Source organism: Urocitellus parryii, unplaced genomic scaffold (genome assembly GCF_045843805.1).
Source record: "Urocitellus parryii isolate mUroPar1 unplaced genomic scaffold, mUroPar1.hap1 Scaffold_90, whole genome shotgun sequence".
In the NCBI taxonomy this organism is placed as follows: Eukaryota; Metazoa; Chordata; class Mammalia; order Rodentia; family Sciuridae; genus Urocitellus; species Urocitellus parryii.
Window position 1 is genome coordinate 117,352 of NW_027554223.1, and position 70,685 is coordinate 188,036.

General features: G+C 52.2%; 2 pseudogenes; both read left to right on the forward strand.

Moving 5' to 3' along the window:
• The first annotated feature begins 16,860 nt into the window (after positions 1-16,860).
• Positions 16,861-47,315, forward strand: LOC144253070 (protein spire homolog 2-like; annotated as a pseudogene).
• Positions 47,316-53,589: 6,274 nt separating this feature from the next.
• Positions 53,590-70,685, forward strand: part of LOC144253071 (ribosome quality control complex subunit TCF25-like) — a 22,257-nt pseudogene continuing 5,161 nt past the window's right edge.

A 70,685-nucleotide genomic window follows, 5' to 3' on the forward strand; every position in this document is an offset into this window, starting at 1 on the left:
TCATTGGCTGCGGCCGGTTCGCGTGTTTCGGGGCTGAAGTCCCCAGGCCACACCCCACGAAGGCGGAAACCTGGGGCAGCGGCCATCTTGGCAGTGGCATCAGAAAAAAGGCGCTGGCGGCCATCTGGGTGGTGGCAGGAGGGTCGAGCGCTCACGCCACGAGAGAAAAGTTACCCGGGGTTGGAAGCTGGAAGGGGCAATGGGCGGTGCGGATTGATAGTGGCATCCTGCCAGGAAACAGCGACGTCCCTAATGCGTCTTTCCTGACGAAAAGGACCCAGAGCTGATCTGGAAAGGACGGGCACTACAAACCCAGAGCAAGAGATGCTGAAAACCTCCGGGCCCTCCCCTGCAAGGCGGGCCAGCTCCTGCAACACCAGGTTCTGCATTTCTCTTACCTGGGGTTGCTGTGCTGAGTTCTCATTTCTGGAAAAACAGGCCCAAGGGGCTTTTGTGCCACGGCGTGACTCTCCTAACTCGAACGTTAGGGGAGCAGAATAGAGCTCATAATGTCACCTAGGGAAAAAGGGCCCCATCGCTTATGCCAAAACTAACAATCATAGTCTTTTCCTATAATAGTGGCCCAGGCAACCTGAAGTGTGTATCCATCCTTTGTCTGTAAGGGAGAGTTACAGAATACACCAACTGCGCTTTCTGCATGCTAGAAAAAGATTAGCCAACTATCTCCATAGTGTGGTGGGGACAGATGAGACAAGACCTGAAGACAGCAGGAAAAAGATTTATTTGGCTGTAGGCAAGTTCAGAGGGCAAAGCTTTTGCTGTAATCCATCTGAAAGGACACTCGCAGTCTTCCACAGTCCAAAGAGCACACCACACACCTGAATCTTGTGCAAGAGATTCACTGTTGGTGACCTGGGGCAAACTGGCAAACCTGTCCCTTGGTGGAGAGCAGCCGTTGGCCAAAGAGATGGGGACTATCTCTAAATCCTTGGGGTGGGACAGTCCAAGTTAACTGGGTAGAGGTGTGAGTGTCTGAGTCTGTCCAGGTGAAGAGGAAAATGTCCTGGAATTGGCATCTTTTAAGTCCAAAACGGAAAGCTGCTTAGGAGTTGGGCCAGAAGCGGGGTAGGGTTGGGCCAGAAGCGGGGTAGCGTTGGTCACAAGCTGTTTAGGAGCTTAAGCTGGGGTGGGGTTGATTGTTTAGCAGACACATGTTCTTATGGGAAGTTAAGTATCATTGCTTCATAATCGAAACTTTGAAGCCTTTAGATAAAAATTCTCCCGACCTAAAATGGTGAATCTGATGCCAATATTCCTCCCTTTTTGTTTTTTAGATACCAGGGGTGGGGCTGATGGTCTTTCTTCTGTAGTTTCTTCCTGCTGCTTAGGGGTGAAGACGTTCATTCCTGTAAAGGGAATCAGGGAGGGTTTTAGGTGGGGGCAGAGTCTCTGGGAGAGAGGAGTTGATCAGGACTCATAGGTCTCCGTCTTGGGCATCAGGGGCTGTTAGTCCTTGTAGTAGCCTCCTCTCTCCAAGAAGAGTCTTCTTTAGGAATCAGTGGGGAGCTTTGGAGGGTTGAAAGTTGAGGTTTTGGAGATGCACAAAGTCAGAGGTCCTCTAGGGGTTGCCTTATAGTGAGACTGATCTGTAAAGAGGGGCTGCCAAGGAGGAGGTCATCTACATGTTGAATAAGTTTACATTGGGGGAGTGAGAGGGAAGACAGATCCCTAGAAAGAGCTTGGCCAAATAGATGGGGACTGTCTCTAAATCCTTGGGGTGGGACAGTCCAAGTTAACTGGGTAGAGGTGTGAGTGTCTGTGTCTGTCCAGGTGAAGAGGAAAATGTTCTGGAATTGGGGTGTAAGGGAATGGAGAAGAAGGCATCCAAAACCGAAAAATGAGTGATGTGTGAGGGAATAATGGAGAGGCGGGATGTGGGCTTGGAACTCCTGGGTGAATTGGGTGAAAAACCAGCCTCTACCTCAGAGAAAAGCCTGTCCAAGGAAAGGGACATGACCTTTGTCCTTGGAAAGACCAACAAAGCACTCCTAGGCACATTCCCACCCTGTTGAGTGGTTTATCTACAAATGAGATCTGCGCCAGGTGTCCCTGACTCAGTCAGGCTAGGTGGGGACCCATAGCAACCCCCTGGCAGCCACCGATCAGCATGAGACAGGGAAATACATGGGATGCCAGATGACCTCCCAGTAGTTTATGGTGTTGGGAAACCATGTGTAATTCAGCATGAACACCCCTCTTGGCTTAAACCAATCAGTTCAAATGAATACCCCTTTTGTAGTAACCAATCACCTCTACCCAACCTGTTCCCACCAGTGAATGTGCTAATCATGTTTTAGAGTTGTGATTTGATTTTCCCCATGGTGTGTGATGATTTGCTAAGAGATGTTATGACGTATGTGGGGATCCCTGCCTTCTCCAAAGAATGTATAAAACTGCTGCAAACCCTGGGCTCGGGGCCTCTCAGCATCACCAGTTGCTGTGTGTGCATGCGGAGGATGGAGCTAGCTCACCATCAACACCTCTTTGCTGGTGTTGATTGGTGGTCTTTTGGGAGTCCCGAATACGAGCATAACAGGGGATTACGGCTGTATTGTGAAGCAAGATCCTGTATGAGTCTGCAGTGTCTGGTTTCCTGACTGCTAGGTTGGGTGTGTTGAAAGGGGAGTTCGTTTGGCACAGAGGCCTTTCTGGAGAAGATCAAAGGTTTGAGACCCCTGAGGCTCTGGAGAGAAAGTGAGTATTGGGGTCCTACTGCGAAATAGGTGGGGTCCTTGAGATGTATTATCAAGGGAGAGTGGCGGATGGCTGTGGAGGGCTTTTGGAAGTCCCAGATAGAGGGATGAATCTCTAATGCAGACACGGGGTAAGAGGGATCCGTGGAATTTGTCTGGACTACTAGCAGGGGGGGTAATGGAGGCGAGCTGAGACTCAGGAGTGAAGGTAATGGAAGCCCAAACTTTGGAGATCCCTGCCTAAGAGGAACTGGGCAGTGGGAATCAGGAAGGAGTGGGAGAGGGCAATGCCCTGGAGCATGCAGAGAAGCCAAGGTCTTTGTAGGGGCTGGTCAACCGTCCTCTGTCGAGCTCCTCATGACAAAACCACTCAGGGTCACTCCAGGTGAACTGGGCTGCACAAAATAACCACACAAGAGACAGAGATGCCTTTTTTTTTTTGGGGGGGGGGTTCTTTGACAACTCCTCTGACCTTAAGAGTCTGCAGAAAAGAGAGAGGAGCACATGCTGACCCTTTTATTGAGGAGAAGCCATTCAAATGAGGCCAGGGGTCAGATTTCAGGGGGCTGAGTCTAGCTTGTAATGTCTGCTGCCAGCAGGTTGATTGACATCTAGGAAGGCCACGCCCAAAGGCAGAGCAAGAGAAGTGGGCACACAGCACACAAAGGGCATTTCCATGAAACCTTCCATCCCAAACAGGGCAAAGGGGTAATAGCACAACAGAACAGGTGAGCATAGTTGATCCATGGGGCTGTAGGAAGGCACACCTAGCATGAAGACACATTCTGCTACTTTGAGGATTGGGGCAACATCTAAGGCCACTACGAAAATGACCAGATCACTACAAAAGTGACCGACAGAGCCTCTACCAATCATGGGAAGAAAATGCTAGTCATTCAGCGTGACAATAGAAGAACAAGAAAGAGAAGTATGTCACACTGCACGACTAAACACTCAGGATCACTCCAAGTGAACTGGGTGGCTGAAATAATCACACAGAGACAGAGAAATATCTTTTTATTTGGGTCTTGTGATGGTTCCTCTGAACTTAGGGTCTATGGGAAGAAGCCATTTAAATGAGGCAAGGGATAGGATTACAAAGGATTAGGAGAGTATAGCTCCACACCTCTGGGTGCTGCCTACTACAAGGGCCATGCCTTGTTATCCGACCAAGGGAAGAGTCACAAGTCAGGGCTCTACCGTGCCAGACTACAGGGTTTTTTCAGATCCCCATGGTGCATCAGTACTTAAAGGGGTGTGCATTTGGAGTGGCTCCCCACATAAGTAGGTCCCCAAAACTCCTTTAGGACTTATGTGGCTCCAGTGTCCAAAAGGAAAGAGACGGGACTACCTGCCCCCACCATGGTTACCCTGGGCTCCTGAGAAGTGGTGGTTGGATGAGGGGACCTGGGCCTCCTCAGTCATCCATTGCCAGACCTAGAAGATCCACTGGAAAGATATCAGAGCCGGGTGGCCTTGCACCTCTTGGTGCAAGTGGCCTTCCTGATGGCATTTGGAACATGCCCCAGGAGGCTTTCGGAGATCCGGACATACTCTGACCCCATGACCCATTTGACCACATTTGAAGGAGGGGTCAGGGGGTCCCCCTGGCTGCCTTTTAGGGAGTGGGGATGCCAAAGTGCCAGTGGTTGGGGCAGGTTGAAAGGCCTTGGCCAGCATCTGGTATTTCTTCTCATCTCTCCCATTATAGACCTTAAAAGCCACTTCCAGAAGCTCTGCTTGTGGAGTTAGGGTGCCCTCTCTAGGTGTTTGAGTTTATCCTTCATGTCGGGAAAGCTCTGGGAGAAGAAATGGGTCATTAGTAGTTGTCTCCTGTCTGGGGTTTCAGGGTTGGGTAGGTGAACTGTAAAAGGGCCTTTGTAATGCAGACCAAGAATACTGAGGGGTATTCATTTTTGTCCTGAATAACCTCTTGGAGTTCCTCATAGCTTTATGGGCTGATTTTCTTAGTCCTGCCATGAGGCAGGTAATGAATTGGTTCCTACCAGTGATCCCTCCAGCCAAATCATAGTCCCAGTTGGAGTCACGATCAGGAACTACCTCAGTGCCAATTGGGTGAGACGGGGAGGTTTGGTGGACTTTCCCGGCATAGTTTCTGGCCTGCTCCCGAATGTGCCTGTGTTCTTCAGGGAGGAGAATGTCGGATGGGATCCTAGGAACATCCTGGAAAGGAAAGCATGTGACTGGGTTAGGTCTTGGAATTCCTGAATGTACCCTGAAGGGTGAGAGGTGAAGGACCCTAGCCTTCTTTTGACTTGGGAGAGTTCACTAAGGGAGAATGGACGGGTACCTGAACAACTCCCTGTGACCCTGCTACTTCACAGAGGGGAAGCAGAGGGGTGAGCTGGGTAGAGGGGTCCGTTCCAGAGCCAGAGCAAGTAAAGGGTGACCGAAAGTAGGTGAGGGAGGCCGGGAGGGGTCGGAGATGGTGGAGGGTGGTGGGGAGGGGCTCGTCAGCGGGGTCAAAGTCTGGGGTTTCGGAAGGGTCCTGAGGTTGGGGGGGGGGTATCCAGAGTCAGCCGAACCTGGGCTGGAGAACAAGAGGAGCAGAGGGGGATTTCTTTTCATCTCCCAAGCCCTCACAAAAGTTAAAAAGGTCCCTCAAAATGTTGGGATCTAGAGTGCCTTAAGTGACCATTTGGAACCATTTTCTAAGGTCCAGAGGCCCAATCTGGTTGCAGAGTGAATTAGTTTTCACACCTTTAAGTCAGGGGTAAAGCGGAGTGAGTCTAAATTTGCTAAAAAGCAACCCAAGGGGTGTCCAAGGGGATGGCAGAGGAGGCTGTGCCCATGGCAAGAGAGAGTTGGTAGGGAGCAGCGCAGGCATCCCTCTGTGTCTTCTCACACTGAATGAGGAAGAGCTGACCACTCTTGGAGTCCTCACTGCCTCAGGGATGCAGCTGGGGCTAAGGCCCACGAGGTTCTCAGCACCAGGGCTTTGAGCCAAAGGAGGAACTTGTTGGTAAAGATGGCGCCCAGAGTGCTTCTCTTCCAGGAGCTCAGGTCTATGACGCACTGAAGGCGCGTGAACCATCACCTCCAATCCCTATGAATGGCGCTGCAAAGTTTGAATGGTGCACCTCCAATCCCTGAAGTGGTGTGAACTCTCAGCCAATGAAGAAGTAACAGCCCACTCGCCCTGCTCCTCCTCATCCTGTGTTAAGCCCATAAATATCAACACCGGGTTCGTGTTCGCTCTCTTACTCTTACAGTCTTACTCTCCCTCTCTCTCTTACTCTCCCCTCTCTCTCCCCCCTCCCCTCTCCTACCTCTCCCCTCTCTTCCCTCTCCCCTCTCCTCCCCCTCCCTTTCTCTCTCTCTCTCTCTCTCTCTCTCTCTCTCTCTCTCTCTCTCCTTCCTCCTCTTCGGAGACTGACTGCTCTGGTCCTGCTAATAAAATCTCAGACAGGTAAATGGTTGTTTTGGCTTGTTGAGCTTTTTCATCATCCTTTACAGAACTGAGACCCAGAGAGAGATCTTTTGCTGGGGGTGGGGGGAGCCTTCTCGGCCCATAGACTCAATCAATGGTTGGGGGTGCCTGTGAATGGGAACCCTAGGAGTGCTGGATGTTCAACGGTCACTTCCTGAACTGGCAGGTCATTTGAGTTGATCAAAGGCAGGGGAACTTATCTGAATTAGCTGGTACTTAGTGAGATGGAAGGTGAGTTCAAGGTGAGGATGGTCTAGGATGGAGTATAGGATCCCAGAGCAGCTCAGATCCCCAAAGAGAGATCAAGGTCAATGGGAGAGCCTAATCTGAGTCACTGGCATCAGTGAAAGGACATTTAGAGAGTCCACGCAAAGTCCAAAAACCACGCCACGCCCTAAATCTCATGCAAGAGACTTATTGTCAGTAACATGAGGTAACTGACCAGGCTGTCCCCCCGTGGAGAGCAGTGGCTGTCCGCACTCACAGAGCAGCTTTCTAGTGCCCCTGAACCCCACGTTCCTGCAGTTCCAGAACTTGATACCCAGCATGTCAGGGGAGGGGCTCAGAAGCTCTCACTCTGAAGAAGTTCACACAAAAGCAGCTTCCTTTTTTTCCTTTCACTGTTCTGGGCAGGTTAGCCCTTAAGGACAGCACCTGAGAAGTGGAGAGCTGCTTCTCCCCTTCGCTCCTGGCCAGCTGTTACCAGGGAGCCCAGTTGGTAACCTCTTCTCTTTGAAATGTAAACACCTCTGTGGAGCTCAGCGCAGGGGAGGTCTTGTGAAAGGATCTGTCTTTCCTCTCAGACTTTGCATTTGCAATCACACTTCTACAAAGTATTATCTACATCATTACTACACTAGAGAGTCCATAATGTTGATGAAAAACTAGCAAAGGGGTTTTCAGCACTGGAGTGTCGATCTCTTTCAGGTCTAAGACCAAACAAGTCAGAGCAGCAGGAAACAGGAGGCTTAACCACTCTTAACTCCTTCGTAGAGGTTCTTTTGCTGATAGTCCAAAAATCGATTATGGCGAAGATTTCTGGAGAAGCTTAATTGTGGGGAGCCACATTGAGGTACCACGCCTTCCAGTCCTGATGCAACACGGGGATCGGAAAGACCACTGTAGTCTGACACGGAGTGCCAGGACTTGTGACTCAGTCCCCCACCCCACCCCACCCAGATAGCAAAGCCAGTCTTCTGATAGGCACACCCTGGGGTAGAGCTACACTCACCTGTTCCTTTGTAATCCCACCCCTTTGCTCTGTTTGGGATAGAATGTTCCATGGAAGCTCCCTTTGTGTGTCCCCTTCTCTTACTCTGGCTTTGGGTGTGGCCTTCCTAGATGTCAGTCAACCTGACAGCAGACATCACATGCTAGACTCAGCCCCTGAAACCTGACCCCTGGCCTCATTTGATGGCTTCTCTCCGGTAAAAAGGGTTCAGCATCTGCTCCTTTCTTCTTTCCCATGGACCACGAAGGTCAGAGGAGCCATCACCGGACCCAAAGAAAAAGGTATCTCTGTCTCTGGTTATTTCATGCAGCCCAGTCCCCCTGCAGTGACCCTGGGTGTTTTAGTCATGAGGAATGTGACAATCAAGTTTTTCTGTGGAGGAGGGGATGCCACTACAATAGCACAGAAAAAGCTGGACCTGGCCAGCTTCAGCAGCAAGAGCAGCCATGTTTGAAAGCAATGAAAGAGAATACAAAAAGAAATGGTGGCCACACCTGTAATTACAGCCGCTTGGGAGTCTGAGGCAGGAGGAGCACAAGTTCAAAGTCAACCTCAGCAAAAAGCAAGGCACGAAGCAACTTATCGAGACCCTGACTGTCTCTAAATAAAATACAAATCAGGGCTGGGATGTGGCTTAGTTTTCAGGTGATCCTGAGTTCAATCTCCAGCACCAAATAAAAGAAATGAAGACAGACTCGGCAGATCAGCAGTGATTTATTAACAACTGAGGGGCCCATTTTCAAGGGGAAAATGGCAGCGGGCTTCATCAAGGTTTTATAGGTTTAGCACGGTGAGGTCATGGGAGGAAATTTGGAGGTGGCCTCATTTGGGGGGGCAGGAGGGTGGGTAGGGAACAGCTGTAGATAAGGGAAGCTCCTTGGGGCCACTGGACAGCGGGGAGGGGTTGCGTGTGCTGTGGGTGGGGCCAGGTTCCTTCCATGCTCTCCACATTTTCCCTTCCTGCCTTCCCTCTGGGCTGCAATAACAAATCTCCACCTGCACTGGGGACATCGTGGGTACCACCACATATGTCTCCATGCTCAGCACCGGGCAGGCCTGGACAGTGATGGGTGGGGAGGGGGGGATGGGTGGAGACAGTCGTGGATAAGGGAAGTTCCCTGAGGCCTACAGTCCAGGTCCTTCATTCCAGGCTCTGAAAGGGGTATAAAGAGCATTGACCTGCACTCACTTTTAGGCTGATTACAGCCTCCTGTCCTCTCCTGCTGTGACAGCTAACGTCACCAGGATGACCAAAAGAGACCATCAAAGGAGCTAAAAGAGCAGCCCACAAATTCTTAGAAACTTCACCTCTCCCTGGAAACCACGTGACCCTTCACCCCTCCCTCAGCTGCCCTCCACTACTCTGCTGACCTGTGTGTGCCCTTCTCAGCCTTGATGGAGAATGGAGAATCCAAGGAGCGGATCTGAGGGTCATGGGTCCCATGTCGCCTATTCTTTGGCCTAGAATAAAACCTCTTGGTTGCTTGACCAATGGTTGGTTTTGTTAATTGGTCCTGAGATTCTAAGAGGGAAAAAGGACAGCAGGTGGTGAGGGAAGTGGAGGCAGGTAAGAGAAGGCAGGGGTGGGGAGAGTCTGTGGGGAAACCTGTTGTAGCTGCCACTCACCCCCACTGGGGCACACAGTGCCCCCCCACAAACACACCATGTGCACACTTCAGACATGCACACACACCCCATGTGAATGGGCAGACATGGTGCATGTGTGCACACACAGCATTTCAGCTTAATTCTATAACTTTCTTCCTTCTCAGCAACACTATTCATCAATAGTAGGAAAGAGGATGGGGGTGGGGCGAAATGTCAGCCACCCAGTAACATAAAGTCAGTGGGTTCCCAGAATTGAGCCACCTGAGAGGCAGAGGTGTGGACAGTGTCTACAAGAGCAAGCCCTCAGGACAGGCTTGAGACAGCCATCGCTGCCTTGCTCTGCTAAAGCTCGCCTAAGAGGAAGCCAGTACACAGAGCCGCAGCTCAGAGTGCAGCAGCTGGGAGGAGGAGCCAGGAGGCGGCACTGCCAGGCAGAGGGCTGAAGCATAGCTTGCACCTCAAAAAGAACACTGGAAAGCCTGACCCCGAAGGGTCCCAGGGCAGCAGAAGAGAACATTCAATAAAAGCCAGCACTGTGGCCAGGCACCATGTGTTGTGGGTTCAGTGGGGATGAAGGTCTCCGCTGCCCATCATCTCAAGTGCCACAGGAAACCCAGGTGACAGGAAAGTCTGGCCTCAGTCACTGCCTGGTTGGGACACTACCCACTCAACACAAGTCCACACCTCTATAAACTTTTCTGCTTTGTGTTCATCATCTCAGAATGAGAAGTGAAAACTTTTCCATTTTTTAAAATAACTTTATTTTATTTACTTATTTATTTATATATGGTGCTGAGGATTGAACCCAGTGCCTACCTCCTGTTAGGCGAGTGCTCTACCGCTGAGCCACAACCCTCTTTTCTTCCATTTTGAAAATGACTTTTCCTCCATTATGGAAGAGTTTATATATATTGGGTCTACAATCCCAGAGAATCCAGAGGCTAAGGCAGGAAGGTGCAGGTTCCAGCCCAGACTGGGCAACTTAGCAAAATAAAAAATAAAAAGGGCTGGGATACAGCTCAGTAGTAAAGTGTTAATATGTGTTTATTGACAAATTAATCTAAAGGTACACAAAATATTAATCCACTCAAAATCACAAAAGAAGCTGGGCACAGTGGCACATGTCTATGATCCAAGTGACTCTGGAGGCTGAGGCAGGAGATCACAAGCTCAGGGCCAGCCTCATCAACTTAGTGAGACCCTGTCTCTGAATAAAACAAATAAAACTAAAAAGGTCTGGGGATGTGGCCCAGTGGTAAAGCACCTCTGAGTTCAATCCCTAATGTAGGAACGGTGGAAAAGCTCCATAAACTCAAGGAGCCAAAACAACTGTTTACCTGTTGGAGATTTTATTGGCGGGACTGTAGCAGGCATTCACAGAAGAGAAGAGGGGGAGGGGGAGGGGGAGGGGAGGGGGAGGGAGGGAGGAGAGCAAGAGAGTAAGAGAGTGAACTGGGTGTTCATATTTATGGGCTCAACACAGGATGAGGAGGAGCAGGGCCAGTGGGCTGTTACTTCTTCATTGGCTGAGAGATGGAGCCACTTCAGGGATTGGAGGTGCTGGTTCTTCGTGCCATTCAGTGCATCATGGACCTCAGCTCCCAGAAGAGAAGTGCCATCTTTACCAGCATTAATACCAAAAAATAAAATAAAATCACAACAGAGACTAATGTTTCATTGTGTGTCTCTCTTTCAGACTTTCTTTTTTTTGTTTTTTCTTTCTTTCTTTTTTTTCTACTGGGAATTGAACTCTGAGGCACTTTGCCACTGAGCCACATCCCCAGACCTTTTTATTTTTTGAGACAGGGTCTTGCTAAGTTGATTAGGGCCTCATTAAGTTGCTGAGGCTGGCCTTGAACTTTTGATCCTCCTGCCTCAGCTTCCTGAGCTATTGGGATTACAGAAAGCACTCAGCCCAGGCTTTCTTTTTTACAAATACTTTTTTCTTTTTCTCCTTCCTTCCTTCCTTCCTTCCTTCCTTCCTTCCTTCCTTCCTTCCTTCCTTCTTTCTACAGTCTTGCTAGGTTGCCCAGCCAGGGTCCAGCTTGCAGTCCTCCTGATTTAGCCTCTGAGACTCTGGGATTACAGGGGTGCACCACCATCGCTAGCACAATTAGTTTTAATTGCAGCTTTATAATCTGCACTTTCACCAGGCCGTGGACCCAGTTCCTCAGGAGGCTGAGGCAGGAGAATTACTTGAGTCCAGGAGTTTGAGATCCTGCCTCAAATAAATAACCTGTGTGTTCTCCCCGCAAGCACTCATGCATGTAGATGCAGCCTTCCCTTGAGTTCACTCTGATGGCTCCTGGCCTATGCAGCATCCCCAGTTGTCTAACAACCCTCATCTCCTTTTAGCAAGGCAACCTTAAAGTGCACAAACTCCTGGAGGTCTGAAGGCTCTTCTCAGCAGGGGATGTGTTCCAAGTATCACATGCCTGGGTCAAGACCACACACACCCTCCTGGCCTTGACTGCTTGGCCATGCGCCTCTCCCTCTGTGGAAGTTCAGGGGCCTACCCTCCGGTGCTTGCAGCAGGATCCTGTCTCCTGCCAGGAGTGGTGGTGGCCATGACCGTCATCCCAGCTACTCATGAGGGAGAGGCAGGAGGACCACTAGTCTGAGGCCAGCCTGGACAGTTTGAGACCCTGTCTCTAAGGTTTTTTTTAAAGAGGCTTAGATCTTGTGCAGGAGGGCTCAGTCCCCAGTCCCCAAAAAATGCTAAAACAACAACAACAAAAACCAGCCAAGTCTAGTGACAATGTCCAAATAAAGGCCAGAATAAAAGGTGACACAGAGAAGAAGCAGTGAGAGGTGAAGACAGCCCCAGGCACAGAGCACCCCAGATCCCCCGAGGAGCTGGCTCTGCAGACGCTGGCCTCGGCCCCCAGAACTGCAGGAAGATGTGACGCTGCTGCTTGTCTGTGCTGGGAGCCCCAGGAACCCACATAACTCCCACTGTTTCTGCACCCTTGTTGTGTTAGCATGGTATGAAGGGGAGAATGCACCCTGTGTCACAATAGGAACCTTGACAGAGGGTACCTGGGACTTCTGAGCACCTGAGAAGCACTTTGGAGGTCCACTGCTGCCCGTACAGTCTGTGTACTCCCATGCAAAGGGCAGAGAGAGCGAGTACTTCAGCTCCAAGGCTCACAGTCTCCATCACAGCCTCTCAGCTCCAGCACAGCAGCATGACAGCAACCACAGATGACAAGTCACAGCTGGAGATGCCTTTGTGACCATCACACTTTATTTACCAAAACAGAATGGGCCAGTGTGGCCTGTGGGCATGGCCTCCAGAGAGATCCCTGTATTGAGAATGAGGAAAGCTGGCCTCGCCTGTGAACTCACAGGTAGCCAAAAGGTCAATCTACACCTCATTTCTCATCTGGGAAGAGAGATCATGGTGCCTTTTCTACCTCCCTGGTGGGATTCTGTGAGGATGAATGAAGTGAGAGCAGCAGAGTGCTCACCAGGCGGTCGAGGGGTGCGCACATGCACACGGGCAGGAGGCGCTCCCTCGGCTCCAGTCAGCACGCCCCTCCCTGGCATCCCATCCACAACTCCCTTGGGCCCTTCCCAGCACCAGCATGTTCCAGGCCTGAGGATGCTGCCACAATAAAAGCAAAACAGGACACAGCTCTGCCCTCCTGAAGTGACCAGGCCCCTGGGAACAGACACACAAGTAGGACGTGGTTGCTGAGGACAGGCGGCCAGTGCCATGGGGGACTGAGAACTGCAGGTGCTGAGAGCTAGGGTGGAGGGCAGGGGCCACCTGGGCTCCCAGGGGCCCTGCATTGCTCTGGGCTCGCATGTCAACCACAGGCTGAGGGCCACCAGCAGGAGCAGGGGACAACCAGGGTCTGCCAATTCTCAGAAGCTGTTTGTTTTGGAGGTTGATCTTACTAGACGAGAGAGTCTGGGAGTTTTTTTTTCTTTTGCCATTTTTATTTTATTTTACATTGAGACAGGGTCTCAGTAAGTTTTCCATGCTGGCCTTGAACTTGAGATCCACCTGCCTCAAACCCCAGAGTTGCCAGGATCCCAAGCTGAGAGTTTTGATCCTGAGCTGCAGGGAGGGTGGAGATGCCAGGAATGGAGGGAGAAGACCCTCCACCCCCATTTGAAGTGTGTCCACTGTTTCACCTTCATCTTGGCTCTGCCCTGGACCCTTGTAGTGCCAACAGTCTGTCCTCTTCTCTGGCTCTTCCCTCTGCTCAGCCCAGAAACCCTGCAGCCCTGGCTCCCACAGCCCTTCCTCCCAGCTCTCCTGGGTTTCCTTCCAGAAACCAAGCACAGCCTGGCTCTACCTGGCCTCCCTGGGGATTCACAGCTTTTATCATTATCCCAAAATAAACCTACAGCACAAAACCCCAGCTTCTCACATTTCAGCTTTTCCTCTCAGACCCCTGAACTCTGGCCCTGCCTGGCTGCAGGGAGCATGACAAAGAATGCATTCAGGGCCTCTCAGTCCTGGCAAAAGCTCGGCTGCTCACTGCATGGTGTGCACAGAATCCCTGGGGAGGAGCCGACCTGCTTTTGAATCTGAACTTGACTTCCTGAGGTGTGGGCCCAAGGATCTCTGCCTCTACTCCCCACAGGCGAAGCCATCCCACCTATGTGTGGGCTGGTGCACAAGGTCTTTGCTCTGGAATTGTCTCTGCATGGCTCACTCTGACATTTGTGCCCAGGCACTGTGGGTGTTCTTGCTACACCAGGAGCCTTACACTCCTGAATTCAGTGCCCCAGAACTGTCTCTACTTGTAGCCACAGAACACCTGGGGACCCAGTCCCCACATCACCTTTTGGCCTCCAGCCTCTACATCTGCGAAGATGCTCATAGGAAAATCCCGAGAGCTTTCCAACCTGTGCCGGCACAGTGGTCAGCTAATAGTCCTCCCCTGGCAATGCCCCCCAGGGGCCAAGATTGACAGTTTCCTTGGAGAAGACATGTAGAATCTTCTCAAAGCTCTGCGTAGAGCATGCAAAAAGGCAACCAACGGGGCGCTCGAAGCTCGTGTCCAGCACTGGGCCTGTTTCCCCATGTGCCCCCCCCAGGAACAGAGGTGGGCCTTTCACAGCTCTTTCTCCAGGCTTTCCAGGGTACCTGGTGCTGTGAACAGTGTGAGCAGAACAGCTCACACCAAAGGTGACTATTTTGGGAGTATGTTTGCAAATAAGAAACTCAGCAAAGTGATGATCCAGTTCCAAGCACTAAGGGATTCTAGTGTGTCCCCAGGCAGAGTCATGGATACCACCCTATTTTCTAATTTACTGGAAATGAAGTAAGCTACAAGTGACCCTATAAATATAGGAATAGCTTTCCAAGTTGGGTTAATGATTCACCTACACCAATTTTTATTATACTCTCAGTTAACCTTTATTTTTTGTACTGGGGCTTGAGCAGGGAGCTTTACTACTGAGCTACATACCAACTCTTTAACTCTTTTAATTTTTTATTTTTAAAATTTTTTTTCCCTTAGTTGTCGATAGATCTTTATTTTATTTATTTCCATGTGGTGCTGTGAATTGAACCCAGGGCTCACACATGCCAGGCAAGTGGATTACCGCTGAGCCACAGTCCCAGCCCCACACACCAACTCTTTTTAGTTTTGATTTTGAGACAAAGTCTCACAAGTTGCCCAGGCTGGCCTTGCTTGCAACCCTCTTGCTTCAGTCACTGGGGGTGCTAGGATTCCATCTATGTGCCAGTGCACCCAGCTCAGTCCTGTCTGTTTTTTTTTTTTAATATATTTTTAGTTGTAGAAAGACACAACGTGGGCTGGGGAATGTGGCTCAAGCGTTAGCGTGCTCACTTGGCATGCGTGCGGCCCGGGTTCGATCCTCTTCACCACATACAAAACAAAGATGCTGCATCCACCGAAACTAAAAAATAAATATTAAAATTCTCTCTCTTGTAAAAAAAAGGCACAATGCTTCATTTTACTTATTTATTTATTTTTATGTGGTTCTGAGGATTGAACCCAGTGCCTAGGCAAGCACTCTACCACTGAGCCCCAGCCCCAGTCCCTCTCTCTCTCTCTCTCTCTCTCTCTCTCTCTCTCTCTCTCTCTCTCTCTCTCTTTCTCTCTCTCAGTACTGGGGAGTGAATTCAGGGGCACTTAGGGCCTTGCTAATTTGTTGAGGCTGGCTTTGAACTCGCGATCCACCTGCTTCAGTCTCCTGAGCTGCTGGGATTACAGGCATGTGCCATGTGCCCGTCCCCAATCTCTGTTTAATAGCTGGAAATAAACTGATTTATTTCTAAAATCCAGATGGCAAGTAAAAGTTATGGAAGAACTGATATTTCTTTGATTCTGAGATCCTGTGTTTCTTTCTTGATGAGCAAAAATGTATATTTTAGCTCTAGTGCTTCTCCCAGCTGGAGAAAATGGCTAACTTTGACTTCAGAAACTAACTGTGGAACTCATCAAGGTATCGAGAGCTCACCACAGGACATAACAGTTGCATCTAGTTGTTGGAGCCATGAGCCAATTACTCTGGTTTTGAGTAGATTTACTCTTCAGTTCTGATCATCAGCTTAAAAGTCACACTCTCAGAGCTGAGCATGGTGGCCACTCAGGAGGCTAAGGAAGGAGGATCAAAAGTTTAAGACAAGCCTGGGCACTTTATCAAGACCCCATCTCAAAATAAAAAACAAAAATAGGGATGTAGCTCAGGGGTAGAGCCCTTGCCTAGAATGCACAAGAACCTGGGTTCAATCCTCAGTACCACAAAGAAAAAAAGTCACTCTCAGCCTCCCACTCTACAAGATTGAAATATTTCTTGCTGCAAACCCACAATTAAGAAGTCAGAAGACAGGCTGGATGTGGTAGCACACGTCTGTAATCCCAGCAGCTCAGGAGGCAGAGGCAGCAGGATCACTAGTTGAAAGCCAGCCTCAGCAATTTAGCCAGGCACTAAGCAACTCAGGGAGACTCTGTCTCAAATAAACTACAAAACAGGGCTGGGTATGCGGTCAGTGGTTGAGTGCCCCTGAGTTCAATCCCCCATGAAAGAAAGAAAGAAAGAAAGAAAGAAAGAAAGAAAGAAAGAAAGACAGGAAGGAAAGAAGGAAGGAGGGAAGGAAGGAAGGAAGGAAGGAAGGAAGGAAGGAAGGAAGGAAGGAACAAACGAACGAACGAATGAATATGTTCATCTACAACAACAAAACAAAAAAAAAGAGGAAGAAGTTAGAAGATGCGCTGGGCTGTGGCTCAGTGGTGGAGTGCTTACCTAACATGTGTGATGCATTGAGTTCAAACTTCAGCACCACATATAAATAAATAAATAAATAAAGGTAGCAGGCTCGGTGGCACACACCTGTAATTACAGTGGCTCGGGAGGCTGAGGCAGGAGGATCATGTGTTCAGAGCCAGCCTCAGCAAAAGTGAGGTGCTAAACTACTCAGTGAGACCCTGTCTCTAAATACAAAATGGGGCTGGGGGTATGGCTCAGTGGTCAAGTGCTCCTGAGTTCAGTTCCTGGAGAAAGAAAGAAAAAAGAAAAGAAAAACAAGGAGAGAGAGAGAGAGAGAGAGAGAGAGAGAGAGAGAGAGAGAGAGAAAGGAAGAAAGAAAGGTGCTCTGTTTATTTACAACTAAAAAAAGTCAGAAGACTTCTCATCTTGGGCCAATTTCTGGGTCTCATCTGATCCTTTTGGGGGATGTGTCAGTAGCGTCTCCAGCACTGGCCAACACTTCTGCTACCTCATTTGGTCATGCACAGGGGGATAAACTTTTAGATAAGTAACAAATCCTCAGGACATAAGTAAGAAGAACCCAAGTCCCACTTTTTTCCTTAGTTCTGAATCTTGCTGGCTGATATCTGAGGAAGCGCACAGGGGTCCCTGAAGCCGTGATGGAAGCTGGGTGAGAAAGGGTCACAGGACTCTTATAAGTAGGTGGCCTCCAGGCCCCTGAGGCAGCCAGACATGAGTCTTACCAGGCCCTGGCCCAGTGAGGAAGCTGCTGGAGGCACCTGCTCATCCAAAGAAACCCTGAAGTCTGTGGTCAGCTAGGGACATTCAAACCCCCAAGAACGAGGGCAGGTGTCGTCTTTCCCACTAGGGAAATTACCATCTCCATCCTCTCCCATGACTGTGGCTGCACCTCCAGGGATGCTCCTGCCACCAGGAAGACGGGGAGCAGCACAGCCACAGTGCAGCCACACCCAGCTTCCACTGAGGTGGGGTAAGAAGTGAGGCCATCCCAAGTCTTGATTCCCGTGGAGCCACCTGACATGGTGTGGGCATTCTCTTCTACACAAGACGCTTCACAGAAGCTAGGTGGCCTACCCTTCAGAAGCAACCCTTGAAATTCCTTCCTTTCATGGGTGCAGGATTGGGGAAGCTGAGCCTGAGCCCCAGGCTGTGCCATCTTTCTCTACCTTCTCTCATCTCCACTTTCCTTCTACAAAGTACCAGTGCTCCTGCATCTCATGTCTCATAAGCTTGGGGAACAAGGAAAGATGTGAAAGTCACCCCACAATTGATTATAAAAACTCTAGTCACACTTACATGTGTCAGGCTGGTGAGGTGGCTCAGTAGTAAAGCACTTGCCTAGCCTGCATGAAGCCCTGGGTTCAATCCCCAGAACTACATAAAAAAATAAATAAAACAGGGCTGGGGCTCAGTGGTAGCACACTTGCCAGGCATGTGTGAGGTATTGGGTTCGATTCTCAGAACAGCGTGTAAATAAACAAAATAAATATCTATCAACAACTAAAAATAAATAAATAAATAAACCAAACAAAAAGATTTTAAAAATATGACTCACATGTAACAAAATCCTTTCTGCTTTGAGATTAAAAGAACAGAAGGGATGATCCGACAGTGGGGCCCCAGGTGAAAACATACCTCCATAAGTTCCCTTCAAACCAGGTGAAATGGCCTCGTTGCTGAGGTTTTTAAACCCAGCGGCCCAGGAATCACCCCGGCCCTAGTCAGATCTCCAGTCCCGGGAACCTGGGTTTTGTGCTTCCTGGTGATTTCCCACTTGCATTTCCTGGCTGACTACCACTGAGAGGTTTCTGGATCAACCCCAACAAAGCAGGTCCCTGGCTGGCACACCACCTGACTTGTGGGTAGGGGACCTGAAACAGAGTGGGTGGGTGCTGTTATCTCTGGCCAACCCTGTGTCTTCATGTGTCTACTGTCTCAGGGACCGTGAAGGGATGGAAGCAGACACACCTTCCCTCCTAGAAAGGGTCATCTATTAAGTGTTTCATGCCCGAATCCCGGGTCACCTTCACCCTCACCCACCCCAGCAGTCTCCTGGGGTCACCTTGCTTCAGGCCCTCCAAAGAGTTCACAGCACTTTGACTCGCTTCTCAGTGTGGGAGCCCCGCCCCCCATCACTGTGGTGTGTCCACCACCGGAGGCCGGTCTAGAGGAGCCCAGCCTACAGTGAGTCCAGAGCAGGCTGGGGCGTAGACCTGTTGAGCTCGGGGTTGGGGAGAGTGGGGTGTCTTCCAGAACGTCTCCATCAGGAATGAGTCTCTTGGCCTGGGCCTGGATCGCCTGGGTCAGCGCCCCACCCTCAGTCCTGCCCTGGCCCCAGTTCCCTGAGCCCCTCCCTCTCCCACACGGCCCGCTGGGCTCAAGTTCCCCTTCGGGTCCCCCACTCTGGCCTCCCTCCCACACTTGTGCAGCGTCCCGGTCCTCCCTCCCCAGAGCGCTGGTCCTCTGGCACCCGACGCCGCCTCCCTGCGCACCCGCGGCTCCACCTGCGACGGCCGGTGGGGGCGGGGCCGCCGGGATGACGCGGCATGCGGACGGCGCGGACCCGCCCCGCGCTTGGCGGTGCCCGGCGGCGGTGATGGAAACCCGACGCTCCCGCGGGCTTCGATGATGGGCGGCCATCGCCCGGGCTGGCGGCGGCGGCGGCGGCTGCAGCGCGACGGCCCCCGGAGCGCGCGGGACTGGCGGCGCGGCGGGAGCCCTGGGAGCTGTCCCTGGAGGAGGTGCTGAAGGTGTATAAGCAGCCCATCAAAGAGGAGCAGGCGTGGGCCGTGTGCTTCCAGGCCTGCCGCGGCCTGCCAGGCGCGCCCGGCGGCCAGCGCCGCATCCACGACACTGGGGACATCCTGCTGCACCAGGACGGCTTGGTCGGCGCACGGCAGGAGCCGGGTGAGCGCAGCGGGCGTCCGGGTTGTGGCCCGCGGCTGCCGGAGGCGGTCGGGACGCGCCGGCGGCTCACTGGGTGGTTCCCTGGTGAAAGGGACCGCGACCTCCTTGGCGCCCACTGCGCCGTCCTGCTGCTGGATCCGACTCCTCCTTCCTGACTGGCTGCTGGACCTGGAGGCCCCCTGCCCTCTGGATCTGGAACCTCCGCTGGGCCAGGCACTGCCCTCCTGGCCTTTCCAGACCTGGGGACCCCTCATCGTCCCCTTCTCGTCCTCCCGTCTCTCATGGCATCAAGGCCAGCTGCTCTGTGGCGGGGCACGCTTTCCTTGGCTGAGAAGGGGCTTTGGCCAGATTGCTAGTACCTGGGGTGAAGTCGGGAAGCAGGCATTATGCCATTCTTGTTCCCTGCTCTCCCCTGGGCCACTCCTCCTGGCTTTGGGTTCTGCAGCCCTCAGTATATGGCTCATGCAACGCTTTGTGGGTACAAAGAGTCCTTGCTGCTCTCTAGTGACACGGAGAGGACACAGAATGTCCCCAGGCTAGCTCTTTCATGGAGGTTGGGGGAGGGGCTTGCCTCCTGGGAATCTGTGCGGAATACACACCAGTTTCCTGGGTTTAATTGAGAGGGAGCAAGGAGAGTGTAAAATCTGCTTTTTTTTTTATCCAAAAGAACCAACAACTTAGCCCCTGAAATATGTTTGAGGTCTGTTGAAAGTGGTGCGTTTAGCTGGTTATGTACTTTCCCCTTTAAGTTGTTTTCCTCTCTGGAGAATGGAAGGTTTGTATATGGCGCATAGGATGATATTACCCCAAAGCTGAAACCCTTTTGTGAGCACAAAGGCAGGCTGTGTGCACTGGTTGGAGCCTGACCTCCCTCCAGTCCTCAGCTATGGCCTTGCACTTGCTCTGGAGCAGGCTTCTGTGGAAGACGGGGCAGGAGCAGGGCAAAGCCCAGCAGAGGCAGCAGACAGTGACTGCCTTTTACAGTGGGGAGGGGCCTGCTGTGTCCCCCCCAGGAGCCTGCAGCTTTCTCCCTCAGCTTCCTCTTCCTTCCAACCCCTGCCTGTGACACTTGCAAGTTGAATTTTGCACAAAAAGCATTGATACATTGATTTGATGGGTGGAAATAGTAAGCACCGACATCATGGTATTATTCCCACTTTACTCTCAGGTCAGCTGAGGCCCAGGCCTCAGAAAGTCCAAAATCACTCAGAAAGGGGCAGAATTTGAACTCTGCACTCATGCTCTGAACCACTGTGCTGCCATGTCTTTCAAAGACTGGGCAGAGGGGCAGGTGCACAGTGACCTGCTCTCACCTGGAGTCTGCATACTCACAGAGCTTTTCTCCTGAGGCTCTGTCCTCCTTATAAGATGCTCCCTGGGCCTACCCCAGCCCTGGAGATAAGTGATACCCTAGGGTCTGGCTCCCAGCTCTGCAGAGCAGGACAGGACTGCAGGGAGTGTATAGTCTAGCCTCTGATTTTTAAGGATGGGAAAACCCAAGCAGAGTGGGAGTGGTGAGTTGTTGCCCACAACCATAGCAGCTATCCCTGGGGTTTCCTGGTGTCTCCCTGAACTGTGGGCAAGCCAAGCTGGGCTTCCTATTGGTTCTGTCCCAAATATCAGAGGGCCATGCTTGGGATGTGGGTCATCTGTTTCTCTCTCTCCCCCAGGATTCTATGTGCTGCTGATTCCCAGTCATTGCCCATGTGGCAGTCATCACAGATCTAGTGGCACTTCCTGACTGAGGAGTCAAAGCTCAGTACAGGCCTGTGCATTGAAGAGCCTTATCTCTGTTTGAACAGGGTCTCTGGTCTGGTTTCTGTTCATAAACATTCCTCACAATGGTGATGGCTTATGACTTCTGTCTGCCTTTATTTTATTTTTGGTACTGGGGATTGAATCCATGGACACTTAGCCACTGATCCACATCCTCAGCCCTTTTTTGTATTCTATTTTGAGGCAGAATCTCACTGAGTTGTATAGGGCCTTGCTAAGTTGCTGAAGCTGGCTTTGAACTCGCAATTCTGCTGCCTCAGCCTCCTGAGCCACTGGGATTACAGGCATGTGCCACTGCGCCTGGCTGCCTCTCTCTTTTTTTTTTTTAAGTGGAAGAATGGGAAATGTGTTAGCATGTGGAGTTATTTTTAAGAGGCCATTATTAAAACCTCAAGATCGGGAAAGGATTATTTTTTAAAATGGACTCAGGAAACTCCATCAGGTGAAGCTCTGTGGAGCCGTTCCGTACACAGCACAGCCAGTGGTCAGGTGGCCTGCAGCGCTCTCAGTGGATCCACCTCCTGCCGTCCCAGGGTGGCTTGCCCCACGGGAAGGTGCTCTGCAAAGTGGGACTTGGGCATCGGCCCCTGGAGCATCCAGCTTCGGGCCCAGCTTTCTTCCAGGAAGATGCCCAGGAGACAGTGGAGGCTGGTGCTAGGTGCCCCTGGGGTGAGGGGAGCCATGGCTGCCTCCTCTCCCTTTACTTCCTGCCTTGCACTCACACTCACTTACACAAATATATTTTTATTCGTTTTTATTGGCCCACTTTTCTTTTTGGTGATGGGGTTCAAATCCAGGGTCTCTTGCATGGTAAGTCCAAACTCCACCCTGGAGCTCCATCCCCAGCTCTTGCCTTTTGATGCTCCACCTTTTCAGTCAGGCCCCACTCTTTATACTTGGGGTGGACTGTGGGTCTGAGCCTGGCTATCCCCAGGGTTCTCTGGAGCAGTTGCTAGTTCTTCGTTCTTGAGTGGATACAAGGCCTTCCCTTTTTATGTTGTAGCCCCAGGTTCCTAACACAAAGGCCATTAAAAGGCATTTGTCCAGGCCTGCCAGCGGCTCAGGAGGCTGAGGCAGGAGAATCATGGGTTCAAAGCCATCCTCAGCAAAAACGAGGTGCTGCTAAGCAACTCAGTGAGACCCTGTCTCTAAATAAAATACAAAATAGGGCTGAGATGTGGCTCAGTGGCCAAGTGTCCCTGAATTCAATTCCCAGTACCCCGTAAAATAAAAAATAAATTTATAAAAAGACACCTGCCCAGAACTGGACCACAGTGTCCACAGGGCTGACTTGTCTTTCACTCTCTCCCCCAGCAGTGCTCAAGAGCAGGCTCTGGCCTCAGGGGGTCCGCTGCACCTGGGCCCACAAGTCACAGCCAGGGGTGCTGCTGCTGCATGTTTGAGCTGGCCTCTGTGCCAGCCACAGACACTTCGCTGTGTGTCTCCTGGCCCAGCGTGCTCCTTCCAGGTGCTGAAATGGGACCCTTTGCTATTGAGGAGTGTGGTTGGACTTTGGGATCAGGAAGCGCACAGCTGGCTCTCTCTGCTGCTGGAGGTCCCTGAGTTCCACCAGTGGCCAGAAGAGTCTGTTGAGGTCATCTTCTTTTCACCATCCCCCCTGCCCAGATGTGTGCAGATGAGCTTTGAGTGGTCTTGCCTTGGCTGGTGTCCTTAGTTATGCTGGGGAGAAGCTGGAGCTGGTCAGAAAGGTCAGATTCTGCTTCCAGAGAGAATTCCCCTTCCCAAGTCTCCTGGCTGTCAGAACATTCCTGGTGGTTCTTATAGCTGGGTCCTTGCCAGCCCTGGCCATGGCTGGAGGTACCTGTCACAGCTATGCCACCTGCCTGGCTATTGCAGGTGCTCTTGCAGCTGTGCTCTTTGCCCTTGAGGGCCACTTAGTCCAGTCATGGTGAAGGGTGACAGAGGCCACCCAGGAGGGTGGGAGCTTTCCTTCCTCACCATGATGGGAGCCAACCTTGAGAGGTGCTTGTAGGATAGGTGCTGAGGTGTTGGGGTCACTCCTCCTGGGAGAGCTATGTTGTTAAGAGCCTCTTCCGCAGCCGAGAAACCCAAAGTCACAGGAAAACAGCCACCTGAGTTGACAGTTGTGGGTGTGATGATGGCCTGTGCCTTAGAGGTGTGTGACTGACCATCTTGGGGGTGCCAGTGGAGGCCTGTGCTGCTGCGCTGCACATTTCTTGATGGTCAGCGCCTGTCCCTGAGCTTTGCTTTCTGGAAGAGGGCTGCCAGACAGTCACTGTGAGGTGTGTGTGGGGGTGAGCAAGGTGTATTTGCAGACAGATTTCTGTAATCCATCTTCTGAGCAAGCCTCACCTTGCAGGACGATCACCTTCTGTGTGTGTGACCTCTCTGACGCTGCCCATGCCAGGCTGGCCCTCCCATAAATCCTGGACACGGGCGGCCCAGGTGCCTGTCCTAGCTGGTACCACCCAACCTGTGCTGTGACTTTGGAAAGGGCTCCACATGTCCAGGAGCCTGGGGGGCCCCATGTCACGTGTGAGGTTAAGCTTGCTGTCGCCTTCCAGCCGCATCCTCCACATGCTCACCAGCTGCCTGCCTGGCATCCACGGGGGGTTTCTCTGCCCCACATGGGACAGAGCTGACTCTAGTGCAGCACCAGGAATTTTGGGGCACTGGATGGTCCGGCCCTGGCATGAGGCCTGGTTAAACCCTGTGGACAGGCTGCCAGGGTTTAACTCTGACCCTTCAGAGCGATGCAAAAGCCCGGTTAAGAGGGAGGAGAGGGGCCTGGAAGTGGTGTCTGCTCGCCGGGCAGACAAGCACAAGGGGCCCGGGCAGCGGGAGGAAGCTCCCAGCCACTGTTTCGGCTTCTGTCCTCTCCCAGGGAATCCCACTTTCCCCCTGTGCATCTGCCTTGGTTCGTCTCCAGGGACTGAGGGGTGAGCAGAAAGGAGAGTGTGGGCATCTGTGGCTTCAGGACAGATCTCCACGACCTTCCGGCTCGAGGTGACACAAACCCATTTTCTTCTGTCTTAAGAGGGTATAGATACAGAATAGCCTTTTCCTTAGGTTAGCTGTTGGCTGTCCTGCCTACGTCTGCCACCTGTGTCCCCTGGCCATGCCACGCAGAAGTCAGGGGGCCTGCAGGTGTGTACGCTCCCAATTCCACCCTCACATCTGGGTGTCATGTCGCTCTCCATTTTTCTTCTTTTATTGTTTTCCTATTTTTAAAAATTATTTTTTGGGACAGGGTATTGCTGAATGGCCTAGGTGTGCCTGGGACTTGTGATCTTCTTGCCTCAGCCTCCTGAGTGGCTGGGACTAAGGTGTGTGCTATGGCGCCTGGCTCATTCTTGATTCATTTCCAGGAAATTGTTGTATACACATCAATCTACTTCCCCTAAATACTTCAGCTTGTGTGCTGTTACCAGAGCTTAGCGTTTGTTTGTAATTCTTTCTTTTGATGTGAAATTTACATATGATGGAACATGAACCCTGGCACACCTTCCTCGATAAGTCTCTGCACCCCACCCTCTGCTGTCAGGGCCCCACTACGCCTGTTGAACAGTCAGAACCACCCCAGTGGTCAGAACCACCCTGTGCTGGTCCCTCCCACGGATTCCACTTCAGTAGATCTTTGCAGGGGCCCAGGAATGTTCCAAGTGGTTCTAGAATCCACATTCCATCCGAGGTTCTCGAATCCCCTGACTTGGGTCTCCTCTCAGATCCTTGCCCAGTGGACTGAGGGGAGCCCCTGGGGAGCATGTGGAGAATCGTGCTGATCTCAGCCCAAGGATTGGCAGAAGTGACCCAGAAGGAGGGACACACCTGTATCCCTTTGACCCAAAGAGCTCTATGTTTGCTGAACAAACAGAGCTTGCGACTTCTGAACCTGCCTGTGGGCATCCTCCAGCTCCTGAAGGCTGACGCTCCACAGAGGGCCCAACTGGGTCTTGCAGTTAGAGTCTTGACTGTGGAACAAGCTTTTGTGGAGAGCCTGAAATCACCGACACTGGGTGTGTTTCACTCACCCTGACCATGGGGGGTGGTGTCTCCCCGTGAGAGGGGACCGAGGTGGTGGAGACCCTGGGCTTCTGGGAGCACACAGGGTGTTTGGGTCCAAAGTCTGCTGGCTCTGGGCTCCACCCCACCTCTGAGACAGGGCAGCACTGCACGTTGAGTGGCACCCTTTTGCATGATTTGATTTCTTGACTCTGTAGTGCGTCCACAAGACCCAAATTCAGAACTTGCAGAGAGAGTAGCATCCCAGAGCCCTGTGTTATGGTCCCCACCTACTGGCCTCTTAGCCACAGTGTAAAGTTTCATGCACACCAGCACACGGGTTCTGCTCTGAAACCTAGAGCTGCCCTCTGCCCTCCCACTCCACTCCAGGATGCCCTGTTCCTGTGTGTGTGCGCGTGTGTGTGTGTGTGTATGTATTTCCAGTGTCTTGTGGTAAGAAGGTGCTACAGTGAGTGGCAGTTGGCATCATGCCGTGTGGCAAGGCTTCGGGAAGCAGACCTGCTACCTTGGAAGGCCGGGACCGTGGTTTTGAGAGACTTTGGTGGTGGCCTTCCTGGGTTGCGGCCAGTTCTCCTGTCTACCAGGCTCACATACGCTGTGTTTCTGCAGCCTGCTGTGGCCACACGACACTCTGGGCAGGCTGTCCTGACTCCAGGCCCTGCCACAGCGCAGTAGGTGCTCTGCAAACCCTTCCACCTCGGGAAGCTTCTCTGCCTCTGTTGCTGCACCTCTCTGAGGTGACACTGTTAGACGTAGGTGTCACCTCTGTCCTGCAGGTGAGAAAGTGAGGTCCGAGGGAGGACACCCAGAGCCTGAGGGCCACAGATTGGCCAGGATCTGACATCTCCAGTCCTCCCAGGGCAGACGGGGCTGAGGTGCAGGTACCTCCTCTCACCTGCCACGCAGGGCTGTGCGCTTCCTCTGGAGGCTGCTGGGGGCAGCTGCGAAGGTCCTCTGGGCACCTCTCCTCCAGGTGCAGTCTGTCCTTCCACCACAGGAACAGTGTTCAGAGGAGTGCCGAGCGCTTCAGTTCTCCTCACTTGCCATTCCACGCAAGAGAATCTGGAGTGGGTTTCCTTTCCCTGGCGAGGGTGTCCTTCCCGCAGGAGGAGGTGGCTGAGTGGTCCCGCCCCCTGCAGGGATCAGAGAGTGGTGGTGGGAGCCTGTGTCTGGCTCCATCTCCCCTCTGGAGGTCTCACCATAGACACGTGATCTCCTGGGTCCCGCTGCCTCCCTCTGCTTCTGTCTACTCCAGTGAGAGCAGCTCCGGGCAGTCGTACCTGGACTGTTGGGTGGGTGGGTCAGGAGTGTGCTTGGCTTCGCGGGGACCCAGCTCTGCAGTTTATTAGCTGGGTGGACTCTGGCAGATCTCTGAGTCTGCTGAGCCCCAGTTTCCTCACCACAGAGGGGGATTCCTGGCACCACCCCCTCCAACTTGCTGGAGTTTTGTGACCACCTCGTGGAGGCCCCAGCTCGGCCTCCCCGAGAGATCTCCTTCACCCCCATCTCAGCAGGCCGAGCCTGCTCGTCAAACCCTGGAGAGTTCCTAAGTCCTTGCAACTGCAAACAATTAAGATTCACAGACACTTTAATGTTGGCATGATTTTTTTGTTGTTGTTGTTTTTGCTAATATATGAACTATTTGAGCCAGCAACACAAGCATTGAAAGCATTTCCACAGAGAGCTGGCTGCAGAGCTAGACTGCGTGTGCCATCAGTGTGCAGAGAGCTGGGAAGGGCTGGCCACCCTTCTCGGTCAGCCCCTCCTGCCCTTCCCAACCAGCAGCATGACCCAGGCACTGGCCTCCAGGAAACACCTTGGTCCTGGGTCTGATGCTTCTACCTCCCCACTACTTGGACCAGCTGTGGCTGCCAGCTTCCCTGACTGCCCAGCAGGCAGGACGCTGGCCCAGGACAAGAGCCTGTGGCCTGCTGCACACTGCTGGCCTCTCCTGACCTCACCGATGCTGGCCTGGACTGTTCCCATTACTGCAGTGGGTGGCAGTCTCCTTTATCTTGGGCCATCCTCCTGGCTCTTGATGGCATTTTGAAAGTGTTTGCGGCATTAGCAGGTTCGTGCGGAGACCGTCCTGAGGTCTGTCTTCCCACGTCTCGCCTCTTTCTAGTAGGAGTGAAGGCGGTGAAGCTCCCATGCCCACTCGAGTGCCCCTGCACGTCGTATGTGTGGGTAGGTTTCTGCATCTCATTCCGTGGCATCCTTGGAACCTGGGGGGCTGGGGGCTTGGTCAGCAACTGGTGGTCCAGATTCTGGGGTTCCCTGCCTTGCTCTGGCACTATCTCCCCGCCACTAGCTGTGATACCTTGGAGCACAGGAGGTCATCTCTGAGCCTCTATCTCTTCATCTGTGAATGGGTGCCTGAGCTGCTCACTTCCTGGGTTGGATTCGGCATTCATGGATGAGCACCTGCAAAATGCCACTCACTACCTGCCGCCACTCAGCATCACACTGAGCCTGTACGTGGGCCTCAGATCCAGGAGTCGCAGTCCGAGGTGGACATTCCCAGCTAGGCAAAGCCTGTCAGCTCCTCTGAGCCCAAGTCTCTTCCGACAGTGTAACTTGGAGGCAGGCCACCTCAGTTCCCAACGTCACAGCTTCTCACTTCAGACCGCGGCTTCTTGCCTGCAGCCACCACCTACCTGAGCTGCTCCCTCCTTTCCCTCTGTCTCCAAGCAGGCCTGGACCCCAGACCCTGGACCCACTCACCAGCACTGCTGACCACTCTTCTGAGCAGGCACTGGGGAGCACTGGGGTCTGCCTTCTCTAGTGCAGAATGGGACAGTCACTCTTGGCACCTAGGTGTCCTTCCCAGAGCTGGCTCCTGAAGGGCCTTGCAAGTGACCTGGTGGCTCAGCTGGCAATGAACTTTCTGGGGTTCCTTGGGAGAGTGGGGGGATTACTGTATTTTCCTACAGGGAAATGGGCGGGGGGTGGGGCATCCCACCTTCCCGTGGGCTCAGCTGGCCATTTCAGTCTGTGGGCTCCTGGGGTCATGGTGAGCTGAGGCAGGGGCAGCAGCCTGTCCTTGGGTCCTGGGGTGGCTGGGGGAACCTGACTCGCTATCTTTTCTTGCAGAGCCCATGACCACGATGGTGTCCCCAGCCAGCTCAGAAGCTCAGGTACTGAAAACAGTTTTAAAGACGACTTGATCCTGTGAGAGTGAACCTGCGTTGCATAATGGACACTCTCACCGTATTAAGTCCTGTAGCTGTTCGTCGAGGCAGGACAGCGCAGCACCCAGAGGGCCTCACTGGGCCTGGGAGGAAGCTGTGCACAGAGGACAGGCAGTGAGGGCCCAGCAGGGTGTCAAGGGCTCTGGGGCAGGAGCAAGGGAGGAGTTGCTACTGACCCAGAGGGAAGTAGGTGATGACCTCTGCCTGGTTGGCCTCACAGGCACAATGCTGGGGGCTGGGTGTGAGTTTCAGGAGCAAACAGGAAAACCAGCCAAGGACACAAGCCAAGGAATTCCCACTCAGCCCACATCTCCAACCCCTTCCTCCTCCTCCCACCTGCCCTGGGATCACGTCCTGGATTTGGTTCTTCTCTGTGTCTTTAAACCACTGCTCTAATATAACACCTGTTTTACAGTGAACACAGTGGCACACTCAGGGGAGGTGGGCACAGACCAGAAGAGCATATACCATCTGTTGTTGAGAACCCAGAAACTAGCAGTGTGTCTCACCTCCCATAGTCCCTCACCTTGGAATACTGCCATTCAAGTAGCACATCGCCGAGTTTATTTACCAGCTCTGTACTTGTCCTACATAGAGATTCCTCAAACAATTGTGTGTTTCCAAGACTCCTCTGCATTGCCCTGTGGTGGTTAGTCATCCATTTTCATGGCTGCATAATATTTTGGATAGTTTCTTTTTCCCAAGTGCAGTGCTCCTGGGTGGCAGCTGGCCCCTGCTGTGCAGAGTTCCCAAGTAGTCTATTACTTGAAAACTTTCCAAAGTTTTTTTTTTAAAGAGAGAGTGAGAGAGGAGAGAGAGAGAGAGAGAGAGAGAGAATTTTTTTTTAATATTTATTTTTTAGTTCTCGGCGGACACAACATCTTTGTTGGTATGTGGTGCTGAGGATCGAACACGGGCCGCATGCATGCCAGACAAGCGCGCTACCGCTTGAGCCACATCCCCAGCCCACTTTCCAAAGTTTTAAAAAGATTTATAAAGAGGAGCTAGGGCCATAGCTCAGTGGTGGAGCGCTTGCCTAGCATGTGTGAGGCACTGGGTTTGATCCTCAGCACCACATTAAAATAAAGGTATTGGGTCCATCTACAACTAAAAATTTATAAATATTCACAACAACGGTGTATGGGAACAGTCCAGTCAGGACTGTTGTTCTCAGAGGCCCCAGGTGCACTTCAGAGCGAGTAGCCTCAGCAGGGGAGCTGCCTGCACGTCGTCTCGACTGGGGCTACTCAGGCTGCACGAGGTGCCCACAGGACCCCTGCAGCTTCTGACCACCCCCAGGCTGCTGAGCCTGTCCAGTGCTGGAATGCCGGCAGGGCTAGAGGTTCTGAGCCTGGCCAACTGCCTAGACTTTTCCTTATGGGGAACGAGCATTCTTGACTTCCAGAGAGTTCCGATGACTGGAGGCACAGAAGACCTTTCACTGACGCAGCTGTCAGATAAGACTTGACTGCAGTTGGCACTTTCCCCAGAGTGGCACTAGCTCAGGCCAGGAGGAAGAGGGGGCTCTCCTCCTGTGCCCTCAGTCTGTCCTCCTGTCCATGGGGTGGGCGGTCTGCATGAGAAAGACCGTCAGAGCCAGCCTGGAGCTCGAGGCAGACGGAGTAGGAGTGAGATGCCCTTCACACCTCCTCGCTCATTCTTGGCCCATACCCAAAGGCCAAAAGGTTCACCAGGAATTCGAGGGGACTGTAACTCCTGCCTGCCCCATCACCGTGGCACCCAGGAGGGGCCCTGAGGCCCTGCTGGAGCCCCCCTGACCCCAGGTTTCGCCTGCCTGGGCCGGGTTCAGGCTGGCACCTGTCAGGTGTGACCCTCTGCTAGAGTTTTGTGGCTGTGGCTGTTGCTCTAGAGTCTAGGGTGTGGCTTGGAGCTGTGTCCCTGATGTTCGTCTGCAGAAGGCACAGACATGCTGAGGTGGCCTCCAGGGGGCCACCCTTTGCCCCACTGCCACCATGGACTCCTGCTGGCCCTCTGCCTGGCACTGGGTTGGCCACCTGTTCTTGCTTGGCATGGTGCAGGCCCTGGCTCTCCAGGCTCCCAGAGGTGGGCACACAGGAAGCTAGAGGCCCTGAAGCAGGTGACCCAGAAGGTTCCCGGAGAAGGCAGTGGCCTCCTTGTGAGGGACAAGGCTGAGGACTCTACACAGCAGACCCAGGCCTGGCCAAGCAAAGGCCCAGCTCTTTGCAAGCTGTGCCCAGGCAACCTGACCTCTCTGTGCCTCTCTCCCCAAACTGCAAGATGAGAGATGGTGTCGGTGGGTTGTCCACAGCCAAGCAGAAGAGTGACACCAGGCTCAGCCCAGGTTCCGACTAGGAGAGTGTCTTTGCGTAAATGCATCCTTTTGATCCATGTCATAAAAGAAAAGCATGAAAGTCCGTTAGCACTAAGAGCAATGCCCAGCAGATCACAGGGAGGTCGTATGCTGGGGTTGAGCCCAGACCTGCGCAGGCTAGGGAGTTCGAGCCACCGAACTGTACCCCGCCCTTTTCATTTCATTGTGAGACAGGGGTCTAACTAAGTTGCCCAGGCTGGCCTTGAACTTGTGAGCCTCCTGCCTCAGCCTCCTAGCTGCTGGGATTCAAACATGTGCACCGAGCCTGGCTAAACATTGGTCTTCTGTGGATGCGTCAGGCTGGCAAGGGGTGATGGCCATGCCTAGTCGGGGATCAGAAGTCTCCTCCTTCACTCTTCTCAAGGAGGCAGATGCTGGCCTCAATTATGGGACTCTTGCCATCTTCTGAACATGGAACTGGGATGATTTGCCAGTCCTCCCCACCCACCCCAAATCACTGGTGGGCCAGATATCTGCAAAGTCAGTACCTCTGAAGATCCTGTGCAGGTCACCAGGAGATGTCACAGAGAAGATCATCTTTGGAGAAAGGTCTGAGGAGTCACCAGAGGGAAGGGGGAGCTAGACTTGGGACCATGGGTTTCTTCACTTACCTGATGGAAGAATTTCAGCAGGAGTCAGACAGGGACTCCCTGGGGAAGTGATGCGTCCAGGGGAGAAGGTGGGCCACCTTGAGGCTGAGGCTGGGGTGGCCCTGCTGTCCACTGCATTCTTCAGAGCTGTGGCCTGTCACAGTGCTGGGAGCACACCCAGCCCTCCAAGGGAGCCTGTGGGCCAGGGCGAGGGGAGGAGAGAGGGTAAGCCAGGGATGAAAGTCAGAGCCAGGCCGGGAGACACGAGAGTTCACTCGTCAGAGCTGACAGATAACGGCCATCTCGATGGGGGAGGGCAAACGGGCTGGGGTCCTGGGACTTTCAGGGGGAAGGCTTGGGAACCAGAGCCGGGTGGGCCTGATGAGGGTTGGCATGAGGGTTGGTGTGAGGAGTGGTGAGCCTTTCTCAGGAAGGTCCTGGGGCAGGAAAGCAAAACTGTTCTCTTAAAATGGCGGCCGTCACTGAGGATGGCCTTCCAGATGCTGAGCAAGGACCTTGTGCACGGCAGGGCAGTCCCCGTGCAGAGGTGTCAGGACCGGCTCCCCCTCCACAGACCTCTGGTCCCAAGGCCCCTAAAGGCAGACTGTGGAAACAGGGTTCCCTGCCGAGAGGCGCTGAGCCCAGAGGCCTCCACCAAGAGACCTCACGGATTTTAAAAATGAGCTTAAAAAACAAACAAACAAACAAACAACAAACACTTCCTGTGGGCAGGGGTGTAGCCGAGGTGGAGTGCTGGCCTAGCATGCTGGAGGCCTGGGTTCAGACCCAGTGCCACAAACCAAACCAAACCAACAGGTGAAGAACTCGGAGAGCCTCAAGCTTATCCAAAGCAGGCAGAACAGCCCGGGGTGCCTGGTTCACTGGGCGCCACGGCACTGGGTCCCACCCACCCTGCCTGGTGATCCCCTCGTCTCACCCACCACCCACTCCAGTGTGATGACTTTTTAGGTCAGACTTCACCATGTCTGGCTTGGGGTCAGCCAGCTTTCGGCCTCTGAGACTCAAGTACCTGGAAAGGTTCATCTTGGCTCACAGTGTCCAAGTTTCTGTCCATGGCAGTTGGCCCTGTGGCTTTGGGCCGGTGTGGCTCAGGACTTCATGGCGGGAGCACAGGGCAGAGGAGGGAAGGGCTGGGCTGCACTCTCCCTCCGAGGGCACACTCCAGCAGAAGACCTTGCAGTGGAACCTCTGGAAGGTCCACCCCTCTCAGTGGCACCCCAGTGAGGATGCCTGTAGGGAGCCCCTGACCCTCTGCATCTGATCAGGCTCAGCTCCCCGAGGCTCCTGGAAGGGACGGTGTGTCCTGAAGGCTCTCTGCCGATCCTTTCCCTTGGATCAGCACATGGGACTGCGTGTTGGTTCCTCTTTGCTGTGTGGTAGCATTCCCTGTGAGTGTCCCGAGTGCGGTCTCACTCTCAGCTGGAGAACGTTCCAGTGGCCGCGCTCGGGACCCATCAGTTCAGCACCTGGAGAGAGCTGCTGAGGCACTGGTCCCACGTCTGTTGGATTGCGAGGGGCCAAGCTGTTCTGCAAAGTGGTGTGCCGCGGGCAGTCCCTTCAGTCACGCACCTCACCGTGTTGTACCTGGTGTATCCCCTCAGTGGGCCGTTAGCTCCTCCCTCCTGGCCTCTTACTGGGCCTGGCCACTCCCCGCCTGTGAAGGGGCTGGCAGCCTGCCCAGCTCTGGGGCGCCCTGCACTGTTCCCTGCCGCCTGCCGCCTGCGCCAACCCCTCTTTGTCCTGCAGATGGTGCAGTCGCTGGGCTTTGCCATCTACCGCGCACTGGACTGGGGCCTGGACGAGAGCGAGGAGCGCGAGCTCAGCCCACAGCTGGAGCGGCTCATCAACCTCATGGCCAACAGCGACTGTGAGGACAGCGGCTGTGGGGCAGCGGACAAGGGCTACGGGGGTCCAGAGGAGGAGGAGGAGGTTGCAGACGGTGGCCCCCGGGCCCTGCGCACCTTCTCCCAGGCCATGCAGCTGTGCGCGGTGCGGCTGACTGACCCTCGGGGTGCGCAGGCCCACTACCAGGCTGTGTGCCGCGCACTCTTTGTGGAGACGCTGGAGCTCCAGGCCTTCCTAGCCAGGGTGCGGGAGGCCAAGAAGGTGAGCTTGGGAACACAGTGCTGAAGGTGGGGCCCGCGGATGGCCAGACCCGAAGGGGATCTGGGGGGTGACTAGTGGGTACCTTGCCCCTCGGTGGGAGTGCCCCAGCTGCTCTGGGCTGTGTGCTGAAGCCTCATACATTTTGGCCAGGTTTTTGGAGAAGGGAACCAAGGCCTAGGGAGGCAGCAACTGGCTCCTAGCCTCTGCCCGAGCCTCCTTCCTGCTGCCTTAAGCCAGCTGTCATGATTCTGTGAGGGAGTCCTGCTTGCTGCCCCCACTTGCTCCCCAGGTCCCAGTTTCTTCTGAAGACAATGCCAATGGCAGTCCCTTCCCACCTCTCAGAACCACACAGATCCTTCAAGTGGGGTGGGTGGGCAGTTCCGTGGGGGTACCTGTGGGTATGTGCTGTGCCTGGCCTTGCTCTCCAGGTACCTCTCTAAGTTTGGGCCCATTTTGCAGGTGGGCAGATGTAGGCTCTGGGAGGCTGGATCCTTGCCAGGAGCTGCAGAGCCAGTATAGGGCAGGGCTGGTCTCCCTGGGCTCCCAAGCCACAGTTCTCCTCTGGGGCTGTCCTGATCCCCCTGGACCTCAGGGATGGTGTGCAGTCTGCTCTCCCAGCTCCCAGCTCCCAGCCCCTCCTGGAGGAGTTGGTGCTGTTCAAAGGGAGCTGATGGGTTTGTTTGGCAGTGTCCTAAGTGCAGGGACCCTGGGCCCATCAGCTTTCCACAGAGGAGAGAGGGGTACCTGGAGAGGTCAGAGAGATTGGCTGCACTCCTTTGCTTAGGTGTTGGAAGGTAGTTTGGGAGTTAACTGGTATGGTCCCTGACTCCACCCTCACCTTTTTGGGTGCTCTTTCCTTCTAATACAGAGGGGTTCTTGGCAGCTTCACTGACCCTTGGGTCCTAAGAAAAGGCTGGAGCTGCCAGCCTCCCCTGCAGCTCTCACATGCCGAGATGGGGAGGTTACCAGCCCATGGCCTGTTCCTGTGGTCATCCCACCTTCTCTCCAGCTCTTCCTTGACATCCTAGGGGTGTTCTCCCGACTCCACAGACAGTTGGTGGTCCTGATGCTTTCCTCCTTCCTTGAACTTAGCCTGTGTCTTGTTGCTCAGTTTCTCACCCAGACAGCAAGGCTCCTGTTTCAGCAGGAACACACAACTCTGGACGTCAAGCCATTGGCCTGAAGTTCAGGGAACTGGTGGTAGGGGGCACAGAGACAGGTCCCTCGGTGGGGTGCAGCTGTGCTAGTCTAGGTGGGCATTTTGGAGAGAAGCAGCCTGCTCAGGATGGGAGAGCCACCCTCCTGCCCTGTGCCACTGGGCTGGCAAGGTCCCACCTGGGGACTGCTGTTAGAATGGCATGCCTTGTGCTTCTCTGAGCTGGCAGTAATTCTTATAGTGTCTCAGAGCCATTTGGCAAGTATTTTGGGGTGCAGCCAGGGTAACCGGTTCTGTCTTGGTCAAGAGTGGCTGTGGACTGAAGGGCAGATGCTTCTTCAGGACAGGGGAGTCAGAGCAGTCAGGCTGCCACTGAGATGCAGGGCAACCGAGGCAGCTAGTCCAGCAGCCTTCCCTAAATTCTCAGCCCAGAACAGTCACCTGACAGTCCCTAATGCCAGGATGTTTCCTGGCCCTCACCATGATGTTGGCATTTTTCCTGGTTTGGGAATGATCCCCCCCCCGTACCTGCTGGCAACCACACTGGCCTGCACCCACCACCATCTGCTCAAACAGTTTGAGGACCTAGCCTGTGCCATGTTACGGCAGGTCCAGCTGCAGGTTCTGAGGTGCTGGGTTCCATGTGGCCTCCCGTGGGGATCGTGGTGGAGGAGCAGCTGTGAATGTCTCAGGAGAATGTGTGGGCCATAGCCGGCCAAGGTGCACCTGAGGAGGTGTTGTGTGCACTGAGATCCGGGCTCCCACCCCTGCCACACCTCCCTGGGGTATGTGGATGAGATGGGAGGAGGTGCCACATGGGTACTAGATTCTCACCAGCCTCTACCCAGAAGGAGCCACCTAGAGCTGACGGACAGGTACCTGTCTGGTTCCGAGGTGGAGAGCGTGGTTCTCCCAGACATCTTCCCGAGCCCCACAGCCTGGGTCAGGGCTCCACAGGTCCCCTTTCAGCTGGTTAGCAGTAGCCGTGTGGTGAGGAAGCCCATGTCCCATGTCTGCCACCTTCCACCTTCTCTGGACTAACCAGATGTGTGGTCTCAGATGCTGCAGAAGCTGGGGGAGGATGAGCCTCAGGTGGAGAAGCCGCTGGCGGAGCTGGACAACCTGGGACACACAGACTGGGTAAGACAGGAGAGTCACCCCAGGGCTGTGCCGGGAGGCTGCACAGGCTGAGGGCCCTGTCTGTCTCTGGGGCAGGCCCGGCTGTGGGTCCAGCTCATGCGGGAGCTGCGCCATGGGGTAAAGCTCAAGAAGGTGCAGAAGCAAGAGTTCAACCCCCTGCCCACCGAGTTCCAGCTCACCCCCTTCGAGATGCTGATGCAGGACATCTGCACCAGGAACTACCAGCTGCGCAAGGTCATGGTGAGCGCCGAGCTCCTGCCCGCCTCTGCTGGGGGCCCTGGCTCCTTAGGCTGAACACTGAGCCCCTTACAGCACACAGATCATGAGTAAGGCAGGTGTGGCCCTCGGGCCCCATAGCTCAATGTTGTGTTGGGGACACAGTTTGACCAAGAAGATGGGGAATACGGAGATCGCCCTGGAGGCCTGGAACTGAGGCTGCAGGGCTATTCCACCTAAGGAGCACCCAGCAGCCCTGGCGTGGGCTGATGCCACTCTTGGAACTTTATGATTATCATTAATTTTACTGCTGAGCCACATCCCCAGCACCATTTATTTATTTATTTATTCATTCATTCATTCATTTATTTATTTTGAGAGTCCCACTAAGTTGCTTAGGGCCTCACTAAGTTGCAGGGCGGGCTTTGAACTTGTGATCCTCCTGCTTCAGCCTCCCTAGCTGCTGGAATTACAGGCGTGTACCACAGCTCCCAGCTACTCTTAGAATTTTAAATGAACAGGTTCATTCATTCCCGTGACAACCCTTTGAGGTGGGTACTAGCAAGCTCCTTTCTAGAAGAATCCAAGGTAGACAGAGATCAAATGGCTGGGCTTAGAGGTGTGAGTACTGGAGGTGGTAGCTGACTACCTGCCATGTACCTGTCCTAGAGACAGTTTGGTCGCAGGGAGCCGATGCCATCAGAGGCAGGTCAGAAATGAAGGCCAGGCTGTGTCAGGGGCTGAGTGAGCCCTCCCAGTCACCAGCAGACAACCCCTACAAACTCAGGTCAGCCCCGGTCTGAGCTGGGGCTTCTTTGCGGCAGGTCGATGAGGACATCCCTCCACCAGTGAAGAAGGATGCATATGAGCTTATCCTGGACTTTATCCTCTCCCGGCCTCCGCTGAAGCAAGTGCCCATGCTGTGCCTCCTACAGGGCGTTCCAGCCCTGGTGCTGTCCTGTGTCTCACTTGCAAGGGGTGCCTGAGCATACCTCTGCCGAACCATGGGGTGGGCTCTGCTCCCTGTCTCCTGGCTGGAAGGTTGGGCATGGGCCCCGGACCTCCGTCCTTCTAGAAGGATGGTGCTGGTCACCTCCCCCAATGCCTGTGGCAGGCAGAGCTCTTTTGGGTAGTACTCCTTCCTGGAGAGCCAAGAGTTAGCGCCCTGTGTCCTGTGAACCTTGAGTATCTCCCCACTCCTGAGCGTCCCCTGTCACTGTCTAAGTCCCTCCTACCTCATGCTTCATCCTCTTTGCAGGTCTCAGAGAGAAGGCTGCGCCCCTTGCCACAGAAGCAGAGGACCCTGCATAAGAAGATCCTGGAAGAAATCAAGCAGGAGCGGAGGCTGCGCCCTGTGGGGGACCAGCGCTTGGGCACCCGTGGTGAGCAAGAGGAGGGGTGATGGGAGAAGAGACCCCAGGTGGCCCTGGATGAAGTCCCCCACTTCCCCTGGTGACTCCACAAATCAGGAGTCGGTGTCGGCTCCACGAGATCCTAGGTAGAGGACGTCCCAGTTTGTAGTCTGGCCTTGTGAAGTTCAAGGTGCCCTGACTTTACTCTGGGTTTTGACCTGACTTTGTACTTTTTGCTATGATAAATTTCAACAATTAGGCAGAAAACAAAATAAAACCGAAGTTTTGGGGTCTGGGAAAATCAGGCATTTATTCAGATGTCTGAGACCTGATCTTCCCGGTCAGAGTGGAGACCATCTGCAGTCCTTGTACTCTGTCTCTGAGGGGCTAGCCTGCACTGCGCCTCGGGTTGGGTGTCCAATTTGTTAGTGACTGACGAGCCCTCAGGCTTCCATTCTGTAAAGTAGGGAACTAAGCCAAACCCTGTCTACCAGGCTGGCCACACGGGTCCTGTGCGCCTCCTCCCCACTCACGTCCCACCTGCCTGGCCTCCTGCCTCCCAGGGTTCGGCTCTCTGCCCTGTATCCTCAGTGTCTGTTCTGGCGATGTCAAGTCCACTTCCTGCATCAACCTGTCCGTTCCCGATGCTGGGAGCAGTGTGCAGCACTCGCGACCCCGAGTCCTGCTCAAGGCACCCACCTTGGCTGAGATGGAGGAGATGACCACATCTGAGGACAGAGCCCACAGAGGCTCCTGAGGACCAGAGGGGGCCACAGTGCTCAGCTGGGTGGGGCATCCACTGCCAGGGCTACTGGCCAGTGGTGGCAGGGGGGCTTAGGGCCCTTATCCCATCTTGGCAGCTCAGAAGTAGCTTTGGGATGCTGAGACAGTGGCCTGGGACCAATTCTTCCCACAGCAAAAAAAAGCTGAGAATAGATGTGACCCATCATCTGGGGCCAGAAGGCTAATCAGTCCCTGGTTGATAAGAAAAGCTGTCACTCTGGCTGCCCTCTGACCACAGCCCTCCCCTTCCCAAGAGGACAGGAGATGACTCCTGTGGTGGTCCTCTTGGTGGGCTCAGCTTTCTCCTGTACAACTCTCCGGGACTTTCTAAAGACCTCAGGGGAGGGTTGGGTTTTTAAGGCACTTGCTATGAACTTTCTAGTAGATGGGAAGCCCAGCAGTGGGCGGAGGGCAGCCTAGGGTGTCTGTGGACCTCGTACCACCCCTGGGTCCGGTGCCTCAGTCGGGGATGGGCAGGGCACTGAGAGCATCGTGGCCAGGGCAGGGCTATCTGACGTGTCTGCAGGAAGAAGAGTCGCCCTGTGGGGAGGTGGCACTGAAACGGGACTGCTCTTTTTCGGAGCATGACCTGGCTCAGCTCTGGAATGAAATGGCCTCTGGCCTGCAGCCAGCCACACAGCCCCCAGGAGGGACGGAGCCACCCCAGCTCTGAGCAGGCAGCGTGCACACCTGGAAACCCAGCACTCGAGACCAGGGCAAGTGCTGCTCCCACCTCCTGCCTGACCTTCCCCTCAGATCTGCCCAGGGCAGCTCAGGCCCAGGCCGTCCTGAGCAGGCAGCTCCTGAGGGTACAGGAGCTGCTACTTGCAATAAGACCTTCAGTCTCCCACTGACACCCCCTTTCTCACTTGAGGACATTTTCATTTACTATAAAACATTTCCTCAAGAACTTGATTCTCCAGCCTCACTGTATCTCAAGGCAGCTGACACACAGCAGGGAAGCTGCCTGGCCAGACACCAGCCAGCTCACAGTCCTCTCTGTGGACAGAAGAGTCCCTCGTAGGCATGTGGGTCGTTCCACAGGTTCCTTTCCCGCTGGAGTACACAGAGCATCAGCTGGTGCTTGCGGCCAGGCAGGGTTAGTTCTTCTGAGAGCTGTCAGGTAGTGGGTTGTCAGCCCCCAGGGATGGCCGGCCTCTTGGTGGCCTGCATGGTCCCCTGAGCAGCCCTGCAGCCTTCTGGCCACTCTCGGGACAACCCATTGGTCCTGATGATTCCCTTTCCGGGTCGGAGGCTGGGCCAGGCCTTTCTACACCATGTGCTGCCCAGGTCTCTCTCTGGGCCAGCTGTCCCTTTTCCCCTGCCCTGGAGCCTCCAGCATACATGTGGGCAGGGGACCCTCCTGGTGTGTGCCTGCCAGTGCTCAGACTGCCTGCTGCTCCGCGGGGGCTTAATGCTGGCTTGTCATGGGGCTCAGTAGAAGGACCCTTCAGGGCATGGACCCTGGTACAGGTCCCCACACGGGGGACATGCTTTCTACTTGACTCAACTTGATCATCCTAGCCCACAGAGGCACACACCACCCCCTTCACCCACAGCCCTCCAACCAGCACTCCGCCAGGTGACCCTCACAGGCCTGTGTTCTTTCAGGTTCCTGTCCTGTGAGTGTCCAATCCCAGCCGGATCCCAGCTCCCCCCAGCTCAGCAGCCTGAGCTCAGCAGACAGACTTGAGGCTTCTGCACCAGACGCCAGGCACCTGTGGATGGTGAGTGATGGTCCTGTGGGGACCTCTTGAGTGAATCTTTATGATGTCTGAACACCAGCTGTTGCTAGGGAGACCCAGGCTCCATTCCTGGGGTCTGGCTGGGTCTGGCCTTGTCCCCGAAGCCTCGGGTTGTGCTGCTGGTGCTGTCTGGGACACTGGTCTTTGCTGCCCCCTGCTGGAGCACATTGGCACTGTGACCCCAAGAATAGAGTGTGTGAGTTGAGGCAGCTGTGAGCCCTAAAGGCTGCATCCTGGGCCTTCTGTGTAGCATACATGCTGAGAGATGAGACCCTAACCTGGCCAAGATTTCCCTGGTTCTCAGTCTATCAGCAGAGACCAAGTCTTATGCAGGGTGGTGCAGAGATTCTGCCTACCCCTGTCCTGAGGCCCCCGCCCCAGACCTGTCAACATATGATTCTATCAAGCGAGGTGACAGGAATGAACGGAGCTTCAGAGGCACTCAGGCAGGTGGAGGGGTGCTGGGTGTGGTTGGCAGCAAGACACCCCTCTGAGAATGGGTGTGGAAATGCTTTGAAAAGTGTTCTGTGTGAAAGGAAGGCAGTGCTGTTGATTTTAACTGGACGGTGACCCTTGTCCCTTTAGGGTTAGTTACTGTTCCTGCATTAACATTCCTTCTCAAGCTGCACAGGCCCGTAACCCCAGCCATGGGAGGCTGAGGCAGGAGGATTGCAAGTCAAAGCCAGTCTTAGCAACTTAGTGAGACCCTGTCTCAAAATGAAAAGTAAAAAGGGCTGGGGATGTGATTCCCTCAACTAGGGAGGCTAAGAGTGTGGGGTTCAATTCCTGGCACAAAAATTTTTTAAAATAAACAAACAAATAAATCAATAAACGGGTAGGCATGACTTAGCATGTGCAAGGCCCTGGGTTCGATCTCTAGTACCCTACTCCCCAAACAGTTATCCCCATTTGGCTTTTTAAAAATTAACATTTAGGGGCTGGGGTTGTGGCTCAGTGGTAGAGTACTTGTCTAGCACACATAAGGCACTGGGTTTGATCCTCAGTACCACAGAAAAATGAAATAAAGATTGTTTGTCTACCTACAACTAAAAAATGAATATTTAAAAAAAAATATGGGCTGGGTTGTGGCTCAGCGGTAGAGAGCTTGTCTAGCACATGTGAGGCCCTGGGTTCAATACTCAGCACCACATAAAAACAAATAAACAAAATAAAGGTATAAAAAATTAACATTTATTGTCAAGTGTGAGGGCTACACCTGTAATCCCAGGTGAGGCAGGAGGACCACAGTTCAAGGCCAGCCCAGATGAAGTGCATATACCTGTAATCCCATCAACTCAGAAGGCTGAGACAAGAGGGTCACAAATTCAAGGCCAGCCTCAGCAATTTAGTGAGGCTATAAGCATCTTAGCAAGACCTTGTCTCAAAGTAAAACATAAAAAGAGCTGGGGATGTGACTCAGTGGTTAAGCATATCTGGTTTCAATGCCATATACATATATAATATTAATATATATATATATATATATATATATATATATATATATATATATATATAGGCACAGTAGTGCATACCTGTAATCCCAGCAACTAGGGAGGCTAAGACAGGAGGATCGTGAGCTCAAAGCCATCCTCAGCAATGGTGAGGCACTAAGCAACTCAGTGAGACCCTGTCTCTAAATAAAATACAAAATAGGGCTGGGGATGTGGCTCAGTGGTCCAGTGCCCCTGAATTCAATCCCTGGTATCCCAACCAAAAGTAAAAATAAAAATTAAAAAAAGGGCTAGGATATAGTTCAGTGGTACAGCATTCCTGGGTTCAATCCCTAGTACGCCCCCACTCCAAAAAAAAAGAAAAAAATCAATATTTGTTATTCCTTAAAGCTTTTGAATGTCAGGGCCCTGGCTGTGTCTTCCAAGCTTGCAGTTGGGTTATCAGCAGGGGCTGCAGTGTCATTTGAAGGCTGTCTGGGGGCTGCAGGAGCTGCTGCCCAGACAGCTTCTCTCACGCTAGGGGTATGCCACTCAGAGCCTTGGGGACCACTGAACATCCTCACCACATGGTGGCTGCGTCCCCCAAGCAAGTGGACCAGGAGAGGGCCAGGTGAAAGCTGCAGTGTATTTGACAATCAGGTCTCAGCCATGCTTCCACTATTCATTGCACATGAGTCATCAAATCCAGCGTGTTCCCAAGGGGAGAAGAATTGAGAACCACTTCTGGGTCCAGGAATCAGAGACATGTTTTAAAATTCAGCTTTAACATTCTGGAAGTGCTTCTGAAAAGTTTGACTATCAAAATCAGAGGTGGTGGCTGCCAGGCTTGCTCTGGCACACACGGTGCCTCCCCTGCCTGCAGGCCATGGTTGACCTGACAGCAGAACTCCTGGCCATGGCAATGGGCACAGAGCCTGGACCCAAAGCCAGAGGCTCTAGGCCAAGTGGAGAAGAAAGCAGGGTCCAGATCCTCTCCCCTGCCACGAAGCCCCATACGGACGGCCTGCTGAAGACCCAGACAGGATGCCCTCCCAGCTCTGTCTCTGGCACTCACAGGCTGGGCCCTGGGAACACAGTTGGCCTTTGGAGCTCTGTGTGCCCAGCACCGGGCTATGGGCTTTATATATGTTCCCTCAAAGGAGCTGAAATCCACCCCATGGACAGAGGAGTGAAGCTCAGTGAGGTCCACAATGAGTTCCGTGCTGAGCACTGGGAGGTAGCACCAGGCTGACTCCGTGCCATGCTGGATGGACAGGGCACCTATTGCATGGTCAGTGGAGAGGAAAGGGAGCTCAGTTTGAAGACTTCCAAGGGGAGGAAGATTTGAAATGTACTCTGGCAGTCTTTTGGGGGGAGGGGGTACCTGGGGTTGAATTCAGGGGCACTGGACCACTGAGTCACATCCTCAGCCCTATTTTGTATTTTATTTAGAGATAGGGCTGATTTGCTTAGCGCCTCTCTCTGCCTGAGGCTGGCTTTGAACTTGCAATCCTCCTGCCTCAGCCTCCCAAGTCTCTGGGATGATAGGCGTGCACCACAGCCTGTCCTCTGGTGGTGTGGATCAGCCCAGGGTGTGTGTTTTCAGGCAGCTGGGGAGCTGGGGAGCACGGGCAGCCAAGGGTGGGGACCGGGAGCTGGAGAGCCAGCAGGGGAGTCTTGCTGCAGCAAAGCCTCCTCAGAGAAGGCGGGAGCTGTCTGACTTCAGAAAGCCACAGAGTGCTTGGCCCCAGGAAGGGATGCAGCTGGTGGGGCCCTGCTCTTGGGCTGCGTGAGCAGGACCCTCTGTGCAGGAGGTCCACCACCCCGTGGAGAGCCTGGCCCTGACTGTGGAGGAGGTGGTGGGTGTGCGTCGCGTGCTGGTGAAGGCCAAGATGGAGAAGTTCGCCCAGGACCAGGAGCTCTTCAGCAGCCTGAAGAGGGGGAAGGTAGGATCTCTCCTGATGGGAGGTCAGGGGCAGGCCAGTGTGGACAGGACCTTGGTGGGCCGTGAACACAGCTGAGCCCCAGCGTGCCTTCTTCCCTCACAGATCTGCTGCTGCTGCAGAGCCAAGTTCCCACTCTTCTCCTGGCCGCCCACCTGTCTCTTCTGCAAGAGGTGAGCCTTCAGTGCACCTGGCTACCAATTAACAAGGAGGAAGAGGAGTGGGCCTTCGGTGGGCAACCCACGTGATGGTGGGATATTCTGTCACCTGCCGTGGCTGTTGAGTCCTTGGGATTGGTCAGTGCCACTGAGGAGGTATTTTTCCTTTGCATCTGTTAGGGGTGGATTTGTGGGACTCAGCCTCCCCCCATGGATTCCCACAGTGGGCTTCCTGGGCAGAGCAGGCAGGGGCTTCAGTGGAAATAGGGACTTGTCTCTTGGGCATCGATTTCCTTCATGTGTTGTGGGAAGCTGCCTGGGCTCTTAGCCAGACACACAGGGGCCCTCTGGGCAGGAGTCTGCCCTTGACCTGCTTGTGGTGGCTCTGTTGGCAGGTGGGTTAGCCCTGGACCCTCCTGTTGGCCTAGGAACTCTGTGGGCTTTTCTTCTCAGTAGCAACGCCAGCCTTCCTGTAGACCTGCACGTATGTGCTGAAGCAGCATCTCCTTGGCTTCTTGAGGCCGGGAGGACACATGTGAGGGTCTCTCCTCCTCCCTCCGTGCTCCTCCCTGTGACTAAAGACCAGAAGATGGTAGTCTTGGGGAAAAGTAGGCTGAGGAATGGAATTTTGAGTTCTATTTAAATTAAACATAAATAGCCAAGGGGCTCTGACCTTCAACCCAGATGGGGTCACAGGCACCTTCCAGCTGGAACAAGATGGCGGAATGGGAAATGGTGGTTTCCAGGGTACTGTCAACACACAGGAAGCATCTAGGTGTGGGGTCTGAGCCAGGATCTCCTCAGGGCAGGAGGCAAGGCTTAGTGTGGAGGGAGGACTGGCAGCGGAGTCCTCAGGGCACAGCCGCATAGAAAGCCCCCAGAGAGGTCTCCTTGAGCCGCTGGAGGAGAGGTGCGAGGAGATGGCTAGGGACAAATCCATCCTAAGGCAGGCCCTGGCAGGCAGCCCCTGGGCCCATCTGCTCACCACTGGCTCTGTAAATAAAGCTAGTCGGAGCACACCCACAGCCATGCACTTACACATTTCTCATTTAGCCACATCTGAGATGTTCACTGTCCTGCCCTTTACAGAAGTGTCCGCTTACCTGTGTCCTAAAGATTCAGTGGAACAACCTGGCAGGGTGGCACATACTGTGATCCTAGTGAATGAAAATGGCTGGAGATGTTTCTCCATGGTAGAGCCCTGCTAGGCTCAATTCCCAGTACCACGTGGCAGGGGCACCTGCAGACTTAAAGGAAAGTGATAGGTACTCAGGGCCAAGTGTCATGTCGGTGTCCACTAGCTACCGCTGGAGTGCCATGATTTTGGAGCATGGGGTGGAAAGGCAGGCGGGTCTTGCCACACAGGTGTAGAGTAAGTCACTGGAGTCGGCATTTCTCCAGGCCTGACAGGTCATTATGGAAAGACCTGAAAGGACCAAACTGCTTCCAAGTTTCTTCATTGTTTCCCAGAACACAGCTGAAGAATGGGAATCGCCGAGTGCGGTGGTGCACACCTCTGATCCCAGCAACTGAGGCTGAGGCAGAAGGATCGCAAGTACCAGGACCATAAAGTAAATAAATAAATAAAAAGGAACAAAACATACGCCAGAAAAAAAAATGACTTGGTATCCAATCAGAGATTGCTAGGCAAACAAAAAATAAAAAAAAAACAAAAAAAACAAAATTAATGATAACTGGGCTGGGGCTGTGGCTCAGCGGTAGCGTACTTGCCTGGCATGTGTGAGACACTGGGTTCGATTCTCAGTACCACATATAAAAAAGAAATAAAATGAAGATCTGTCAACAATTAAAATTTTTTTTAAATTAATGATAATGTATTGTTGAGTTTTTGGTACTAGGGATTGCACCCAGGGGCCCTTTACCTCTAAACCGCATCCCCAGCCCTTTTTATTTTTTTATTTTGAGACAGAGTCTTGCTAAGTTTCTTAGAGACTCACTAAGCTGATGAGGCTGGCCTCAAACTTGTGATGCTCCTACCTCAGCCTCCCGAGTTGCTGGAATTATAGGTGTACATCACTGTGTTTGGCTGTTATTATTTTTTAAATATTTTTTTAGTTGTTGATGGACCTTTATTTATTTATATATATATCAAACCCAGTGCCTCACACATGCTAGGCATGTGCTCTACCACTGAGCTACAATCCCAGCCCCTGTTATTATTTTTTAATATGGTGCTAGAGATGGAACCCAAGGGCTTGCACATGCTAGGCAAATGCTCCGATACTGAGCCAAGTCTGCAGCCCCAACCCAGGGGTTTGTTGATGGAAAAATCAATGTAGGACATTCATTCCAGAGGACATAGCCCATTGTTCTAAAAAATGAGTCTGGATGATTTCTCTCACTATGGAGAAGAGATGTTGGTGTATCTTTATAGAATAGCTTACACAGTACCTCACTTCCATTTGTAAATAATTTTGTTATTTGTGTATAAGAGTTTGGAGGATGAAGGCTGTATTGCTAACAGAGATCACCTCTGTGGGTGGGTAAATTGTAACACTGATGTTTGAATCTTCTATAAGAAAACCTTTCCATATAACATTGGGCATTGGACTACAAGCATGTTCAATGATGCTGGAAACTGAGCATCTCAGCAAGAGGCCTGTGCTTAGATGGTGCTTCTCAGTGAGGCAGGTCTGGCACACCCCAGTATGGATGCATGAAGACTACAGCCAGATGCACCAGGAGCAAACTGAGGGGCTGAGGGGCACTGGGTGGGAGACCAGGAGGAGGAGAAAAAGAGCCAGGAGTGAACCGTGAAAGCCCAGAGCCACCTGGCATCAGGCAGATTGCACGGATAGTTGCAGGGTCTGGGGTGGGACCCAGGGGCCTGGAGGCAGTTGTGCCTTCCTGGGTCTCTTCACTGCCTCTTCTGTTCTCTTCCAGAGCCGTCTGCACTTCCTGTAGCATGAAGGTGAGGATCTCCTAGGATCTGCAGGGTCTCTCCCAGCTGGGATGGGCATGGACCAGCGCTCCAGCCCCACAGGCACCTCACCATCACTTCCTCCAGGCAGACCCTGCCCTACACTTTCCAGGCCTGCTCGGCTTTTTAGGAAGCAGTGAGCACTCCATGTGAGGAGGTCGCCCCTCTTGAAGCCTCCTTCCTGGGAGTGCCTTCCCCCAGATCTGTCGTTGCATTTGTGGCCCGGTGACATGCAGCATGCATTCAGGTGAACAGACAGTGTCGCTCAGAATCGTGTCCATTGGCCTCAGCTTGGAAACAAGCCCACTGAGGAGGGCCTCTGCCCACCTGTTTTCACACCCTCCTCAAGTTTCACCCTCGACAGTACCAACTTCCTCCTCCCCGGTGTTGAACACCGATTGTGTCTAGGGCTCACATTGCACCCTTCCTGGTATAAAGGGGTACAGTTCCCACTCCTAAGAAGTCCTCTCTCATGGAGCAGAAGACACTGTTGGGGTATGACAGGAAGGAGGTCCTGTTGGGTATCGAGCCAAAGTGCCTGTGGGGCCTGCCACGCCTCCCTCTGTTGCAGATGAAGATGCCTTCTAAGAAGTGTGCACACATCCCTGTCTACACACTGGGTTTTGAGAGTCCTCAGAGGGCACCCACTGCCATAACCGTGAGGGCGCCAAGGAGAGACGTCTTCCAGTGTGTTCCCTGGCCTGGGTGCTGGTGTCTGTGGTGGTCAGGCTTCTGCAGGGACTTGGGAGCAGGAGCAGGGGTTGGCCTCACTTGTGTGAGGACGCCCCCTGGAGGTGTAGTTCAGATGGCTTTGGAGGGGTGGGGAGGCATAGTGGTGAGATGGAAACTGAGCTGGGGTGGTCAGGACCCAGAACTCCAGTTCCTGTCCAGAGCCCTTCTGGGATGCTTTTTGCTAGGCATTTTGCTTCCCCAGGACTCTGTGGGTTTGTGGTGGTGAAGGGGAGGGGCAGGCAGCAGGAGAGCCTAGGGGACTGCAGGGCCCCTAGGATGTGTGAGCCCTGCTGGCTCCCCAGCCTGACAGTCCTCTCTGGGTCCCCACCCGCCCCAGATCCCTGCAGGGGCCTCAGTGGCGAAGTGTGGAGGAGGACTTCCCCCACATCTACGCCCACGGCTGCACCCTGAAGGATGTCTGCAGTGACTGCACCAGCTTCGTGCGCTCCAGCTGCAAAAGTGTGGATGTTCTCAACGCCACGCCGCGTCGCAGCCGCCAGACTCAGTCCCTCTACGTCCCCAGCAACAGGACTCTTGACTTCCAGTGATGGCCCAAGGTGGCCAGGCCTCTGGGAAGGGACCTGGCTCCAGCCTGCTCCAGGCTGAGGCTCTGCTCCCAGTGCTGGGCCCGGCTGCCCGCCATGCTCCTGAACTGTGCATGGACATATACATACCAGATGCCTTTATATAATAAACACACAGCCTATATATTTATACACATGGTTTCCTGGCCCCATCGTTCATTTGGGGCCAGGCTCCCTCCAAGACCCTGGCCAGGGTGTTTCCTTTCAGGACTCCTTGGAGGAGCAGGGAGGGGAAGGGATAGATTTTCTCACTGAGAATGGAGGGCAGAAGGCTCTAGGTAGTAGAGCTCCGGGCCTCTGTTCCAGTTCTTGTCTCCACCTCAAGAGTGAGAACTGGCAGTTTTCCCTCCCCAGGAAGATGTCCAGGCTGGGATACGGCACCTGGGTTCCCAGGTGGAGCAGAGCACCCTGCCTGTCTCTGCTCTCCCCAGGGGGTGTGTTAGCCAGCTTTCCACAACTGTGACAAATATCTGAGACAAACAACTTAAAAGCAGGAACAATTTATTCTGGGTCCTGGTTTCAATCAATGGTGGCTCGGCCCCATCACTCTGGGCCTGTGGTGAAGCAGCAGCATGGTGCGCAGCATGTGGCAAAGCAGAGCTGCTTACCTCGTGGTGGCCAGGGAGCAGAGTGAGAGAAGACAAGTCCCAACAGGTCCCCCAGTGAAGCCCCACTTCCTGAAGTTCCTACCATCTATTAATAGCAGCATCGGCCTGGAACCAAAGCTTCAACACCTTGCCTCTGGGGGGCGCCTGAGATCCAGACTCCCCACCCACCTCCACCCCAGGTCTCCAGAGGCAGGTGCCCTTCACACCATGCAAAATGCATTCAGTTGGTCTCCAAGAATCCCCTGGTCTCGACAGTCTGAGCATTCCTCACAAGTCCAAGATGCTGCAGGTATGGCACACATGCCTATGATCCCTGCTATTTGGGAGGCTAAGACTGGACGATTGCACGTTCAAGGCCAACCTAGGCAACTAAGCGAGGCCATGTCTCAAAATAAAATAGCTTAGAGACAGAACACTTGCTAGTGCTTAGGATCCCATGGGTTCAATCCTAGCAACACAGGTACACATCCAAAATTCTTCTGAGACTCGGGCCAACTTTTACTGTGAGCACCTATTTAAAAAAACAACAGACCTGGTTACATATGTCCAGTATACCAATGGTACAGGGTGAACATTCCATTCTGAAGAGGAGGAGTAGGAGAAAACCACAGAAGGATCAGACCAAAGAAAGACCAAAACCCAGCAAGGCAAACACTGAGTACTGTAGCTCCATGTCTGGCACCTGGGGCATGTTGTCAGGGTGGGTGAGGCCCTAAAGGGTTTGGGCTTTGCCATCGGTAGTCCAGAGGGCCACTCTCTTGGGTTGGCTCTGCTTGCTGCCTGCAGTTTTCATTGGTAGATGAGCCATGCTCCTGGCATCTCTTAACTTCTCTCGCAGCTTCACACACTACCCTTCTGGGGCTTCATGCTCAGGTCCCAACCCTGCCACACACTGTCCGGCCCCATCACTCTGGGCCTGTGGTGAAGCAGCAGCATAGTGTGCAGCATGTGGTAGAGCAGAGCTGCTTACCTCCTGGTGGCCAGGGAGCCATGACCCCAAAACTCTTGTATTCTGCATTCCTGCAAAACCAGCATCACAAAGATGATGCCAAGATCTGCCACCAGCTCAAACAGTAGCAGGGTCCACCTGGACCGTATGGCCCTGTGTAAGCCGTGCACGCTCTCCTATGAGTTTATTCTTTTACACCCTTGAGCCTGAGATAGGTGGGGTCTGGCCGTTTCCTGAGGTGCTCTCAAATATCTTTCCTGTTGTTCAGATGCAAATGCAATGTCCTTATTTGTTTGTTTTGGTGCTGGGAATTAATTTAGGACCCTCCTACATACTACCACTGAAATACAAGCCCAACCATTTCTTATTTTTAAATTTTGAGACAGAGTCTCACTGAGTTGCTGAGCTGGTCTTGAACTTGCAAACTTTCTGCCTTAGCCTCCTCCCAGGTAGCTGGGATTACAATTGTGCTTCTTTAATTTTTTTTCCCCTAGTACTTGGAATTGAACCCAGAGGTGCTCTACCACTGAGCTACATCGCTAGTCCTTTTTTTGTTTGTTTTGTGTTTTGAGACAGGGTATTGCTAATTTGCCCAGGCTGGCTTTGAACCTATAATATTCCTGGCTCAGCCTCTCAGGTTGCTGGGATTATAGGTGTGCACCACTGTGCCCAGCCTGGAATTTATTTATGTTAATGAATGAATTTTTGTGATACATGGGATTTAACCCAGGAGAGCTCTACCACTAAGCTACATCTCCAGCCTCCTTTTTAATTTTATCTTTTTGGGGATTTTTTTCAGGGTAGGGGTACTGGGGATTGAACACATGTGTGCTTTACCACTGAGCCATGTCACCAAACCTTTTCATTTATTTATTTTTTTAAATTTTGAGACAGGATCTTAACGAAATTGTTGAGGGCCTCACTAAGTCTCCTGAGTCATGGGAATTACAGGTGTGTATCACCGTTCCTAGCTTATTCTATCTTGAAACAGGGTCTTGCTAAGTTGCCCAGACTCTCCTCCAACTTGCAATCCTCCTGCCTCAGCCATCCAAGTCAATTGGATCAGATGTCTATGCCACCGTGACTGGTTTGGCTTTGTTTTAATTTAAGTCTTCAGCAATCACAACTTCGGTGGCCCAAATTACACTTGGTTCTTTTCTGGCCAAACTGCAAGTTTTTCAAATCTTTCTGCTATGTTTTTTTTGCACACAATTCTCATGACAACCCTGGCTAAAATCAGCCAACAATGCCCATGCTGTAGCTTGAATGCTGAGCTGCCTTGAAATTTCCCCCACCAAAAAAAATAAAAATAAAAAAATAACACTGGTCCATCACCTTTAAATGCAGCCTCACACAGTTTCAGGGCATGGACAAAATGTATACAAGTTCTTTGCCAGAGTGTCATCCGTGTGGCCTCTGGTCCAATTCCCAACAGTCCTTGTTCACCTGAAACCTCATCAGTGTAACAGGGAAGGAAGGTTCCACTCCTTGTCACGCTCCACAAAAGCTCAGGAGACAGACTGCTGAAAGGAAACAGCCTCGAAGCCAGCTTTGTCTCAAATCTCCATCTCTGGGGGCGTATGAGAGCAGTTTTTAGAGGGGAGAATAAGGGCACAGTGGTTCAAAAGGCAGAAAATCCCTTTTCTAAGAGCATGCTCACCTCTGTTGCCTCCTTATCACATTAAAGGGAACCTTGACCTCCTGCGGTCAGTGTCTGCATTTTATTTTTGGATTGACAATTACCTTTTGAGCTGAGGTGAGGAAAGACTTAGCAGAGGGCTTTCTTTAGAATTTACAATACCATGAGAAAGAGATGGGGTAGTGTAGGGATGAGGTTGACAGAGGAGGAGTCTTTAATGTCTACATTCCTATCAGCATTCTAGCTAATGTGCTCCAACCATAATTGCCCATTATTCTCAGATTATGGCACTCTAAGCTTTTCCTAGAATGCTTCTCTTAATTTTTAAGTTCCTCCTGGAAACCAGCTCCAGAGGCTCTGACCCCACTGTCCCACACCAACTCTGTGTGCTAGTCAGCTTTCCACCACTGTGATAGACTGCCTGAGACAAACAACTTAGAGCATGAAGTATTTACTTTGGTCCACAGCTGTCTCTGCTGTTCATACCTCTTGTTACTTTTGGATCTGCAATGTCCCCCGAAGTCTTGAAGCTTGGTCCCTAGGTGGTGGCACTTTATCCAAAATGGCTTGGCCCCGACACTTTGGATCTGTGGTGAGGCAGCACATCATAGTGGCGAGCACACGGCAGAGCAGAGCTTCTCACCTCATGGTGGCTAAGAAGCAGAGAGGGAAAGAAGGAGCTAAGGTCCCAGTACCCTCAAGGACATGCCCCCAGTGGGCCACTTCTTCTGAACAATCCCACCTCCTAAAGTCTCCACCTCTTCTCAATAGTGCCACCACCTAGGGACCAAGCTTCGAGACTTTGGGGGACATTCAGATCCAAAAGTGACAAGAGGTGTGGGCACCAGAGACAGCTGGGAAGGCTCTGAGGAGTGGGATTATCCTGGGAGGCACTCAGGCACCCTGGGTCTCCATCTGGGAGGCCAGAGGCCAAGCCTGTTCTCTGACTCTGCCCCAGTCATTCTTCCCTCCAGGCCCTACCACACCTGGTTCCATCCTGACCACTCACTCCTCGGTGGCCCCAAGGGCCCAGTAACACTGGGTGGTCCTAGTACAGGGAGAAGCAGCTCTGTAAACAGGTGCACATGGCCACTCTTGGCCTCACAGCCTGGGATATGTACAAAGACTGAGTTGTGGCAGTTAGTATATTTTCTCAAGGTGGGAACTTGGCTCTGAAGGACTACCTGTCTTTCAGGACAGAGAAAGTCCTCCCTGGCTCCACTATAAGGGTGCCCATCACAGAATGAGGTTCCAGGGCCCACTTCTGTCCATAAAACCTGGTCATCTTAGAGTTGCACGCAGAAGAGCTGCTGAGGTCACTGGCTGCACCTGCTGGTCCAGAGGACCCTTTGGTCTCATTTCTCAGCCTGTTGCCCTCATTCTCCAAGGATATGATGTGCCTGGGGCTCATGGGAGCTGGTGGCTCCAGGCAGGCTCTGTGCTGAGCACCTTCCTCCTCACACACACCCTGAGGTGGTATGGTCTTCACTTCACCTTTCAGATGAGGAAAGTGAAGTATCTGGATGCTCACTCAGGAATATGCTAAGACCTTAGCCGAATCCTGTTGACTCCAAGTTGTAACATCTGCCCAGGGTTGGAGGAGACCCAGAAGGAATATGACTGGTAATAGATGGGCTTGTGGGAAAAAATATTCCTATCATTTGGGTTCATGAAGTTCAAACACATAAAATTAGAGCAGCCAATAAAAATCACCAACTCCCACTACTTTGAGCCCCCTCACAGACTGCGTATACTCACATTTTTTAAAATTTATTTTTTTAGTTGTTGTTGGACACAATACCTTTATTTTATTGTTTCATGTGGTGCTGAGAACCGCTGAGCATTGGATAGCTCCTTGTCCCCATATTTTTATTCCTGTTTAAAATTAAGAAAACATGCAGACAGGGTTAGGAATTTTCCTGTCAGAACTGGTAATAAAAAGATTATGTTTAAAATTAATAAAAATTACAAAGCTCATGTTTGTGCAGCACTCTCAAGGGTAGATGTTCCTGGGAGCTAAATACTATTGCCATTACTTCCTGATTCTACAGATGCAGAAATTGCACCGGGCAACACATCTGTTCACATTGCCAACCATGGGTAGACCCAGGTTCTGATCCATACAAGCAATGAAATCCCTTGTACAAATAGTGGGAACATATCTTGGGCTGAGCTCAGGGGAGCTGCCTATAGCTCCCACACAAAGCTCTTCCTGAGACTACTCAGGCAGTGAGTTGCAAGGCAAAGTCAAGGAGAGCAACCAGTACTTCGGTCTTCAAAGCCAGCCTTAGCAATGGCGAGGAATTAAGCAACTCAGTGAGACCCTGTCCCTAAATAAAATACAAAATAGGGCTAGGGATGTGGCTCAGTGGTCAAGTGCCCTGAGGCCCTGAGTTCAATCTCCAGCACCAAAAAAAAAAAAAAAAAAAGGATTTGAAGGAACATAACTGACAGCTTCTATAACTCTATAACTCCTATTCCAGACTCCTTCAGACTGGTCTCTAGAAGTCTTCAGTCATTGCCCAACACTTCGCTTGTCCCTCCACACAGAGTAACTCAAGATCTCCCTTCGCGCTTTGTGGGGTGGAAGGGTGTCTGGGAATCGAACTCTGGGAAGCTTCTCGGTTTAGATGTGCTCACTCCTATTCAGTAGAGAACTATCTCTTTGCAGCGTAGAGGCTGGCTGACAGGGGGCGCGGAGCCCACGACACACAGGTAGACCGCATGAGACACGCGGTTGCCAGCAGACCGTCCCCTTGACCACCCACATGCCACAGTCGCCCGCCTGCGCGCACTCCTTCCTCCCCTACCCGCCTACCAGGGCCTCCAGCCCTCTGGGTCTGGGTCTAGGCCAAGGCTGCGGGTCTCTCTGAGCCTATGCGCCCCAGGCCCCATGACAACAGGTCATCTGTACCCAGCACACTCGAAAACCCAAAGCACTGTACGCAAGGGCTCCCAACTCTCACCTGGAAGCGCCTGCACCTTCTTTGGTGCTAATGGTGACAGGGAAGAAGTTGCGGAGAGCCGCAGTGCGTAGGCGCCATGCGCCAGCGTGCCCTCAGTGCGCAGGCTCACTGGCCGTTCTTTTCTGCTCTTCCTTCTCTTTCTCTCTAGACGTCAGGCTGTCGGGTCCTGTGTCGCACCGGGCCCTCCAGAGGCTGAGGGGGGAACAGCTCGGCCAGGAGCCCCTCGCCCCGGCGCCCTGCAGTTTGTCCTCCATGATGATGATGACGCAGAAGAAGGACCAAAACGGGGTGGGGGGGGCCTCAGGGAAGGATGGTGTCCAAGTCAACAACCGGTTTGAGCTGGTGAGGAGCCGGTCAACCTGTGGGAACTGGGGGCGGGGGGCGGGGGGGGCGGAGCGTGACGTCATGGGAGGGCGGGGTGGGTGTAAAGTGGGGTCTGTACTGTGGTGAACTGGTGGGCGGGGTCTTGATGTCATGGGTGGGGCCGGGCTACGGGCAGCTCTGCAGTGGAGAGGGCGGGCCATGACGTAAGGGGCGGGGCTAGGGAGGGACCGGGGCGAGCGGGGACGGTGTCGAGGGCAGGTAGGGTCGCAGAGGAGAAGGTGGGGCTGTGCCGATATGGGGCGGGTCTAAGGGCCAAGTAGGCGGGGCGAGCAGTTAAGGGCCCAGGTGACGATACTGAGCTGCATTGGGCAGGGCGGGGGCTTCGCTAAGAGGGTGTGGCTCTGACCTCCAGGGGTGGGACTAAAGGGGAAAGCTGGGGTGGGTTGACGAAATTGAGCTACAGCGGGGAGGGTGTACGGTGGGAGGGGTTGTGGCGGGCAGGACCGGCTAAGGGGGTCGCAGTGAAGGGGATGAGTGATGGGACTGCGCTTCTGCAGGGAGGGCGGCTGCTGCTGTGGGGACGGTGGTGTGTGATGTTAGAAGTGAGGCTGGGGTGAGCAGGGGCGGCGTCAGAAAGGAGGGGGTCCCCTCATTGCAGAGGGGAGGGTGGGGCAGCGGCGTCCAGGGACAGAGTGCCAGGGCAGAGTGTGGCTGTTGACTGCGCTGCAGTGAAGGGGTGGGGCAGGGCTTCCTGATTCGGGTCATCCTAGATTTCATAGTCTAGCATCTCCAAAACCTTTCGGTTTATTCATAACACCTCTGCCTAACCGGGGATGTTGTATCTTGCTCCTTCCTGCCTCCCTCACCTAGGTGTCCCCTACAGGGAGGTAAAGGAAAGTGAAATGCCCGCTGGTGCCACAATGTTTTCCCCTTAGCACGGGCCTCATCTGTAGTTTCTCGTTTGTATGGGTTATCTGATAGTGGCTTCTCTGAGCTGGCAGGTAGCATGACTGTTTTGCTCACCTTGTTATCAGTCTCAGTTGCCCCTGAGTTTTTATTGAGTTGGCAAGTTAAAAGGCTATAATGTTAAAAGACATTGTGGAGTATGGAAATTGTCCTTAGATAGTTTGGGGATTTGCTTTAAAAGTTATTGACCTTGCCACTTAAGAGCTGGTCTAACCCCATAGTCTGGTGGAGGTGGGACTGAAGTCCCTTCTTTGAATTCTCTGTCTGTACCCGATCTCTTCTGTTTCTTAGCCTGAAAGTAACTCTCCCCAGCTTTCTATTTCTTTCTATCTTTTTTATTATGGAAAATTTCAAACACAGAGATATGGTAGTACAGGTACTTCATGTGTCCATCCCCGGGTTCCCTAATTATGGACACTTGGCAACTACTATCTGCCTTGGACTTTCACTCCCTTCTCTCCAGGGATGACTTAAAAACATCCCAGACAGCACACCACTTGCCCTTAAACTTGCCAGTCCTGTTTCTGACAACTCTCAGGATGCACCGCTTTTCATCCTGTCCCATTATTACCAGCTCGGGATCAGTTGTGAAGTCTGCCACTTCACAAACCTTTGGTCCTTATTCAAATGCCCTCCAGATTGTGTTTAAGAATAACTCCGAGGCGGAGGGCATTTACATGTTCTGGGTACCACTCATTTCTTCCTCACAGTCTGGGAAGGGGGGTGATGTTGACAGCAGCGGTGACATCTTCAATTTATACTGGCCTGTGGCTCAGTGCTGGATCCCTTGCCTCAGGCATTGGAGGCAAGGGCTCCATCCCTAGCACTGCAAAAGAAGAAAACAGAAAAAAAAAACCCACATACACATAATTAAATTTAGGCTTTTTTATTTGAACCTTGTGCTCTCTAAACCACACAATGATATTGTCCCTGCTGGTGAAAGTTGGTGGGTGAATAGAGAAATAGAGGTGTTCAGGGTTATGAAAAAAAAAGAAGAGATGATTGTATGTCTGAATGGGAAAAAAATGATGCTTATGTGAATCCCTCCTTGAAATCACTCTGGTCCAAGAGATTGGCTTGGGGCTTTGTGATTGTGTAAGCCTTCTGCTTGTTGTGTGGGGTGTTTTGTTGTGTTGTTGTTGTTGTTTAGTTTTGACTTTTGTACTGGGGATTGAATCAGGGGCATTTTATTACTGAAGCAGGGTCTTGCTAAATTGCTGCACGTCTCACTGAATTGCTGAGGCTGGCTTCAAACTGATGGTCCTCCTGTCTCAGCCTCTCCAGTTGCTGGGAGCTTGCATTGTGGTGCTGGGGATTGAGCCCAGGGCCTCATGCATGCTAAGTATCCTCTTCCACCAAACTGCACCCCTGGCCCCTGCTTTCTAAGGGTATTAGTATCACTGGCTTAGGTCTCCTTCCCAGTCTCTGGATTTGTGCATGAACTCTATATCTGTATCCATGTGTCCAAATGCACCTGACCTTACAGACTAGGGCTTACCTGCTCCTCAGGCTTCCCTGTCTCTGTTGAAAACCACATGCCAAGATCAGCCACCTGGAAGATGTCCCTGGTCTCTTGACATTTGTGCAAACCATTGAAAAGTCCTGTGTGGCTCTAAGTGCACAGGGTTGTGACCCATTCTTCCCAGTCTCCACCTCTGCTTGTCCAGGCTGCCTAGACAGCTCTCCTCACTCGCTTTTCTAGCCTGCTCTGCTCAGCCACACTGCCCTTCCTTTGCTGCCCTCTATGCCTACAGTTCCCCACGTTCAAGTACCAACACATGGCTGGATCTTTCCTCCCTCAGAGGCAGAGTCTCTTCCCCGTCACACCACCATACAGTCTGATTATGGTCACAGTTGCCCTACAGTCCCATTCCCTCTATTCTGGCCCTTTTCCATCTCCTGGCAGTTACCTGCGAACATACTGTATACATTACTTGTTTGTTCTTTGTGTTTTGCATGGGTTTCTTCCTGGGGCTGAAGTGTCTGCTTCCTGAAAGGACTTTGTTGCTAGCTGTGTGTCCCCACCTCCCAGCAGGCATGCACAGAGCTCCTCCTGGAAGACTGAAGGCATGTCTTCCTCAGTGTGCAGGCTCCTGGGCTGTAGAGTCAGTGACTTCCATTCCAATGTGGGATCCACCTCTTCTGGATGTAGGAGCATTGATGAGATACCTGATGAAAGCTTTGGGGATGCTTTCCTTGGCCTTGTGGGACTGTGGTGAAGACATGCTGGGCCCTCAGTGGGCACTCAGCAAGCACGGAAATGATGTGATGTTGAAATGGAGGAAGCAAGAGAGCTTTTCTAGAAGAAAAGCCTCCCGGGTAAATGGACGCAGACACCTATAGGCCTGGTCCCCACCTGCCGCCTAGAGTGTGGACCTTGGTGTCATGCATGGCTCATGGGTGTTCCTTTAGCTTTGGTTAGAAATCACCTTTACTGTCTCAGTCAGGGGGTCCTAAAGACAGCTTACTGAAGTTAAGTCAGATGAAGTGCAGTCAGATGCACCCCAGGGGATTGTAGTGAGTCTTGACAGAGGCATGCACAGCATGAGTACCACACCACATTCTGAGAGCTTGCCACCCTGCAGCCTGTGCCCCCTTTCCCTGCGTGTGTTTGAGTCCTGCCTGTGTCTGCATTTCCCACCAGCAGAGTCTTCCAGAATGTGCTCTTTCCTTCTGTCCTCGCTTGCTTAGCCTGTGCTTTTGAGTTTCATGCAGGCTGTGGGTTTTCGCGGTCAGCTCCTTCTTGCTGAGTAGCAGTGTATTGCAGGGTGTTCATCCGTGGTGTTTCAGGGGACTGACTCAGTTCTGGTTGGGGGCTGCTCTGCCTGGAGCTGCTGAGCTCTAAGGACAGGTGTTTTGTGGGTCTGGGTTTCATTTTGGCTGATGGGGCATCTACAGGGAGAACTGCTGCATCGGGAGTGGATGTGTATACCTGGACCAACAGGTGCTGAGCGCTCCTCCAGCATTTTATTCCACCTGCCTATGGGCTGTGTGAGGCTGAAGGTGCTCCAGCCTCCAGGGAATTGGTGTTGGCAGCCTATGCCCCCAGCCCCCAGCCCTCAGCAGGGACAGTGCTCCTCACTGGCTTTTGATTTACATTTCAATAAAGATGTTGTTGGGTGTCTTTCCATGTGCCTATTGTCCATTTGTTTGTCTTCTTTTTATTAATATTTTTAGTTGTAGATGGACACAATATTTTATTTTTATGTGGTGCTGAGGATCAAACCCAGGGCCTCGCATGTGCTAGGTGATCGCTCTACCGCTGAGTTACAACCCCAGCCCCTGTTTGTCTTCTTTTGTGAACCGTCTCTTCACATTTTGCTACCTGTGGTGGATTCCCAGGCTGCTCTGTGAGCATGGAGCACTGACACCTGGGCAGACATGTGGCTGCTCATCTCGCTGCTGCCTATGGATTTCCAAAGAGGTTCTATTCAGTCAATTCAAGTGTTCTATGGGTTTTTGCCCTTATAACTCATAGGTGGAAATAATAGGAGTGTTTTCACATGCACAGGCCCTGGTTTGATCCCCAGCACCATGCATATGTCCTGTACACACAGCATTTGTTAGTGTTCTGTATGAGGAAGCAGAGGTGTGCATGACATGGAGCTGCTTCATGACTGCACAGCTGGAATGTGAATGCATTGGCCTGACCTCATAGCTGACCTAAGTGCTGTGGTGGGCTGGCTTGCTTACAGGGGGCACGTAACCTGATGCAGTTGGCCCTCCACACCTGCAGCTCCCACCAGCCACAGGTCGAAATATGTCTCAAACTCACAGCTGTGCTGCTTGTGTGTAGATGTGTTTATTGTCATCGCTCCCTGAACAGCACAGTGTGCAGGCTACTGAGACAGGATTTGAGTTAGGTTAGGTTTGTGGTGATGCAGAGGAGAGGCAGAACACACAGGTGTGCACAGGCTCTGTGCAAACACGACACATTCCATAGAGGGGACTGGAAACATTCCCCCACCCCCCTGTGCACGCACATATGCTAAGGGGTGACAGTGCAGTGCAGCCATTGAGAAACGATGTTCTGCAGCAGGACGTCTTAGTATTTGGGACCAGTGGCTACTTTGACATGCTGGTGGAAACCAGATACCTAAAAATCATGAGTTTACTTGATTGCATTGAAAAATTTTCCCTCAGTCCCTTTCAAAGAATTATGTGTGTATGTCTGTCTTGTTTTCGTGTACAGTATAGTTGCTGTTCCCTGATGGTAATTGAAATACGTTTAAATTGTGCTTTAAATAACAAAAAAAATTTAAAAATAAATTTCAGTGTTCAGGCTGATGCTGTTAGGCTGGAATAAAGACTTGAAATGCTGTGGTGGTTTTAAACTTGCCAACACTGTGTCATCTTTATTTTTGATAGTCATTTGATTTTTTTTTTCCTTTGGTACTGGGAATTGAACCCAAGGGTGCTTAACTACTAAGCCACATCCCCAGCCCTTTTAAATTTTTTTTCTTTTTTTTTAAATAATTTTTTTAGTTATAGGTGGGCACAATATATTTATTTTATTATTTTATTTTTATATGGTGCTGAGGATTGAACCCAGTGTCTCACGCATGTTAGGTGAATGCTCCACCACTGAGCCACAACTGCAGCCCCAATTTTTTTTCTTTTGAGACAAGTTCTCACTAGGATGCTTACAGCTTTGATAAGTTGCTGAGGCTGACTTTGAACCTGCGATCAGCCTCAGCTACTAGGATTATAGGCATGTACCACCACACCTGTGATAGTCATTTTATTTTTTTTAAATTATTTGTCCTGAACTTCTCAGAAGATGATATACAGTCAGTCAAAAAAATATATGAAAAAGTGTTCATCAACACTAGCAATTAGAGAAATACAAATCAAAACTACTCTATGATTTCATCTCACTCCAGTGAGAATGGCATCTATTATGAATACAAACAACAAGTGTTGGTGAGGATGTGGGGAAAAGGGAACACTCATACACTGCTGGTGGGACTGCAAATTGGTGCAGCCAATAAGGAAAGCAAGTATGGAGATTTCTTAGAAAATTGGGAATGGAACCACCATTTGACCCAGCTATCCCTCTCCTCGTTCTATACCCAGAAGACTTAAAAACAGCATAATACAGGAATGCGGCCACTCAATGTTTATAGCAGCACAATTCACAATAGCTAAACTGTGGAAACCACCTAGATGCCCTTCAACAGATGAATGGATTAAAAATGTGGCATATATACACAATGGAATGTTACTCAGCAATAAAAGAGAATAAAATCATGACATTGGAGGTAAATGGATAGAGTTAGAGAAGATAATGCTGAGTGAAGTTAGCCAATCCCCAAAAGCAAATGTTGAATGTTTTCTCTGATATAAAGAGGCTGATTCATAGGTAGGGAAGGAGAGCGTGAGAGGAATAGACAAACTCTAGATAGGGCAGTGGGGTGGGAAGGGAAGGGAGGGGAGGGGGCATAGGGTTAGAAATGATGGTGGAATGTTATGGACATTATTATCCAAAGTACACGTATGAAGACATGAATTGGTATGAATACACTTTTTATATAACCAGAGATACGAAAAATTGTGCTCTGTATGTGTAATAAGAATTGTAATGCATTTCGCTGTCATATATAAATAAATTTTTAAAAAATTTATTCTAATTAGTTACACATGACAGTAGACTGCATTTTGACAGGGGCTGGGGCTGTGGCTCAGTGGTAGAGTGCTTACCTAGCATGCATGAGGCACTGGTTTTCATCAGCACCACAAAATAAAATGAAATATTGTGTCCATCTAAAAACTAAAAAGTAATTTTTTTTTAAAAAAAGAATGTATTTTGATACATCATACATAAATGGAGTATAACTTCTTGTTTTCTGGTTGTAGATGATGTAGAGTTTCACCGTTCATGTAGTCATATGTGCACATAGGGTTATAATGTCCGATTCATTTTACTGTTCTTCCTACCTCCATCCCCCCTCCCTTCCTTTTACTCCCCTCTATCTAATCCAGAGCGCTTCTAGTCTTCCTAGCCACCCCACTCCCACTTGCTATGAATTAGCATTCACATATCAGAGAAAATATTCCGCTTTGGTTTTTCGAGATTGGCTTATTTTGCTTAGCATCATATTCTCCAGCTCTGTCCAGTTATCAGCAATGCCATAATTTTATTCTTTTTTAAAGCTGATTAATATTTCATTGTGTGTATATATATATGTATATATATATATATATATACACACACACACATGTATGTGTATATATATATATATATACACACACACAATGAAATTTAAATGTATATATTTTTATATAGATATATAAATATATATATATACACTCATATACACATATGCGTGTGTGTGTATATATATATATATATATATATATATATATATATATACACATATACATATATATATATACATACATACACCAATCACATTTTCTTTGTCCTTTCATCTGTTGAAGGGCACCAAGGTTGGTTCCATAGTTTAGCTATTGTGAATTGAATTGCTATCACCATTGATGTGGCTGTATCATTATAGAACTTAGTCCTTTGGTATAAACTGAGGAGAGGGATAACTATGTAAAATGGTGGTATCACTACAGATTTTCTGAGGAATCTCCATGCTGTTTTCCAGAGTGGTAACAACAATTAGTCATTTGATGTTGATTGCATCAAGAACAACACTCCCTGCTGGGCAAAGTGGTCATGCCTGTAACCCCAGTAACTCTAGAGCCTGGGACAGGAGAATTGCCTCATCAGACTTGAGGACAAAATTATTTTAACATGAACAAGAACAATATTAGAAAATTATAATCCTTATTATATGCCCCCCTTTTTTTTAGTTTGAAGTATTGGAATTGAACTCAGGGGTGATGTACCACTAAACTATACCCCCAGCCCTCTATTTTTCACTTTGTCACTGAGGTTGCTCAGGCTGGCCTCAAATTTGCCTTCCTCCTGACTCAGCCTCCCAAATAGAGTCTCTGGGGTGACAGGCATGGCAAGTCGTCTTCACGTCTGGCTCAGCTCTACTTCGCCACGAACACTGTGACCCCTGTGCAGAAATGCCCTCAGCTTTTTTCTCCAGATAAATGTTGAGGATCTTGAGGACGACCCGGTGGTGAACGGAGAGAAGTCTGGTTGTGTGTTAACAGATGCTGCAGTGTCAGGGAACAAAGGAAGGATTCAGCGTGGAAACCCAGAGACCAAGCGGGAAGGAAATGTGGCCAAGGCTGCACCCCCAGAGCAGGTATGGGGACCCCATGGTAACAAGGAGGCTGGCATGTCAGGGAAGGGCTGTGGCATCCTGCCACGTGCCACCTGTTTTGGCTTTTTCTTGGAGGTATAATTTTCTGAATTTGCTTTGGCTGATTCCGTGGGAACCCTGATGAAGTTTGTGCTAAAGTCCTTGAGATCAGTGGCAGCCCCAGGGGTACTGCATGCAGGTCCCTGCCCTGCCTGCTGCCCACTGTGCTCCAGGCAGCTCTGTGCCTTCTGGGAGCAACCACTTCTGGTGAAGCGTCCCTGAGGAGCTTCTCGCTGCCCAGAGGAGCTGGCCCAGTCAGGGGCAGGTGGGCGCCCCAGGCAGCCTGGACCAGCTCTGCAGCAGGGCAGGGTGGGAAAGAGAGGCCACACTGACAGCAGAGGGTATGGGCAGGGTCCTGCTGTAGAAGGATGTGAGGGGGGGCTGCAGGAGCCCCAAGTGGTGCTGGCTTGCTGCTTTGGTTCTCAGTTTTTAAGATTTTGCTTCTCTCTCCATTGATTAAAACATCTTATTTTTATTAGTCTAATGCAAGTGGAAAACTCCGGAAGAAGAAAAGGAAGCAGAAAAATAAGAAAAACATTACAGGAGAAGCCTCGGTATGCGACCAGACTTGACTGGCCCCTGCCCAATCCCTCCGTGCCCCTTGGGCCGTGTCCCTCTCGGTGGTGCTGGGAGAAGACCATTTTATTTGATGTCTTCATTTTTTCCTGTCAGGAGTATAACTATCTAAGAGGTCAAGGACAAAGAAGAGTCACCTACAGTTTTGCTTGTGATTTGCCCCTTTGTTCCTTGGTTGTCATGGCCTACTCCTAGTCTCCGTGTCCCAGCTGCCCTCTGCAGGGAGAGTCCCTTCCCAGCCCTGCTCCCTGTTGCTGTTCACCCAGCCTTCATCCTGCCAGTGCATGAGGGGTGCTGGGTGTGGAAGCCCACAGACCAGATCCCCCTCAGTCAGCACATTTCCGTTCTTGCCTTGACCCTCCTTGTCTCATTGTTTGTCCTGAAGAGAAGTGGTAGCTTTGTTGCTGTTCAGTTGGAGTCACAGGTCCCAGTTCCATTCACCTGAGGATGTGAGCTCACCTGTGAGACATGAAGTGTGGCTCTCTGGCCCAATGGTTCCCAGGGCCTTCTGGATTAGTGATGGTTCTGAGCTTCCTCCTATAATACATCTCTAGATCATCTTTTAGAAAGTACATACCAAATAACTTTTCAAAGTGACTCCTTGTTATTGGTTGTCACAGCACTTGGAGTGAAGCCAGTGTGGCGATTAACAGTTCCTTATGGGCTTTTAGGAAAGTGGGTTGGAGGATATTGACCGCATCTTTGAGAGGATTGAGGATGGCAGTGGGCTCAGCCGCCTGAGTCCCCCACCACTGAGCTCCAGGAAGCATGTCCTGTATGTGGAGCACAGGTATGGCCTTGGCCTCTGATTTTGACGGGGAGGAGTGATTTAGAAAGAGGACAGTTTGCTGTCTTTATTTATTTAGAAGTGTTAAGAGTTCATTATTAAACATTTAGGAAGTAGAAAAAAGGAGAAAGAAGTAAGGAAAAGACATCTGTGTTTCAAAGGACTTTTTTTTTGGTACTGAGGATTGAATCCAGGGGTGCTTTACCATTGAGCCATATCCCCAGCCCTTTTTATTTTTCTGAGGCAGGATCTCACCAAGTTGCTTAGGGCCTCACTAAATTGCCTAGGCGGTCCTCAAATTTTCGATCTTCCTGGATGCTAGGATTATACCCGAGCATCACTGCACCTGGTTCCTTTTTATTTTTGATTTTGAGACTGGGTATTGTTAGCTTGTTTAGGGCTTGCTAAGTAGCTGAGACCAGCCTCTAACAAGGAGTCCTCCTGCCTTGGCCTCTGAGTAGACACGGGTGTGGCACCATCATGCCCAGCTCAGGACTTCCAAACAGCTTGCCTTTGTATGTCTCATGAGGCGTTTTGAGCTATACCAGTGTAGTGTCACCCTTGGACGATCACCCATCTCTTGGTCTGGTGGATGCTTAATGAAACCTGATCTTTGCCAGCTTTGGCAAGCAATCTGCCTGTATCGTTGAGGCCCTCCACTCTGCGTCAGGGTGCATGCTCCCTGTACGAAGCCTGGCAGATGAACACTGGACCCGCAGGGGAGACCTACCCCAGGTTCTCTCCTAGCAGTGACCCACTGCATCCCTTGGGTGCCCCATGGGGCCAGTAGTGGTCAGGTCCTATTGCAGGTGGCAGATTTAAAGAAAGCAGGCCTAGAAATCACCTTTCAAGCCCCAAGTCATTGTTCTTTGGCTGGACTCTTACTTAGCTTTCTGCAATTTCGAGTCATTGTAGGAAAGCCTGACTTAATATTTCTTCCTCACATTTCCCACATTCTAGACACTTGAATCCAGACACAGAACTGAAACGGTATTTTGGTGCTCAAGCGGTCCTGGGGGATCAAAGGTAAGGCCTACAGTAGCTGCATTCTCAAGCTGTTTTTACCTGCTTTCATTTCTTATGGGTGGGGGAGCCATTGGAAACCCTGGGGGAGAGGACTGAAAGCCACACTGGACAGATGGAGCCTCCCCCTCAGCCTCCCAGGCAGCCAGGACCACAGGTCTGTAACCAGGTCAGCTCACTACCTTTATAGTAGCACACTTTTTTGTTGTTTGTTTCTTCAAAAATTTAAGTCCTACTGAAGTATGTCCAGTGAAAAGCTGTGGTTCCCTCCTTCTTGGTCCCCCACCCTTGTCCTGTTGTTCAGAGACCAAACCTTAGCTCCTTTCTGTTCCTCCTTCCTGGTGACCATTCAGGGTTTCCATATAGCTGTGCACTGATCTTTGGGGGGAATCTGACTTCCTCCTGAGACAGATGGGGTCTGCTCCCTTCCCCCTGTCTGTGCTGTCTCCACACCCCCTGTGTTGCGACCCTTAAGGTGCTCCTCCTGACCCTCCCTCCAGCACCCGTCAGGGCTGCCCCCTCCCCTAGACTTCTGGCTGGCAGCTCACCTCAGACAGACCTGGCGGTGCCCAGGATGCTGTAGACTTCCAGGCACCTGTGGTTTCCTTTCCACTGCTTGCTGCGTGTGCAGAGTTGTGCCATGTTGTGCCTCTCAGCCTCTGGCCATGCTTTTCTTTTTGTGTATTTGTTCTTCTCACACAGTTTTCATGTCTCTTTTTGAGAAAAGAAAGATGCTGTTTTGTCCTGTTCCGGGTAGTCCAGCTCCTTATTCCTTGTTTTGTTTTAGTGAAATAGGGCACTGTTGAAAAGCCTAGAGATTGGTCTACACACATCCACATCCCATCACTAAGCTCAGGGTGCAGCCCTTCCAGGCCTGGCTAAGATGCCACCTGGCAAGGGAGCCAGACCCCCTAACAGCAGCTAAGAACTCTTGCCCAAAGGGGGCCTGGTACCCTCAACTTGTCGCTCACACAAGAGTCGCAGGGAGCTGGGTGCCTGAGGACCCTCAACACTCTGCTCTCGGTCTTCTTCCTTGCAGAAATATGCCAATTTCCTCCTCAGTTCTCCTCATTGTTTCCATGTTTTCCTTTTCAAAGATTGGAGTCATATTGCTGGGGTGTGGGTCACAGGTCCACTTCCCTAATTTGCCTCTGGCCATGGCCAGGCATTCCTCCTGTGCAGCCTGTCCCACAGGAAGCAGCTCGTTTGCTCAGGGAATTTCAGTGGCCCTGAGCTCCTGCTCTGCACCATGTTCTAGGGTTTCACTTTTGTTTCCTTTTTGTCCCTCTTGCCTTCATGCTGGACTGTTGGCCTCCCTGTTCCCCTGGACCTGATGGTAGCTGCTTGCACAGGTCGCAGCTGGGGTCCCCTCTTCACGCAGCAGTGCTTTGCTCTCCCTCCCTGTGTGCCCCCTGCCCACCGCTCTGCCTCCAGGGAGAGCTGGAGGGATTGGGTGGCCAGCCTGGCCCCTGGCCCGTGGAGGTAAAGCTGTGCCTGTCTCCTCCTCCCCAGGCCGCGACAGAGGCAGCGTGTATACCCCAAGTGCACGTGGCTGACGACTCCCAAGAGCACCTGGCCACGGTACAGCAAGCCAGGTGAGTCTGTCACTCCTGCAGCAGGGGGCTGGCACGCTGGCCTCAGTGCCTTTGGGTGGGCCTTGCAGCACCATGTGCAGCTGTGTGTGAGGTATGGTGTTCCTGAGGGTGCAGCAGCTTGTATGTCCCCAGCTGGCCTGGCCTGTGCAGAAGCTCTCAACTTCCTTGCCGTCTGCCTCGTCCTCTGGGTGCCATGCTACAGGAAGCAGCTGAACAGAGGCTTGCATTTTTAAGTGTTTTTTTTGTGTGTGTGCTGGCACTGAGCCCGAGCCCTCCAAGCCACACATGCCAGGCTGGGCTCTGCTGCTGAGCTGCATCCTCAGCCCTTGAGTTTGTTTTCACATTATGATAATTTGGGGGCTGGGGTTGTAGCTCAGTGGTAGAGCACTTGCCTAGCATGTATGAGGCCTTGGGTTCGATTCCTAACACCACATAAAACTAAATAAGCAATATAAATGTATTGTGTCCATCTACAACTAAAAATATTTTAAAAAATCAATAATGTAAGATAGTTTTATGTTTAAAGAAAACAGCCATGCAGAAGGTGCAGGGTAGGAAGTGAATGCCCTCTCTGGGCATCGGCTGCACAGCGTAGAGAAGCATCCAGACAGCCCTCTGCAGGTTGATGGGGCACATACTGTAGAAGAGGTCATGGGTGTGTGGAGGACATGTGTGGAGGGTGGTAACCAACGCACCTCACCTGCTGTGCCTGTGGGGTTGGGATTCTAGAAGAATCCCCTTGGACTCCCAGTGAGGGTCGCCTGGGAGTTCGGGACCTGTGCTTGTAGGATCAACCCTGATGCCTCTCATGTATCTTCTGTTCCCACCAGGCCTCTTGCCCTTCTAGCAAAGGAACCCGAACATGGTAGAGATAGGGGCTCATTGTCTCAATCTGCAGGACTTGGACCATGGGCCGGGCTCTCAGGAGGGAGTAGCTCAGGGGAAGCCCATGAGAACCACTGGCCATTTAGCGGTTGTCTTAGCAGACTGAGTTTTTCAGGTTAACCAGAGGAAATGGTCCCTCCACACAGTCACACAAAAGGAGCAGAACCGTATTTGGTCAGGGGTTACACGTTGCCAAGGCTTTTGACCTGGCCCTGTGCCCACTGCACGCCTCCTGCCCCAGCCCCTCACAGCCACCCTGGCTGCTGGTCTCAACCAGACGTGATCGGGCACCCAGATGGACCTCCATGCTCCCATCCCTGAAGTTTGTTGTCCTGGGCCACTTCGGCTCCATCCTTTCCCAGAGCTCATCTGAATTCTATAGAGAAGTGAGTCTTTGTGGAAAGCAGACGGAGGCCAGCTCCCGGGACAGCCCAAGCAAGCAGTGGGAAGCAGGCCCAGGTGTTCTGAGAGAGTCCCCGGACGTCAGCCTCTGGCCCAGAGGCAGCCCAGCCCCAGGCCTGGGTGACCTGTGAGGCCCCTCAGATGAGTGAGTTGGTATCACAGAGTCCTTTCTGAGAACAGCACAAGGGAGACTGTTGGGGCTACTGTGCTCTGTAGAGGTGCCATGTCCTGGCCTCCAGCACACCCTCTCTGTGCACTCTCACCTGCCAGGTCTGTCTATGCGGCTGTTGGAATCGAAAAAAGGCCTTTCTTTCTTTGCGTTTGAACACAGTGAGGAGTACCAGCAGGCACAGCACAAGTTCCTGGTGGCCGTGGATTCCATGAAGCCAAACAACATTGTGGTGTGTGGGCCCCGCAGCTGCCAGTGGGTGGAGGGCGAGTGCCCGGGCAGCTGCTCCCCTGGCAGTGGGGCCCCTGGAACCGAGGGGCACTGTGGAGACTTGGCACTCAGGAGACTTGGCACTCAGGTGCTGTCCTGCTGGGAGCTGCGTGTAGTGGCACTATGGTCCTTCCCAGGTGCTGCCTCTGTCTTGGGCCTCACTGGGGAGGCAGGGGGAGCATGTAGATCCTGCTGGCCCCATGTCCCCCACGTAGGGGGGGCGGGAACCTGCTTGCTTTCAGTCCTCTGTCCTGAGACCTGGGAGCCAAGACAGCCCCACTGGGCAGGCAGGGTCCCCAGTTCCCACCTGGAGCCAGGTCCAGGCCTTGGCTGGGTAATAGCAGTGCACACCTGGAGTCCAAAGGGAATTTCATCTGTCACCTGGTGATCATGTCTCCTGGTGTGCACAGGTCCTGGTGGACTGCAGGGGTGTCCTGTGGGTCCCTGCCTGTGACCTTCCTCCAGAGCTGCCCTTCTTTTCTGGTAGGTTCTGCTCCAGACAAGCCCCTACCATGTGGACTAACTCCTGCAGCTCAGTGATGCCTGCTGCTTTCAAGAGGATCAGGAGATGGCATGAGACCTCATAGGTAAGACCCAGTAGGCAGTGCAGCCTGCCTGTTCTCTCCACTAGAGCAGATGCAGGTGGCAGGACGTTGTCATGTAGCACTTTGTGGAAGGTGTGTCATGCCTGGTTTAGTGTGTCCTGGAACTGGGCAGCCATCACTGCAGTCCATTCCAGGAAAACAGCCTGCCATCTTCTATCTTCCCCCAGGCCCCAGAACCCCTGACTTCTGGTCAGACTCTCCGTGGCCCTACCTGTGTGGGGAGCCATTCAGTGGAAGCACTGTGCGTGGTCTCTGCCCATGGTTGTGTGCCCCATGTGTGGTGTGACCCAGGTTTAAGTGTGCTCTTGGCTGGATAGTACTCCCCCTTTGGACAGACGTGGTTGGCGAATCCGTCATCAGTTGGTGGTTCTGGTTGCTCTTCTGTGTGTGCGCGCACGCTGCTGTGGGTGTCTGGGCCGTGTTTGTATCACCTGGGGACTGGGCATGAACAGGACATGTGGCAGTTGCACCCCATGGTGTCGAGGGCGTTTCTCATTCAGGCTCACAAGTTCTGTGCCTGCAATTAATGCCGTGGCACCAGGGAAACCTAGGAGGTCCCATTGCAGGGCCCCAATTCTGGGACCCCTTCTTTCCAGTGCTTCGCTTGTTTGGGGTCTTGGGAGTTGCAGGCGCCTACTGTGGCTGACTCCTGCCTCTGTGTTGCTGCCCACAGAGCGAGCGCTGTACAGCATGGAGTGTGCCTTCCACCCCCTGTTCAGTCTCACCAGTGGGACACGCCGGCTGGACTACCGCAGACCCGAGAACAGGTGAGCTGCCTCTCCTGAGGGCAGCCCTCCCTGTGGGCCTGGGATACTTCTGCAGGCCTCACAGGCCTGTGTCTTGATTCTTAAATCAGTGATGCATAAGTCAGATTCAGCCTGACAGAGCAGACCTGGGTCTATGCTCTGCTTTATGACATTTCTGTGCTGACCACCTCTGGCATCAGCCCCGAGGCAAGCCTGCATGACCGCAGCAGTCTCCCTGCTGTCCTGTGTGTATTCTTGCTGCTCTGGGCAGCGCTGTTTGGCTGTGGCATGGCCCCCACCTTATGGCCACCATGCCCTGTCTCAGTGCAGCAACTTGGCTGCACCGGTCACTCTGTCTAGACTTTCTCCACTGGTTTCTTTTTCTAGTAAACTCTCAGTTCTAAAAATAAGTCTACAGGATGACTAAAGTCACACAGCTTTATGTACCCAACAGTAGCGCCATTGAAATTTGAGGGTAAATTAAGATCATAATTATAACCATTTTTAGCTCATTTCCCTTGAATAATAAGTAGCAAACCAAAAGCAAGATAATGATTTCAAAAAGCTTGGTTTTCAGGGAGCTGAGGCTGTAGCTCAGTGGCAGAGCTCTTGCCTAGCACATGAGAAGCACTGGTTTGATCTTCAGCAGCACCACATAAAAATAAATAAAATAAAAAATATTCTGTCCATCTACAACAACAACAAAAATTTTTAAACCCTTTTTTTAAATATTTGGTTTTTTAGGTGTAGATGTATACAACACAGTGCCTTTTTTTTATGTGGTGCTGACGGTCGAACCCGGGTCCCGACTGTGCTAGGCAAGCGCTCTACCGCTGAGCCACAATCCCAGCCCCAACAACAAAAATTTTTAAAAAACTTTCAGTACATTGGTGTGTGTTCAGCACTTCAGGCACACACAAAGCTTCTCCCCAGACACAAAAGGCATTCGCAGACTCGTATGAGGACTTGGACACTGGCGTGGAGCCAGGTGGCCCTCAGAGGCTGCTCTGCTGTTTGCTGCCACTTGAACTCACATGGACCTTTTTGGATGTAGGAGCTTCTACTTGGCCCTCTACAAGCAGATGAGCTTCCTGGAGAAGCGTGGCTGCCCGTGCACCGCACTGGAGTTCTGCAAGCTCATCCTGAGGTGAGTGTCCACCAGGGATCCACTCCTGCCAGTCCTCACGGCAGGGGCTTCTGGGCTGCAGAGACTCTGGGCCCTGACATTTTCCTTGCTCTCTTTGCTCTTCCCTCACTGTGCTCCCTGCGAAGCCTTGAGCCACATGAGGACCCGCTGTGCATGCTGCTGCTTGTCGACCACCTGGCCTTGCGGGCCCGGAACTATGAGTACTTGATCCGCCTCTTCCAGGAGTGGGAGGTAGGTGTGCGCTTGCAGTGTGACCAGTAGCCATGGTGAGGCCATGAATCAGAGCCAGGGTGGGATCCAGGGACCTCCTGCCCTTTAGTCTCCCTCATCTCTGCTGTTGAGCAGAATCAGGTCTTCCCAGAGGGAAGCAGCCTTGCATCAGAACCCCAAG